Source organism: Pituophis catenifer, unplaced genomic scaffold (genome assembly GCF_029215685.1).
Source record: "Pituophis catenifer annectens isolate HBS135680 unplaced genomic scaffold, rPitCat1.0.hap2 SCAF_8, whole genome shotgun sequence".
Taxonomy (NCBI): Eukaryota; Metazoa; Chordata; class Lepidosauria; order Squamata; family Colubridae; genus Pituophis; species Pituophis catenifer.
In genome coordinates, this window is record NW_027256888.1 from 74,026,621 (window position 1) to 74,098,709 (window position 72,089).

Sequence of the window (72,089 nt, forward strand, 5' to 3'; positions counted from 1 at the left end):
AAAGGAGAAATTTCCTAACAGTGAGAACAATTAACCAGTGGAACAACTTGCCTCCAGAAGTTGTGAATGCTTCAACACTGGAAGTTTTTAAGAAGAAATTGGATATCCATTTGTCTGAAATGGTATAGGCCAGTGATGGCTCACCATTTCCGGACCGAGTACCCAATGCACGCATGCCCGAACCCCCAAAATGCAATGTCTGTGTGGCCCCACCTGCCTCACCTCACACATGCACATGGGCCCCCCACATGCACCCTGTCCCCCATGCATGCACATAGACCCCGCACACACTCCGCTCCCCACACATACACGCACCCCCCCCTGCACGTGCCCTGCCCCCCACCTGAAGACCAGCTGGCCAGTTGGAGGCACACGCGCATGCGCGGCAGAGCCGAACTGGGGTGACGGCTCGCATGCCATCAGAGAGGGCGCTGCGTGCCATAGGCTTTCCTGCTTGAGCAGGGAGCTGGACTAGAAGTCCTCCAAGGTCCCTTCCAACTTGGTTATTCTGATTCAATTTAGATTCCTGCTTGAGGTCGCCCCCCATGCGTGAAATGGCCCGTTCCAATTCTGTGATTCCGATAAGAAGCTTTCATCCCAACTGAATCCATAAGAAAGAACTAAAATCTCTTTGGGGTCTTCACGGTTCTCTGCCTCGACTGAATCTTAACACAGCAGAAAATTTACTTACTTATTTATATATTTACCACCAGCGTTTTTCTGTTCCCTAGTTGGGCGGCTTTAGGCAGCTTAACATACACAGTCGAAAAGCAACTATAAAACACTTTGTTATTAAATGACATAACTGTTGCTGGTGCCGGCAATCGTCCGCGGCTTACAACCATTCTTTCGAAGTTACCACAGCACTGAAAAAAGTGACTTACAACCAGAGGAGGGTGTCACATAATTTTACCACCGGTTCGCTGTGCACCGAAAATGTGAGTGCACGTGCACCTTCCATGCACGTGCGCAGAGTTCCATGGATGTGCTTTGCCCACACGAACAGCTTGCACACGTGCGTGCGGCTTAGAAAATGTGGCTAAATAGGATGGCATAGTGCCAGGGCTGGTGGGCTGGTGGGCGGGCTCGGGCCCACCCACAGGTCGCCACTACCAGTTCGCACGAACCAGCTGAATACCACCACTCTTTACAACCAGTACTCACACAACCACTGCAGCATCCCCATGCTCACGTGATCAAAATTCAGTTGCTTGGCAATTGGCATGTAATTAAGATGGTTGCAGTGTCCTGGGATCACCAGCTTCCGACAAGCAAACCAAATGGGGAGAAGCTGGATTTGCTTAACAACCCTGTAATTCACTTAACTGTGTGATTCGCTTAACAACCATGGCAAAAGCAAAAGGCAGTAAAATCAGGGAGGGAGGGAGGGAGGGAGAGAGATTATAATGAAAGTGAGGGAGGGTCTCAGGGAAGTCCTGCCTTAGCACTTGGCCACCACAGGTGCCTATGACACAAGTGATATCGAGCTGGCCATGCCCACCATGGCCACGCCACGCCCCCCGGCCACACTCTCCCCCCCCCGACCATCTGAGGTCAAACACAACTATGATACGGCCCTCAATGAAATCGGGTTTGACACCCCTGATTTAAAGTATAGTGATGTTATATTAGCCAGGAGACTCCAATGCTAATACAGAGTAGTTGTTTGGCTCCTAAGACTGCTAGTCCATTGGGTTCATGTTCATGCATGTTCCAAGCTGCCCCAAAGGGGGCATGCTAGCTCCACATAAGAAAGAAAGATGAATGGCATCCTGCAGCATCATCTGGGGCCCGCTCCTTCCACTGAAGTCACCTCACAAAGAGACGTAGCATCTAGGAAGGTCCAGCAACGGCAGGATTCTGACCGTCTGCACGAAGCACCAGTTCGTCTTCCCACTGAAGTGGTACCTATTTATCTACTCGCATATAACATGCTTTTGAATTGCTAGGTGAGCAGAAGCTGAGGTGAGTGATGGGAGCTCACCCCATGATAGGGTGCAAGGACTCAAACCACCAGAGGAGTGGTCGGTAACTTTAAACACTCAAAGAACCACAAAGGTCCTAACCGGAAGCCCCTCGTTCAATTCTGGGGTCGACCGGAAGTCCGGTTCCCCCACCATAGAGTCTCCTCCTAGCACTGCGTCCTTTTTCCTCTACCTGTCCTAACTGAAAGCCCTATCAATTGTGGAGCTGACCGGAAAACCTGCCCCTTGCCATAGTCTCCTCCTGGTGCACCGTGCTTCCCCCCCCCAACCGGAAGCTCCTTTCAAAATTGTGGCGCTGACCAGCAACAGGGAGCCACAGCAGAGAGATGAAAGAGCCACATGCGGCTCCAGAGCCGTGGGTTGCCGACCCCTGCACCAGAGCAAAAACCGTATCCAGCATCCTTAAACCACTGAGCCACCGTGCCTCCTATAGAGAAAAAGAGCTTTTATGAAAAGGTTCATACTACAAGTCCCAGGTCCTTGACTTCACATATAGGGGTACCTGAAAGATCTTTGGCCTGAGTAGTGACTTGTGTCATGGACATTCTACCTGGAAGAGATCTTCTTGAGGTAACAAGAACCCCAAATATATAAGGCTTTGTAGGTTATCACCAGAAATTTGGCTCATTTCCTTTACTAATAGCAAAACAAAAATCCAACTAAATCTAAGGAAGGATGGCTCACCTACAGGTATTTATTTATATATTTATTCATTTATTTATGACATTTTGAAACCACCCATCTCCCTCACAGAGGGACTCTCGGCTATGTACAATAAAATATTTGTGTGTTAGTTTGTACCATAGCTTTATTATATTTACAAATAACTCAAGGCTTCAAATATATCCAGCACATTTTCCTCCTCTTATTTTCCTCAACAACAACAATTCTGTGAGGTGGGTTGGGCTGAGAGAGGAGCGAATGGTCCAAGGTTACCCAGCTGACTTCCATGCCGAAGGTGAGATTAGAACTCACGGTCTGCCACTTTCTAGCCTGGTGCCTTAGCTACTAGACCAAGCTGGTTCTATTAAAACGCAAAAAACGGTGTGTAAAAGTTAAAACTTAAAAAGAGGCAAGGATGATTATGAACACTGTTAAAAATTAATTGAAACGCAAAGGGAGGGCTGCGTCATGCTGAGATACTTAAGTATGGTTTTTAAGGGGAAAGTAATTGAAATAAAGATGATTTTTTGAAAGAATTTTAATGTTTATGAATCGCTGTTGGGTAAAATGCGAGAGAATTTAAAATTATGTACAGTAGTTTCCAAATACGGGCTTATTGTTGTTGCTGCTGCTGCTGCTGCTGCTGCTGCTGTTGTTGTTATTATTATTATTATTATTATTATTATTATTATTATTATTATTAAAACATGAATCAGTCAACTGAACACTTAAAATGTATCAAAAATATCATTGAATGGCGCTGATACGAGTTGCTGCCAGCATCAACCAAGTACCTTCTTAAAATGTACGATATTCCAAGTAGCATCGTATTATTATTATTATTATTATTATTATTATTATTATTATTATTATCTTTATTCATTAAATATGAAACTCAGTCAACTGAACATTCAAAAATGCATCACAAATACCATTGACTGGTGCTAATGGTTGATACGGGTTGCTGCCAGAGTCCTAGGTATCAACTAAGTACCTTCTTAAGATGTACGATCTTCCAAGTAGCACAGTATTTTGCAGTTCCGCTGGTGTTATTGCAGGAAGCTGCAATTTGTTGATGTATCTTATAAAATTCTTGGACATGGTACCAAGTGCCCCGATGACAATGGGTATCACGGTTACATGTTTCATCCATAGCCGTGTAGTTTCGATGGCCAGGTCGCGATATTTCATGATTTTTTTCCAGTTCTTTTTCTTCAACTCTGGCATCTCCTGGTACCGCGATGTCAATAAAATGTATGTTTTGGGTGTTTTAAAAAATTATTATTATTATTATTATTATTATTATTATTATTATTATTATTATTATTAATTTCTACAGGGTTTTTTTCATTTTTCCCCTTTTCCTCTCCTCTCTTTTTTAGTTATTTAGTTATAGTTAAAACTTTCTTGTTATTTTTTAAGATGGCATCATGAACATAGTTCTATACAATTATTAATTAAACAGTTTATAATAATTTTTATAATTATAAAAAAAGTTTATCATAATTGTAAATTATTTGTTTAATGACTGATGCTTTATCCATTACTGTATGTATATATTTATCTAACTCCTGCGTCTTTTTTTCCTTTTGTGGAATTATTTATCCTGTTGCTTTAATTTTTTTAATAAACAAATTATTACAAAAGGAGAGAAAAAACAACTTCCAACCATACAGTGCTCTTACCGAGTTGGCACAGAATGCCTTTTTTTTTATTACATTATGTCATTTCCAATAATTCTTAAGGGTTGATGAGCTTGGGAAAATCTCTTTTCATTCCTTTCTGAACTGAGAAACACTGAATAGCATTTTTAACCCTGGCTTGCGTTCCCAAGAAACTTTGCGTTTTAGTAGGTCAGTTAGAGACCTACCAGATGCCTTCACACAATGCGTTAGGTTTCCTCTTTAGGGGTTACGCACACAAATCCAGTCTGTCTGATTAATGATTCAATATTTTGTATAAACCCAGAAAAGGAGTTAAGTTAGTCACCACGCTAAATGCTTGATGTGAATAAAACCTCCCGGAAATCAGGCAGTATCAGAAAAATATTGGGGGAGTCATAACTACTTGGAGTAGAAAAAAAAATGAAAGGTGAAAGTACTTCCCTCAAATAATGTTTGGTTGGGGACGGTTGCTTTTTAGACAAGTTAATATTTGAATTAATCAACATACATGTGATAGAAATATATACGGTAGAAATACAAATAAGCAGAGGAAAACAGGTTGTTTCCTGCTATTTATTAAGTCAAGTCTCTTTATTGTGATCAAAAGACCATAGAAAATGAAGCTCAATTGTAAAAGAAGAGAGAGAAAGAGAAAAGGAGGAAGAGGAGGAAGAGGAGAAGGGGAGGAGGAGGAGGAGAAGGAGGAAGAGAAGAAGAAGAAGGAGGAGGAGGAGGAGGAGGAGGAGGAGGAGGAGGAGGAGGAGGAGGAGGAGGAGGAGGAGGAGAAGAGGCAGCAGCAGCAGCGAGAGGGAGAGATTACATATAAAAATATTGTAATATTAATTGGGCTTATCAATTGGTTGGCTGTACATTCTGCATATGACAGAGCAGAATTTAGCTGCACTTAGGGTAACTGAGTTATGTTACTTGCAACTTGCCAATTATTAAGTGGGGAAAAAAGGAGGAACCAAAAAAAAAAAATCAGTTTCAATACACAAAACCCGGCAGGTGGATCTTATTTTTATGGCACGAGGCTTAATATTATTGTCTGAAACTTGTCTGAAGCATCCTTTCAAAAACCTATTCAGGACCAGCTGATGATGGGTTCCATTTTTCTGATCTTAGCCTTTCATAAACATCAATGGAAGCGGGTGATATTTCTACTTAAAGTTAAAAACTACAAAGAGTGACTGTGGATTGGAAGAAAGGGCTTCAAAGATGTGCTCCCTCATTGGCTGCGACTTTTAAACTCAAGTAAGCCCTATTTTTGGCCGTGCGATAGATAAGAAAGCAATGATAGAAATCAGCACTCTAATATCCAGCCAAAACCACAGGTCTTGTCAAGCATTTGATTTTACCTATAATAGAAAGGGCTGCGATGGCTCAGTGGCTAAGACGCTGAGCTTGTCGATCAATAAGTCGGCAGTTCAGCGGTTCAAATCCCTAGTGCCGCGTAATGGGGTGAGCTCCCGTTACTTGTCGTAGCTTCTGCCAACCTAGCAGTTCGAAAGCACCTAAAAAATGCAAGTAGAAAAATAGGGACCACCTTTGGTGGGAAGGTAACAGTATTCCGTGCGCCTTTGGTGTTTAGTTAATGACGGTTGCAGTGTCCCGGGGTCACATGATCCCCTTTTGGGGGCTTCTGACAAGCAAAGTCAAAGGGGAAACCAGATTCACTTCACAACCCTGTATGATTAATTTAGTGGTTCACTTAACGTTGTGCCTTTTGCGCATGTACCCGGCCTCAAAAACGTGGCTAAATAGGACGGCATTACGCCGGGGCGGGTAGCTGGGCCCACCCACAGTCGCTGCTACTGGTTCGCTCAAATCGATCCAAACCGGATGAATACCACCTCTGGGCGGCTCACTCCAAATTGAGGTAAAATAGCACCAGATCAACTTTCTAGAGTTGAGACTCTAGAAAGAGTGCAGAGAAGAGCAACAAAGATGATTAGGAGGCTAAAAGATATGAAGAACAGTTGCAGGAACTGGGCATGGCTAGTTTAATGAAGAGAAGGACTAGGGGAGACATGATAGCAATCTTCCAATATCTCAGGGGCTGCCACAAAGAAGAGGGAGTCAAGCTATTCTCCAAAGCACCTGAGGGCAGGACAAGAAGCAATGGGTGGAAACTAATCGAGGAAAGAAGCAACTTAGAACTAAGGAAAAATTTCCTGGCAGTTAGAACAATGAATCAGTGGAACAACTTGCCTCCAGAAGTTATGAATTCTCCAACACTGGAAGTTTATAAGAAGAGATTGGATAACAATTTGTCTGAAGTGGTGTAGGGTTTCCTGCCTGGGCAGGGGGTTGGACTCAGAGGTGGGTTCTAAATTTTTTTACTACCGGTTCTGTGGGTGTGGCTTATTTTGTGGGTGTGGCTTGGAGGTCATGTGACTAGGTGAGCATGGCTAGCTGGTCAGAGTCACTTCTGGAAGGTCCTCGCACTTACGACCAGTCCTCGCACTTACGACCCAACATTTGTTTGCTTTTAACACTGATCAGCTGTAGGGCGGCCCTTTGAAGCCCCGCGGCAAGAGTTTCAACAGTTTTTTTCCCTCTAGTCATCAGCTGGGACTCAGGGGGCAGCAATAGATTGGGGGTGGGACCAAATAAAAGGTAAGAATAATGTGGGGTGGGGGGTGGGAGGGCGGGGGGGAGAACCAGTTCGGTGATGTCATATCATCACCGCTACCGGCTCGGCCGAACCGGACCGGACCGGGAGGAACCCACCACTGGTTGGACTAGAAAACCTCCAAGGTCCCTTCCAACTCTGTTATTCTATTCTATTCTAACTCCTTTTCATCACACCTTTCCACTCGACTGGTCAATTTGCTTGGACGCCCACATGAGTTACCGGATGGAGTTCGGCATGACTGGCCTTGAATCAAGACATTGGTATATTAAAAAAACCCCACCCTCGTTTTTTCTTTTTTAACAGGAAGGGGTCTCAGATGGCTAGTAAGAACAACAAGGGATGTGTTTCTCCTGTGGAAAAGAACATTTTTGGTTTGCTGATTCCTACGGGACTTACTCATGGGCCGCGTGGTGACATTTGATCCCATTTACAGAATGGAAGTTGCGTCTCTGATTAAGCTGCTTTTTCTCTAGGGACCTAGACGAGTAGGAATTCCACAGGGTCACGGAAGAGGTATTTTAGACACTGTCATGGCAGCATCAGAATAAAATCTGTCCTTCCAGCTGTCCAAGGAACAGCAGGGGATCGTTTGAAAATCAGGGCATTTGGAAGGGAAGAAAGAGCGTTGTTTCCTCTGACTTGAACTTTAGAATCGCTTTAGAATAACGGAGTTGGAAGGGACCTTGGAGGTCTTCTAGTCCAACCCCCTGCTTAGGCAGGAAACCTTATACCATTTCAGACAAATGGCTGTCCAGTCTCTTCTTAAAAACTTCCAGTGTTGGAGCATTCACAACTTCTGGAGGCAAGTTGTTCCACGGATTAATTGTTCAAACTGTCAGGAAATTCCTTCTTAGTTTTAGGTTGCTTCTCTCCTTGATTAGTTTCCACCTGTTGCTTCTTCTCCTGCCTTCAGGTGCTTTGGAGAATAGCTTGACTCCCTCTTCTTTGTGGCAATATCTCAGGTGTTGCCACTGCTATCCTGCTTTTCAGTAAACTAGACATAGTAAACTAGACCATCTTATTTGTCTCTTGAGAAACCTATATGCGGGTCAAGAAGCAACAGTGAGAACTGGACACAGAACCACTGATTGGTTCAAACTTGGGAAAGGAGTCCGGCAAGGCTGTATCCTGTCACCCTGCCTATTTAACTTATATGCAGAGCACATCATGAGAAAGGCGGGGCTAGATGAATCACAAATTGGAATTAAGAGTTCCGGGAGAAATATCAACAACCTCAAATATGCTGATGATACAACTCTAATGGCAGAAAGCGAAGAGGAACTAAAGAGCCTCTTGATGCGGGTGAAGAAGGAGAGTGCAAAAGTTGGCTTGATACTCAACATTAAGAAAACTAAGATCATGGCATCCGGCCCTCTCAATTCCTGGCAAATAGATGGGGAAGAAATGGAGGTAGTGGCAGATTTTATTTTCCTGGGCTGCAAGATCAGCGCAGATGGGGATTGCAGCCAAGAAATTAAAAGACGCTTGCTCCTGGGGAGGAGAGCTATGGCAAAGCTAGACAGCATTCTAAAAAGCAGAGACATCACACTGCCAGCAAAAGTGTGTATAGTCAAGGCTATGGTTTTCCCAGTTGCAACGTATGGCTGTGAAAGTTGGACCATAAGGAAGGCTGAGCGCCAAAGAATGGAGGCCTTTGAACTCTGGTGCTGGAGAAGACTCCTGCGAGTCCCTTGGACTGCAAGGCGATCCAACCGGTCAGTCCTAGAGGAGATCAACCCTGACTGCTCTTTAGAAGGCCAGATCCTGAAGATGAAACTCAAATACTTTGGCCACCTAATGAGAAGGAAGGACTCACTGGAGAAGAGCCTAATGCTGGGAATGATTGAGGGCAAAAGAAGAAGGGGGCGGCAGAGAACGAGGTGGCTGGATGGAAGTAGTCGGCATGAGCTTAAATGGACTCCAGAGGATGGTAGAGGACAGGAAGGCCTGGAGGAACGTTGTCCATGAGGTTGCGATGGGTTGGACATGACTTCGCAACTAACAACAGACATACCCAATTCCAGCAACCGTTCTTTACAGGGGTGGGTTCTACTTACCTTTACTACCTGTTCGCAACGGGAAAAGGGTGGAAGCTTCGAACTGCCAAATTGCAGGCACCCAGCAATCAGCAGAAGGAGCCTGCAGTACTGCACTCTAACCACTGCGCCACCGTGACTCATATAGCCTTTCAGTAGCCTTTCAGTTAAGTGAATCATGCGGTCATTAATTGAATCTGTCTTCCCCCTCTGGCTTTGTTTGGAAGTTGGCTCGGAAGGCCACCAATGGTTTTCACATAACCCTGGGACACTGTCACTGCCGTAAACAAATAAGCAACTGAATCTTATTTATTAGTCATATTTCTATGCCGCCCACTCTCCGAGGACTCTGGGCAGCTTACACCAAAGACAGTATACTAAATAGCATATTGCCCCCAACAAACTTGATGACGTAATTGTGAGGAGGCTGCAACGGTTGTAAGTGCGAGGAGCGATTCTACGTTTTTCAGTGCCATTGTAACTTCCGTCGCTAAACAAATGGTGGTTAAGTTGAGGACTACCTGTAATAATTCTCACCAGTCCCCCTCCCACCCCCGGTTAACATAGCTTAATGGAAGTGATGGTTCTAACACTGCAGAGGGTTAGTTAACTTTCAGTAAATGTCTATGGAGATTCTCAGTCATCCAGGTCATGGTTGTCCCAAAGGTACTTTTTTTCAAGAGGCAACTGGGCTTTCTGGTTTTTCTTTGAAGAGGTTTTGCTTCTCATCTAAGAAGCTTCTTCAGCTCTAGAGAAGTGAAAAGTCTTCAAAGAAGAACCAGAAAGTCCAGTTGCCTCTTGAAAAAGCACCTTTGGGCTAACGTTCAGTAAAATTATCTATTGAAAAAAAAAACCACTGTGGATGGTATCAAACTGAAGAAATTATGGATGCGTAATTTCATAAAGTTACTAGTCCATGTAAAAAATAATCTCTCCTTTTGAATCACGCTCAACTCCTGACTGTCTATGGAGATTCTCAGTCCTCCAGGTCATGGTTGTCCCAAAGGTGCTTTTTTTCAAGAGGCAACTGGACTTTCTGGTTTTTCTTTGAAGAGGTTTTGCTTCTCATCCAAGAAGCTTCTTCAGCTCTAGAGAAGCGAAAAGTCTTCAAAGAAAAACCAGGAAGTCCAGTTGCCTTTTGAAAAAGCACCTTTGGGCTAACGTTCAGTAAAATTATCAATTGGAAAAAAAAAAACACTGCGGAAGGTATCAAACTGAAGAAATTATGGATGCGTAATTTCATAAAGTTACTAGTCCATGTAAAAAATAATCTCTCCTTTTGAATCACGCTCAACTCCTGACTGTCTATGGAGATTCTCAGTCCTCCAGGTCATGGTTGTCCCAAAGGTGCTTTTTCAAACCCACCCAAGAAGCTTTTTTCCCCCATGGATGACTGCAAGAAATATTAAATCCTTCCGTTCTCCACCATTTAGTCAGAACCGAAGAAGCTTCTTGGATGAGGAGCGAAACGTCTTCAAGGAAGAACGAAGTCCAGTTGCCTTTTGAAAAAGCACCTTTGGCTCAACTCCTGGCAATTTCATGGAGGTGACTGTGTGGTTGTCTTGACAACATGGGGAAATCTTTGACACAAGATGTGCCTTTTATTTTCTGAGTTTAATTTACAGCCCTGGGATTTCCAGCAATGTCCAGTACAATACTCATCAACCAGTGGTGGGTTCTACTTACCTTTACTACCGGCTCGCATCGTGCCCACTCGCGCGCATGCATGTGCAGATCGCTTCTGAGGACGTCTGGGTCAGTGGGCGGAGCCTCCTGTCGGTTTTACTACCGGTTCTTGCGAACCGGTCCGAACCGGGGGCAACCCACTACTGTCATCAACTCCGTCCCTCTTTAGCTACTTGAGTGTCAGCCATGGGTGACAAATGTTGCAACGTAGGTGGATACTACCAGTAAGAACACCCCTAAAGTTTCTCAGATGTTTAGACTGAGGAGAAACACACAAATGCCCGCCAAACAGGCCTCAAATGTTGCTTTCTGCTAAAATTGGATGAAATCCGAAATAAAACCACCCCTAACATACTAAATAGATCGTGGCAGCTTTTCGAGACACGAGGTAAGACTTTAAGCAGTGGTGTCCTCAAAGAAGACGACATCAACGTATAAGTTGCAGGTAAGGGTAGTCCTCGACTTACGACCACAACTGAGACCCAAATTTAAAGCGAGACATTTGTTAAGTGACTTTTGCCCCCATTTTACGACCTCTCTTGCCACTGTTGTTAAGTCAATCACTGCAGTTGCTAAGGTAGTAACACGGTTGTTAAGTGAATCCGGCTTCCCCATTGACGTTGCTCGCCAGAAGGTCGCAAAACATGATCACGTGACCCCCGCATATGACACTGCAACTGTCATAAGTATGAGTCAGTTGCCAAGCGTCTGAATTTTGATCACATGACCATGGGGATGCTGGAATGGTCATAAGCGTGAAAAACGGTCACAAGTCACTTTTTTCAGTGCCAGTGTAACTTTTGGACGGTCACTAAACGAATGGTTATAAGTCAAGGACTACCTCTTTCGTCCTTATCATTTCACATCAGACCATTCCATCCTGATCAATTTATTACATTTTTCTTTCTTTCTTTCTCACCCGATTCCCACAGTTCTGAATTCTTAAAACATTTAGATCAGCCGATGAATGCGTTGAGCAAATCCACCGATAATCGTATTTGAGGTATTTTCAAACATGTTCTTAAAAGTGCAGGAAAAAAAAAATAAGAGAGAGTGATGGGACAGACAAACACACACATGCAGAGAACGTGACGTGAGCCATCGTCTTCACCTCTTCCCTCCTGAATTTACAACACACACACACACACACACACAAAGAACAGAAATAAAGCAATTAAAAACCCAGGTAGAAGTAATAAAAATAGAGAGAGAATAGACTCAACGTATGAGGTAATCTTTCACATCTCGGAAAAGTTATTTGTTTTTTTTTACACGCAGCAGTTCAGCCATTTCAAGCCGGCAGAAGACAATCCGTGGTCAACGACGGAAAAGCGGAGAGAGAGAGAGAGAGAGATGGGATGGAAAATTAAGGCTTCCTTCTGAATTTATCTGAATTCCTTTGGTGCTTTTCCTCCTCAGCGTAGCTGAAGGACCCCATGTCGTTTTTTTTAAACCCTCTTCCCCAAAGCGGCTCGACTTGTAGGTTAGGCCTCAAAATGAGATCCATGAATGGAGTTGAAGGTTATCTCAGATCACACGGTCTGCCTTTTCTGCACCATGGCGCTGCTAGGAGGCAGTTCCTGAGGAAAAAAGGCGATTGTTTCCTTCGTTTGAGAATTAACAAGGAATTGCTATCCAAAGCGAAACTTGAGTCTGTACTTAACCGGCTTCTTCGGAGGAACTTTGGGCTTTGGTGGAAGGACCACTGGTGGCCTTTTCTTCTCAGGTACAGCCACGGTGAAAGAAAGTTCGGGCGGCTCGGTTTGTTTGAACCGTGGAAGGAAATGAGTGGAGACATGCTGGGGTTTTACTCGTGGGCTGCACCCACGTTTGGCTTTGCCCCTCTTGTTCAAAGCCACGTACCACTCCCTCCCGGTTTGCACGGTCCTGTGGACTGCTGAGGAATAGGTGTTGTAGCTGTTTTCTTGAAACCGCTCCCTGAACTTGCAGTCGTCGGTAAATTTGGCCTGAAAAAAAGATTTTTTAAAAAAGCAGGAATCAATAAAAAAGGAAATTGATTTGCAATTAGCATTAAATCTCATGACAGGTCCTCCTCCTACTTCCTTTTTTTTTTTTTTTTAAATTTGATTTATATGCCGCCCTTCTCCGGAGACTCAGGGCGGCTTATAATGCGTTAAGCAATTTCATCTAATATTTAGTGCAGTGGGGGAATTCAAATTTTTTTACTACCGGTTCTGTGGGCGTGGCTTGGTGGGTGTGGCAGGGGAAGGATACTGCCAAATCTCCATTCCCGCCCCACTCCAGGGGAAGGATATTGCAAAATCCCCATTCCCACCCCACTCCAGGGGAAGGATACTGCAAAATCCCCATTCCCACCCCATTCCAGGGGAAGGATATTGCAAAATCCCCATTCCCACCCCATTCCAGGGGAAGGATACTGCAAAATCCCCATTCCCACCCCATTCCAGGGGAAGGATACTGCAAAATCTCCATTCCCACCCCACTCCAGGGCAAGGATACTGCAAAATCCCCATTCCCACCCCACTCCAGGAGAAGGATACTGCAAAATCCCCATTCCCACCCCATTCCAGGGGAAGGATACTGCAAAATCCCCATTCCCACCCCACTCCAGGGGAAGGATACTGCAAAATCCCCATTCCCACCCCACTCCAGGGGAAGGATATTGCAAAATCCCCATTCCCACCCCATTCCAGGGGAAGGATACTGCAAAATCCCCATTCCCACCCTATTCCAGGGGAAGGATACTGCAAAATCTCCATTCCCACCCCACTCCAGGGGAAGGATACTGCAAAATCTCCATTCCCACCCCACTCCAGGGGAAGGATACTGCAAAATCCCCATTCCCACCCCATTCCAGGGGAAGGATACTGCCAAATCTCCATTCCCACCCCATTCCAGGGGAAGGATACTGCCAAATCTCCATTCCCACCCCACTCCAGGGGAAGGATACTGCAAAATCCCCATCCCCACCCCATTCCAGGAGAAGGATACTGCAAAACCTCCATTCCCACCCCACTCCAGGGGAACAATACTGCAAAACCCCCATTCCCACCCCACTCCAGGGGAAGGATGCTGCAAAATCCCCATTCCCACCCCACTCTGGGGCCAGCCAGAGGTGATATTTGCCGGTTCTCTGAACTACTCAAAATTTCCGCTACCAGGTTCTCCAGAACCTGTCAGAACCTGCTGAATAGCATCCCTGATTTAGTGATAGATCCAGAGCATTACCTTAGCCGCTGAACTGAAACAACCAAACCTGATATCTTCTTTTTTTCCTCTCTTTTGCTTTATGAAACTAAATAATAATAAAAAGGTACAGGTAGTCCTTGCCTTACAACTATTTGTTTCCTGGCTGTTTGAAGTTGCGACAGCACTGAAAAAAGTGACTTAAACGACCGTTTTTTTACACTCATGACCGTTGCAACATCCCATCATGGTCACGCGATCAAAACACGGGTTGCTTGGCAACTGACTCATATTTATAATTTTAAAGAATTTTAATATGTATGTAAGTACAGTGGTAGGGATGTGGTGGTTCAGTGGCTAAGATGCTGAGCTTGTCAATCGAAAGGTCGGCAGTTCAGCGGTTCGAATCCCTAGTGCCGCGTAACGGGGTGAGCTCCCGTTACCTGTCCCAGCTTCTATCAACCTAGCAGTTCGAAAGCACGTAAAAAAAATGCAAGTAGAAAAATAGGGACCACCTTTGGTGGGAAGGTAACAGCGTTCCGTGCACCTTTGGCATTTAGTCATGCCGGCCACATGACCACGGAGACCACCAAGTGGCCACCAAGTGACCTTGGATCACACCAGAGATGAAAAACCTGTGAACTTCCAGATGTTGCTTAAGTAAACTCTCATCTGATTGGGAATTATAGTTTGGGAATTATAGTTCTACATCGGAATGCTCAGTCACAGATACCCATTTATTTCCTTGACCTCGTAAGGAGAAAGGAGATGTTAAGATTTTAAACCAGGGGTGCCAAACTCAAGGCCCGCGGGCCACATCCGGACCGCAATGTGGTCAGATCTCGCCCACAGGGCCGTCCTGGAAAATGCAAGGGTAGCTTCGGCCTGGTCTACCCAATGCGAAGAGGAAACATGCCAGCAGTTTGGGGAGTGGTGTCAAGGTGGCCACGCCCACCCAGTTGGTCACGCCCTGTGAGTGGCATCAAGCTGGCCACACCTGCCCGGTTGGCCACACTCATCCAGTCAGCCACGCCCATCCGGCTCCTCAAGATCAACCACAGCCCTGATGCGGCCTGCAATGAAATTGAATTTGACACCCCTGTTCTAAACAATAATGCAACCTGTTTATTTTGGTAATTAACGCCCTTGACTGATAAATTTTCCACATCAATCTTGCTTTCATCTCTACCTCCATTATTTCACTGGAGAGAAAAGGAAACGGTTTTGAGGAAGCGCTTCCGAATGTTTCATTTTGTATCTTTCCCCACGATGGCCGGCTTGCTGGTCGAAGAAGACCAACTCTGCTATTTTCCCCTCCCTTCCAAGAAGATGGGAGCTACGGATCTACGAACAACAACAGAGAGAAGCTGAAAGACGATCTGTTTGCCTGGTCATGAATTCCTCTCGCCGACTTGATCCCGTCTAAATCTGAGGAGAGAATTTCACGTGATTGCCTCCCAAAGGTCTTAAGTTTGTTTTTGGAAAGGAAACCGTGTCTCCCGTCTATCAACAGGCCTTCCTCAATTTGGGCGAATGGGAAGGGAGACTCAAGTCAAAGGTCTACTCACTCCAATACGGAAGAGGGGGAAATCATGGTGAGAGAAACTGTCAACAAAATGGGTTCTTTCTCCTCTCGGTTTCTCGTGGAGGAAGGTCTTCTGGCGAACTTCTCCTTCCCTTTTTTCTCAGGGACTCTGATTTTTTTTTTTTTTTGAATAGAGTAAGGATTGTCTAAGCCAAGGGTGTCACATGGATTTCATTGAGGGCTGTATCAGGGTTGTGTTTGATCTTGAGGGGAGGATGGCCAAGGTAGGCGTGGCCAGGGTGGTGAGGACGTCCCTCGTGTCAGGGTACCTGTGGTGGCCAAGTGCTAAGGCAGGATTTCCCTCAAACCCTCCCTCACTCTCATTATTTCCTTCCTTCTCATACACTTTTCTTTTCCTTCCTTCCTTCCTTCCTTCCTTCCTTCCTTCCTTCCTTCCTTTCCTTCCGTCCTTTCCTTCCTTGCTTCCTTTCTTTTTCTTTTTCCTCCCCTCTTCATTCTCCTTTCTTTTTCCTTCCCCTTTCCTTCTTTTTCTTTTCCTTCCCTGCTCTCTCTTCCCATCTTTCCTTCTTTTTGTCTTTCCTTTTTCCCTTCCTCCTTTCCTGTCCCTCCTTGCATGCAAAAGGGGAAACATTTCTCCTTTTGTTTTGCTTTTAGTTTGTTTTGCTAGACCTCTGCCAGCGAAAACTGAGCTTGGGGGGCAGGGGCGGTATTCACCTACCTTCGCTACCGGTTCGCAAATGTGAACCTTCCGCGCATGCTCAGAACGTCAAAATCAGGACGTGATGACATCGGGGTGGGTGGGTGGAGCCTCCCGCAGCCCCCGCTACCGGTTCACCTGAACCAGATAGAACTGGCTGAATATCACCACTGCTTGAGGGACCATGCACAGTCCCCCTCAAATTCTATTTTTGCTGGCAGAGGCACCACGGGCTGGTCCTTTCCTGTTTTCAGGGCGGCCCTGCGGGCCAGATCTAAGCACCCCATGGGCCAGAGGTGGCCCATGGGCCTTGAGTTTGACACCCCTGGTCTAAGCCTTAGAGATCTCCACCTGTTGTGGCCCACCAGCAGCCTGCGCGGATTGTGGCTGATCCCGATGACGAGGAAGCTGGTGTGGTGTTGCGCCAGCAGCCTGTGCAGCCGGCGCTCAAGTCTGAAGAGGATGTGGTGCCAGAGGCAGAAACTCAGCCTTCAGAACCTCCAGAGGCTCCTTCAAGTGAAGAGAGTGAAGTGGAGGAGCCTCTTCTCAATGCTCGAGCACGCAGGGCTGCCAAAAGACAGGAGTGGCTACTCAGGAGGAGGTCTCCTCGAGAGTAAGGCTTGGGTTAATTGGCCACTCCCTTAGCCTATTTAAGTTCGCACACAGATAGCAAAAGTTGCTGGAAACAACATTTGGTCCCATGCAGAGCATTTTGAGAGTGAGTTTTTTGTTACAACTTGGTTTCTGGGTTAATTGCCAACCCTTGTCGGACTTTGTTTAATCTCTGTAATTCATAGCAGACTGAAAAGGACATTGGTGGTTAAAGTCTACATTTTGAAAGGGGTCTGTTTGTATTAAACGGAGTTTTTGGAGCTGTGTGTGTGCTACACTTCTTGGGACCCGTAGCTGGGACAGAACACCACCAAAGCCTGCATTAACTCACAGCTTCAGCCCTCCGGGATTATGTTAGTTTTTCCCTGACTACTTCCTAAGGCTGCCAGCCCTTGAAAATAAAGAGTACAGCCGTTGCTTCCTCCATCGGCAAATGAATGGACTGAGATGACCTTTCTCTCGGTGGGAACTGGAAAAAAAAAAAGATTGAGTTGCAGAGTTGCGAACTCAGCTTGGCAGTGGAAGTGCATTGTCAGAAGATAAAATGAAGGATTCTTTTGGAAGCAGAAAAAGGAGATGGAATGCTGATCCTGCCATCTTGCAGACTTGCAAGAAACACGCATACCTGAAGATAAGGGACCTCCAGCAATAAATCAGAAATGGTTTCTAAGCCTCCTTTTATTTATTTATTTATTTATTTATTTATTTATTTATTTATTTATTTATTTATTTATTTATTTATTTATTAAATTTTTATACCGCCCCCTCTCCCGAAGGACTCGGGGCGGTGAACAGCCAAAATTAAAAACACACAATACAAATATTAAAATGCATTAAAACAGAATTAAATTATCTTAGGCTTCTCCAATTTAAAACCCCGTTACCCATAAAATTCACCAATTAAAAATTTTTAACCCAGCCCGGCTTGCTGAAATAAAAACGTCTTCAGGGCCCGGCGGAAGGTCCGGAGATCCGGGATTAGTCGTATCCCTGGGGGCAGCTCATTCCAGAGGGCGGGTGCCCCCACAGAGAAGGCTCTTCCCCGGGGGGTCGCCAGCCGACATTGCCTGACAGACGGCACCCTGAGGAGACCCTCTCTGTGGGAGCGTGTTGGCCGGTGGGAGGTTATCGGAGGCAGAAGGTGGTCTCGTAAATAACTGGGTCCTAAGCCATGGAGCGCTTTGAAGATGAGAACCAACACCTTGAAGCGCACTCGGAAGACCACTGGAAGCCAATGCAGCTCGCGCAGGAGAGGTGTCACGTGGGAGCGCCATGCCGCCCCCATAAGTACCCGCGCGGCCGCATTCTGCACCAGTTGGAGCCTCCGAGTGCTCCTCAAGGGGAGCCCCATGTAGAGAGCATTGCAGTAGTCAAGGCGGGAAGTAACGAGGGCATGAGTGACCGTGCATAGGGAGTCCCGATCCAGAAAGGGGCGCAACTGGCGTATCAGGCGGACCTGATAGAAAGCCCCCCTGGCCACGGCCGTCAAATGCTCTTCTAAGGACAGCCGTGCGTCCAGGAGGACACCCAAGTTACGCACCCTCTCCGTGGGGGCCAATGTCTCGCCCCCAATAGTCAGCGATGGCACCAGCTGACTATATCGGGACGCCGGCAGCCACAGCCACTCAGTCTTGGAGGGATTGAGTCGGAGCCTGTTCCGCCCCATCCAGACCCGCACCGCCTCCAGGCACCGGGACATCACTTCAAGGGCATCGTTGGGGTGGTCTGGGGTGGAGATGTACAGCTGGGTGTCATCAGCGTACAGATGGCACTGCACCCCAAAACCACGGATGATCTCGCCCAGCGGCTTCACATAAATGTTGAACAGGAGAGGCGAGAGGACCGACCCTTGTGGCACCCCACAAACCAAGTGCCTTGAGGTCGACCTCTGCCCTCCAGCCAACACAGACTGCGACCTGTCGGAGAGATAGGAGGAGAACCACCGTAAAACAGTGCCTCCCACTCCCAACCCCTCCAACCGGCGCAGCATGATACCATGGTCGATGGTATCAAAAGCCGCTGAGAGGTCTAATAGGACCAGAACAGAGGAGCAACCTCTGTCCCGAGCCCTCCAGAGATCATCAACCAACGCGACCAATGCCGTTTCCGTGCTGTACCCGGGCCTGAAGCCGGACTGGAACGGATCTAGATAGACGGTTTCCTCCAGGTACTGGGGGAGCTGTCGCGCAACCACACTCTCAACAACCTTCGCCAGAAAGCGAAGGTTGGAAACTGGACGATAGTTTGCTAAAACAGCTGGGTCCAGAGAGGGCTTCTTGAGGAGGGGCCTCACCACCGCCTCTTTCAAGGCGGGAGGCAAGAACCCCTCACTCAAGGAAGCGTTTATAATCCTCTGGAGCCAGCCTCGTGTAACCTCCCGGGTAGCCAGCACCAACCAGGAGGGACACGGGTCCAATAAACATGTGGTTGCGTTCAACCTCCCCAGCATCCTGTCCACACATCCTGTGTGTTGCACCTTTATTAGATGTTCCTTTTCTTTCATGTTGTGTCATTTTGGTAAATCATAGCCAGGAGGAGAACCTGACCATCCTTGGCTGATCTTCAGAAAGCTAGCTAGCTAGCTAGCTAGCTAGCTATTTATTAATTATTTAATTTATTTATTTATTTATTTATTTATTTATTATTTATTTATTTATTTATTATTTAATTAATTAATTAATTAATTATATTTCTATACTGCCTTTCTCCCGTAGGGCTCAAGGCGGTGTACAGCCAAGAAAAATATAGACACACAAACGTTATAAAATTGCTAATTAAAATTATTACTTAGTTTGGCCAATTAAATAAAACCCAGAAGTAGATAGCATTTTAAAAAATCATTCACATGTTCATATGTTTAGCCCCGCCTGTTGGAACATCAGGGTCTTGAGGGCACGGCGGAAAGCACGGAGATCAGGGATATTCCGTATCTATGCAGGATTGGATCTGGTTAGCACGGGAGAGAAGATCATGAAGAAATCCTATGATTGTAGAAGAGAAAGATGTAATGCAAGGGTGTCAAACTCTATTTCATTGAGGGCCGCATCAGGGTTGTGTTTGACCTTGGGGGGGCCGGCATTGGCAGGGCCAGCTCGACATCACTCGTGTCAGGGGGCCTGTGGTGGCCTGAGCCCTCTGCCAGTGAAAACAGGCTTCCAATCTTTGGGTGCAGCCCTCCTGAGCTCTGTTTTTGCTGGCAGAGGGTTGCAGGCCAAAAACGGAGATTGGGAGCCTGTTTTCACTGGCAGAGGCACCGTGAGCTAGTCCTTCACTGTTTCCAGGGTGGCCCCACGGGCAGTGCAGTGGTGGGTTCCTCCCGGTTCAGTCCGGTTCGGCCGAGCCGGTAGCGGTGACGATATGACATCACCGAACCGGTTCTCCCCCCCAGCCCTCTCCCCCCCCACCCCCCCACGTTATTCTTACCTTTTATTTGGTCCCACCCCCAATCTATTGCTGCCTCCTGAGTCCCAGCTGATGACTAGAGGGAAAAAAACTGTTTAAACTCTTGCCGCGGGGCTTCAAAGGGCCGTCCTATAGCTGATCAGTGTTAAAAGCAAACAAATGAGTCGGTCGTAAGTGCGAGGACTGGTCGTAAGTGCGAGAATCTTCCAGAAATGACTCTGACCAGCTAGCCACGCCCACCTAGTCACATGACCTCCAAGCCACACCCACAAAATAAGCCACGCCTACAGAACCGGTAGTAAAAAAATTTAACCCACCCCTGGGGCAGTGGTGGGAATTCAAATAATTTAACAACCGGTTCTCTGCCCTAATGATTTCTTCCAACAACCAGTTCACCAAACTGCTCTGAAATTTAACAATCAGTTCTCCCGAAGTGGTGCGAACTGGCTGAATCCCACCACTGCCCGTGGGCCATATCTAAGCACCTCGCAGGCCGGATCCGGCCCCCGGGCCTTGACGTTGACACCCCTGATGTAATGGTATGTGGGAATGACCTTGGCAGACGAGAGGAAGAGAGGCTGCCTAGGGAATGATCAGATAACAGCAGGGGGAACCTGCAGCCACAAAAGGGGTACAGTAAGAAACTCAAAAAAACCCAAAAGAACTTCTCTAACTTATCAGGCTGTTAAAAAAAGATGGCGGGAGATTGGTCCTTTCAGAGTTGCAAGATTTTATCCGTGTAGCTTACAATAAAATAGCATTAGTTCAGATGCTCATGTTTCCTGCCTGGTCTACTTGGGAAGGTTTTTACAATAAGGCAGGTGTGGGCAACTGTGGCCCTTTTACAACCTGTGGGCTTCAACGCCCAGAATTCCTGAGACAGCCAAGCCTTGGTGGCGCAGCAGACTAAAGTGCTGTTAAGTAGCACCAGCTGCCTGCAATTACTGCAAGTTCAAATCTCACCAGGCTCAAGGTTGACTCAGCCTTCCATCCTTTCGAGGTAGGTAAAATGAGGACACGGATTGTGGGGGCAATAAGATGACTTTGTATAAAAAAGAACACCGCTTGGGGGTGGGCAAAAGCTCTACTAAGCAGGTATATACAAAAGTATGAAGGCTATTGCTTAATGCATTGTAAGCCGCCCTGAGTCTCCGGGGAAGGGCGGCATATAAATTGAACCAATAAATAAAATAAATAAATAAATAAATTCTGGGAGTTGAAGTCCACAGGTCATAAAGGGGCCATATTTGCCCACCCCTGCAATAAGGAAGTCAACATTGCATCCTGGAAGAAAGCAGTGAGGAATTATTTTTTTTTTCCTGTAGGATTTTAGGTCACTTCAATCTGCCAGCTCCCAGCAGCATACAACTACCTAATATTGAATTACTGTCTGGTTTGGAAGCATTACTGCTTCAGAAAGGAAGGCGGTGCAGAGAATGGTGAGGATAGCAGAAAAAATTATTCGTAGTTTACGTCCTTCTATCCAGGATGTCGAGGAATTCGCAGATCAACCCTAGACTAGCAAGGGTATGCACATGAAAGCGACTGAGAGCAGTTGCAAATAATCATAGCCAACACAGAGATACACTGAGTTGTGTTTACTTTTAGGAAATAGCAATAAGGCACAGTCCAATAAACAGTCCAGGTCATACACAGATAAAGCAGTAGATACTAAACAATAGTCCAGGGATATTCCAATAACTAAGTCTTCTTACCAGTCGTTGTAGTCATACACAATAAACAGTCGCAAACAGTAGCAAACACAGCAAATAGCAGTAACGATCAATAATGGTCAGCAAAGATCAGCAGAGAGTAGCAGAGAGAGACTAACCATGTTTCAAGCTCCCTCTTAAGGACATTGGCTACAGAGCTAACCAATCAGGACACAGTATGATGCAATACAGCAATACAGTCTTAAAGCTATATTGAGGTTTATATATTGCCAACCCAACAAGTTAGTAAATTATCATTTCCTAACACAGGACATGGGACATAAAAGATGTGCCGGATTGTCTGGGACGCTACCCATCCTCTTCACAACCTGTTCTCCTTGTTACCTTCTGGGACGGGGCTTCGTGGTACCCGAAGTAGAATATCCACATTCAGCCACAGTTTTGTTCCTTATAGTATCAACCTTGTGAACTCTCAAGTTCCCTCCTTTCGCTACACATTCAAAATGGACAGTGAATAATATATTATATTATAGATCTTCAGGGAGCCTTCTCTGTGGGGGCACCCGCCCTCTGGAATGAGCTCCCTCCCGGAATACGACTGATCCCGGACCTCCGTACTTTCCATAAGGCCCTGAAGACTTTTTTATTCCACCAAGCCGGCCTAGCCTAAAAGGTCTTATGGATTAGTTTTTTAAATTGTATAGATGTGGGGTTTTAAATTTGGAGGCCGATCGATTTAATTTATTTTAGTTATTTTTTAACTTTTATATTATATGTATCTTAATTTCGGCTGTTCACCGCCCTGAGTCCTTCGGGAGAAGGGCGGTCTATAAATTTAAATAAATAAATAAATAAATAAATAAATAAATAAATAAATAAATAAATAAATAAATAAATAAATAAATAAAAGAGCCTGGTGGCACAGCAGACTAATAGCCTGTTATTATCATTCAGCTGCCTGCAATTACTGCTAGTTCGAATCTCCCCAGGCTCAAGGTTGACTCAGCCTTCCATCCTTTCTAAGGTAGGTGAAATGAGGACCCAGTTTGTGGGGGCAATAAGCTGACTTTGTATAAAATATACAAAAATATGAAGACTATTGCTTAACGCATTGTAAGCCACCCTGAGTCTCCGGAGAAGGGCGGCATATAAATCAATCAAACAAACAAACAAACAAACAAACAAACAAACAAACAAATTTCTAGACAAAACTTCCAGAAAACCACATTACTGGAATTTCTAATGTGATTCTACTCTGGTGAACCACCCTTCCGAAACGAATAAAGGCCGCCTCCAATCCAGCCGACATCTGCTAGGAAGGTCACGTTTTCCCTCTAATCTTCGTCTCGCCATTTGTACTACAACACAAAGAGGCAAGAGTCTGTGGTGTGAACTTATCTACAGCTACCGAGGCAAGACCTATGTTTTCAGCCAAGATCTGTGTCAAACAGAAGAGCAGTTCCTTTGTCTCCTGGGACATTAATTTTGCTCAGCTGCCTTTTGCCATCAGCGAGGAAAGAATCGCAGAGTAGAAAAAAGCCTCGGTAAAATTTGCTTTTTTTAAAAAAAAAAGAGAGCAAAAAAAGCTCCAGACATCAACATCTAAACCAGATCCTTCCTTACCAACAGTTATACCAGTTAAGTATAAAGTCCCAAAGGTGCTTTTTTTTTCAAGAAACTGGACTTTCTAGTTTTTCTTTGAAGACATTTCGCTTCTCATCCGAGAAGCTTCTTCAACTCTGAGTTTTTAGAGAGTCGTGGAGGCACTTGGAGGCTTTATCTGTGTCATCAGGTGAGGCGGCGCAGATGGGTGTGGAGTGTTTCAACAGTTCCAAGAAGGCTCCACACCAATTTGCACCACTCAGGTGACCCTGAGGACACAGATAAATCTCCAGGTGACCTTAACGACCTGCTAAAAGGATGCAAATGACCAGCTGTCTGCAAGGAGTCAGACCCCACCATCCAGTCAGAGCTGAAGAAGCTTCTTGGATGAGAAGTGAAACGTCTTCAAAGAAAAACCAAAAAGTCCAGTTGCCTCTTGAAAAAAAGCACCTTTGGGACAACCATGACCTGGATGACTGAGAATCTCCATAGACAGTTAAGTTTATTATTTCATGGTTTTATTATTTCATGGTTAAGTCCACCGATTACACATCATACATGAGCCTGGACAGAAGAGATATCTGATCTCACGCAAGTGATTTAAAGAAATATTGTTTGTGGTGATAGTTTCTATCTCCCGTTTGCCCAAGAGGGCCCTCAAAATAAAAATGCTGGGAGAGTTTGTTTCTGAGGACCTGTACACTGCACGAGTCAAAAAGAGGGCTGTGAAAATATTTAGACCCCTCGCATCCTGGACATAAACTGTTTCAACTCCTACCCTCAAAACGACACTATAGAGCACTGCACACCAGAACAACTAGACACAAGGACAGTTATTTCTCAAACGCCATCACTCTGCTAAACAAATAATTTCCTCAACACTGTCAAACTATTTACTAAGTCTGCACTACTATTAATCTTCTCATCGTTCCCATCACCCATCTCCTTCCACTTATGACGTAACTTTGTTGCTTGTATCCTTATGATTTATATTGATATTGATTGTTTCCTGATTGCTTACTTGTTCCCTATGCCTATCATTAAGTGTTGTACCTTATGATTCTTGACGAATATATCTTGTCTTTTTATGTACACTGAGAGCACATGCACCAAAGACAAATTCCTTTTGTGTCCAATTACATTTGGCCAATAAAGAATTCTATTCTATTCTATTCTATTCTATTCTATTCTATTCTATTCTATTCTATTCTATTCTATTCTATTCTATTCCATTCCATTCCATTCCATTCCATTCCATTCCATTCCATTCTAATCCAGTCCCACTCTCACGATCTTTCAATCTTTTTACATCGCAGCTTCCAAAATTCTATAACAACAGAAAAAATGCTGGGAATTTATGGAATTGCAGTCTCATGAACAAGAACAGGTTGAAGAAAATCAACCAGCTGCATTGCATTGGTAAAAGGATGGGAAAGGTCAAAGGTTGCTGAGCTACAAGTCCCACCCACATGGTTAGAGATAAGGCATTCTGGGAAATGAAGTTAAGCAACATCTGGAAGAGTACAGACTCCCTTCTCCATTCAAGAACTTTGCTCTTTATCAGGTGTTTCTACACAAACTCACTTGTAGCATTTTCCACCACCACCTCATGTTTTTGATATAGAAGCAGAGATGAGTTTCAGCAGGTTCTGACCAGTTCTGGAGAACCGGTAGCGGAAATTTTGAGTAGTTCGGAGAACCAATAGTAAAAATTCTGACTGGCCTCGCCCCCATCTATTCTCTGCCTCCCAAGTCCTAGCTGATCAGGAGGGAATGGGGATTTTGCAGTAACCTTCCCCTGGAGTGGGGTGGGAATGGAGATTTTACAGTATCCTTCCCCTGCCACACCCACCAGCCACACCCACAGAACTGATAGTAAAAAAATTTGAAACCCACCACTGTATAGAAGCATATATAATTTTATATGCTGCTTATAATATTTCTTTGTCCTTCCAAGTTCTTTCTTTAATTTTCCATGGGGAAGTTATCCATTGTGACCTTCTTCCTCCACCTACATTTATATCACACCTGTTTCACTTTGTAGTGAACACACACCTGTTTAAAATCCATTCCTAATATAAAACACACTCCTTATTTATTTTCTCCAATCAATGTTTCCTTTTCCTCCATTATCAGTGGTGGTATTCAGCCGGTTCGGATCGGTTCGGACGAATCAGTAGTGGCGACCTGCGGGTCTGCCCACCCGCCCCAGGGCTATGCCGTCCTATTTAGCTACCTTTTCTAAGCCCTGTGCATGCGTGCAAGCCATGCACTCTCACATTTTCAGTGTGCGACGAACCGGTGGTAAAATTACGGGAAACCCACCTCTGTCCATTATCATATCTCAACTCCAGACCCGTCTACTTTTTCTAATTTATTGTATCATACTTAGCAAGGTGTGGTGGCCTAGCGGTTAAGATACTGGGCTTTTTGACCGGAAGGTTGGCACTTCAAGACCCAAATACCGCGTGATGGGGTGAACTCCCATTCTTGCCCAGCTCCTGCCAACCTAGCAATTCGAAGGCATGCAAATGTGAGTAGATAAATAGGTACCACATCGATGGGAAGGTAACGTAGTACCTTGGTATATAGTCATGCCAGCCAGGGTAGGTTCTACTTACCTTTACTACCGGTTCACAACGGGATCATGGGAAATTTCTGCGCATGAGCAGATCCCCGCCCACCACCCCGGATGACAACATCCGGGGTGGTGGGCGGGGCCTCCTGCCGGTTTTACTACCGGGCCACAGAAGTGGTGGACAGAGGTGGCATTCAGCTGGTTCAGTCCAGTTCAGGCAAACTGGTAGCGGCGACTGTACCCGCCCCGCCCCGGTAGCGGCGACTGTACCCGCCCCGCCCCGGTAGCGGCGACTGTACCCCACCCACCCCGGTGTAATGCCGTCCTATTTAGCCATGTTTTTGAGGCCAGGCGCATGCGCGGAAGGCACCCGCGTGAGCAAAGCACATGCGTGGAAGGCTGGGCACATATGCAGAAGGCATGTGTGTGCACGAAGCGTGCACGCGGTGAACCGGTGATAAGAATATGTGAAACCCACCACTGGTGGTGGGTGAGGACATGCACACAGGCGTACATCCCCACTTGCGTGAACTGTGAGCAAATATGACCACCCCTCGTGCAAACGGAGCTGCGTGTGCCTGCATGCTTGCCCGCCGTTCACACGGAACCCCCGTCCCCTCTCCCCCTCCCAGCCGGTCCGCAAAACATTTGGGGAACGCTGATTTAAACTACGCTGCTCTTTGCTCTTTTCTTCCTGAACTGATTTTTTTCTGCAGTTAGGAAAAAGAATCGGAGGGACGTGATAGGGAGAAAAAAAGGGAGGAAAGTCATCAAAGAAATACATCATCCAGAGATTGTACATAAAACCCGTAGACGAGATAAGGTGGATGCACAAGGAACGTGGAATAATACAAAGTCACCTTTCATGGATCATGAATCATGGAAATTGGTTTGTATCAACGATTGCATTCGTAGTTTGATTTCCTTTTTTTTTAAAAAAAAAAAAGGAGAAGAGAGAAGGAGAAATAGAGAGACGGATCTGCAATCGAAGCTTTAATTGATTTTGTAATGACTAGGTATGGTAAGCAGTTTTTCCCCAGCCTCTTAATTTGTATGACAGATGTACATTCTAGCAAGTCACATGTTAAACCGGTGCAGCTGACCTGTCACTCGATACTTTTCCTGCCTCAAGAAAGCTGCTTTCCTGTTTATTCTTTTGCATCTGCATGCATGTTTATCTGTCATGGGGTTAACCTTCTGCTGATTGAAAAACCAAACCAGAAACAACTCCTTATTTCTTGAGTGATCTGGATCTGGGAAAGAACTGGGCGTTAAGGGTACCTGTTGGATCTGGTTTAGCTGCTTTGCCTTAAATGTCTTTCCTTCTTCCTAAGAGTTTCCGTAGCAAAAGGGAAGAAATCACAAAGATTAGACCAGGGGAGTGGAAGAAAAACCTTCTTTTCAATTGATTCGTTCTTAACTATATATATATATATATATATATATATATATATATATATATATATATATATATATATATATGCAAAAAATTAAAATCTCGGGTGTTTTCCCACGTCATGTTAAATAAGTTAGTTGACGCGGGAAAACACCTGAGATTTTAATTTTTTGCATATACACACCCGCGAAAACTTAAGAAGACACACACACACACACACACACACACACACACACACACACACACATATATATATATATATATATATATATATATATATATATATATATATAAATATATATAGTTTATTGTCATTGTACGTATATGTTCTGCCCCAGCTACAGACCCCAAAGAAGGCAGCACACACAAAGTCTGTACAAACCTTAGTTTACTAAATTAAATCAGTCTTTTTCAAACAAAGGCCGTTAATTAACTTTCTTAACAGCCTACAAGAATCCAAAGAATAAATAATCGTAATCTTACTATGGTTGGCAGAAAGCCCAGAAGCAATTTGCAGGAAACTGATAAGAGAACTAAGATCAGGACGCGAAGGAGAGTGAACGAAGTTGTTCCCTGCAAATTGCCTCAGTCGTCGTCGTCGTCCTTCCTTAAATAGGCTAAGGGAGTGGCCAATTAGCCCCAAGCCTTACTCTCAAGGAGACCTCCTCCTGAGGAGCCACTTCTGCCTTTTGGCAGCTCTGCACGCCAGTGCATCAAGAAGAGGCTCCTCCTCTTCTTCCTCTTCACTTATGGGAGCTTCTGGAGGTTCTGAAGGCCCTGGCTGAATTCCCGCCTCTGGCACCACATCTTCTCCAGTCTCCTCACTGTCCGACTCGAGTGTCAGCTGCACAGGCTGCTGGCGCAGCACCACACCAGCCTCCTCGCTGTCGGAATCAGCTACTAGCTGCACAGGCCGTTGACAGGCCACAACGGTATATACATACTATACCCATACAACGAAATTCACATAACACCCAGAGACCAAGCCCAACACACATTGCAATCCCCAGACATACCCCCACCCCAGTGGTGGGTTTCAAATTTTTTTACTACCGGTTCTGTGGGTGTGGCTTGGTGGGCGTGGTGGGCGTGGTGTAGAAGAAAAAAAGCCCAGAAACTAGTGAATTGTGATTTCACTGAACTAGGGCTGCATAATATCTTGGTTTACGTAGGTAGAACCTGGCTAAAGAGAAATACATACATACATACATACATACATACATACATACATACATACCCTTATATAGGAGATACACACACACACACACACACACACACCATATAAGGGGGTGCGATGGCTCAGCGATTAAAGCTAGAAAGCTGAGGTTCAAGACCCAAGCTCTATGCGACGGGGTGAGTTCCTGTCCTCCCTCCAGCTCCTGCCAGTCTAGCAGTTCAAAAGCATGCAGATGCGAGTAGATTAATAGGTACCACTTCGATGGGAAGGTAACAGCGTTCCATGCGCTTTTGGCATATAGCCATGCCGGCCACATGACCACAGAAATTGTCTTCCAACAACGATGGCTCCCTTGGCCAAGAAACAGAGACACTGTGCCCTAGAATCAGACACAACTGACAGGGAAACCTTTATCTTTGACCTATACATCAATGTATAGGTCATTAAGAGCCTTGGTAGTACAGTGGTCTAAAGCATCCTGTTAGTAAGACCAGCTGCCTGCAGTTACTGCAGGTTCGAATCTCGCCAGGCTCAAGGTTGACTCAGCCTTCCATCCTTCCCAAGGTAGGTAAATTGAGGACCCAGTTTGTGGGGGCAATAAGCTGACTTTGTATAAATATACAAAAAGGATGAAGGCTATTGCTTAGTGCATTGTAAGCCGCCCTGAGTCTCCGGAGAAGGGCGGCATATAAATCAAATTTTTTTAAAAAATGTTTCTCAACTTTGGGTGCTTGAAGATGTGTGGCCTGGGAAGATAGCTGGGTGAGGAATTCTGGGAGTTGAAGTCCACACATCCTCAAGCGCCCAAAGTTGAGAATCCTTGCTGCTCATTTTTTTAAATGAAGATTCCCTCAAATCCAGCTCAGCTCCTGGAGATTCACAGACACATCTGTGTGATTAAAAAAAAAAAAATACAAATGGGGTTTCCTTTTTCTTAGAATGGATATTCAACGTTCCAGCCCAGCTTGCAATTCTGCAATTGTATGGTGATCTCCCACCCAACTCGGGTGCAATCCTGCTTAGTTTGCTGAGTTCAGGCAACCCTGGTTAGGTCCTACCATGTGTATGTTTACTAAGAAGTAAAACCAGGGGTGGGTTGCTGGGGGTTCACAGGGGTTCACGAGAACCTCTAGTTAAGATTCTGTACAGTTCGGAGAACCCCAAAATCCCACTCCTGGCTGGCCCCGCCCACCCTGCCCCCCCCAGAGTCCCCACACGGCCTGTTTTGGATGCAGGTAAGTGAAGGGTGCACGCAGAAGCTCGGGGAGAGTGAAAAATGGGCCTATCAGAAGTTCGGGAAGGCCGGCCAATTTCCAGCTTCCAGGGGGCCTCCAGAGCCTGGGGAGGCCATTTTCACCCTCCCGGAGGCTCGAAAAAAGCTTCCAGAGTCCAGGGAGGACAAAAACACTTCTCTCCCATCGTGGGGCAGGAGGCCAACTAGGCCACGCCCACCATGGCCACACCCACCGAGCAACTGGACAGAGAACCCCTTGCTAAATTTTTTGAAGCCCAACCCTGAGTAAAACTCATTGAAAGCAATGGGGCTTTTCTCCTGTCATGTTGCATCAGGTTTATGTGTGTGTGAGGGAGAGGGAGGGAAAGAGAGTGGGGAGAGGGAAGGAGGGAGGGAGGGAGGGAGGGAGAAAGAGAGGGAGGGAGAGAGAGGGGAGGAAAGGAAGGGAGAGAGAGAGGGAGAGGGAGGGAGAGAGAGAGGGAGGGAGGGAGGGAGAGAGAGAGAGAGAACTGAAGCCATCTGTGTCAGGAGCTAAGAATTGGCAGAATCCTTCCTGCTTCCGAATCCAGCTTCCTTCAGACAAACTGCTTTATAATTTAATTAAATCACCCTTTCGGCGGATGCCTGAAAATGTAGCTATGGAAAGGCGCCTATAGAGTTTCCGCCCTTCTTCCAAAAAGAACCGAATGTTATTTTGCGCTTGGCTAGCAATCTCCTAATCCTTGATAACAAAGACTTCCCTATGAGTGACAAGCACAGCTCCGAGGAGGCGCTCTTCAAACTCATTAGCCCATCCGTCTTGCCAAAGCAAGGAAGAAGAGCAGATGCTGTTTTTACATTATCAGCGTTATTTAGCCCAGTAATCTTTAGACTGTTTTGGCTCCGGTTTCAGCTAATTTCTTTGCACTGATTTGAAGGAAGCCTCACAGGTCACAATCCTTTCCGAAATGACCTCCCTTCGCTTGGATCCATCTGTAACGGCGTGTCTGGCTCGAAAACAAGGAGGAGGTTAATTTAATTTTAACTGTCACTAAGTTGCAAGACACGGACTTTAACATGAAATATTAAAGTAATTTCAAGTTATCCGGGAGGAGAAACCTAGCTTTTCCACACTTGGAGGCATTCCGTACACCAGCCGGTGAAAAATTAGCACAAGCTTATAAATAGCAGTAGCACTTACCAATAGCACTTAGACTTATATACCGCTTCGCAGTGCTTTCCAGCCTTCTCTAAGCGGTTTACAGAGTCAGCATATTTGCCCATCTGGATCCTCATTTTACCAACCTCGGAAGGATAGAAGGCTGAGTCAACCTTGAGCCAGTCAGGATTGAACTCCAGGCTGTGGGCAGAGTTAGCCTGCATTCTAACCACTGCACCACTAGAACTCTTGAAAAGCAAAGGTGTTGAGGTCATAGTTTGCTTATCTGGCAATGATGTCTTTCTCATAAATGAATTGGGGAAAGCTCTTCAAGTTAAGGAAAGGTATGGATGCAAGTTGACTCAAGCAGGACTTTTGCAAAGACCAATAAATAACCTCTTGCCTGACAAGCAATCCCTTTAGGAGGTATTTGGGACAAACTGATCCAAAAGAAAAGTTGCAGGAACTGGGCATGTCTAATTTGATAAAAAGAAAGACTAGGGGAGACATGATAGCAGTGTTCCACTATCTCAGGGGCTGCCACAAAGAAGAGGGAGTCAAGCTATTCTCCAAAGCACCTGAGGGCAGGACAAGAAGCAATGGGTGGAAACTAATCAAGGAGAGAAGCAACCTAGAACTAAGGAGAAATTTCCTGACAGTGAGAACAATTAATCAGTGGAACAACTTGCCTGCAGAAGTTGTGAATGCTCTAACACTGGAAGTTTTTAAGAAGATGTTGGATAACCATTTGTCTGAAGTGGTGTAGGTTCTCCTGTTTCAGCAGGGGGTTGGACTAGAAGACCTCCAAGGTCCCTTCCAACTATGTTATTCTGATAATAATTCTGATAAAGGATCTCCATGGTGGCGGAGCACAGTGAAGTCCCCCCCCAATTTGGGATTCTCATCTCCCTAAACTTCAGGACACAATTTAATGGTCCTATTTTTATTTTTGTTTTTCCTTTTATTCAGGCATGTCTGATTCTCAGAGATTGCCTGGAGAAGATCCTGCAATTTTCTTGGCAAGGTTTTTCAGAAGTGGTTTACCTTGCCTCCTTCCTAAGGCTGACAGATGGACCCAAGGTCATTCAGCTGGCTTTTTACGCCCAAGGTCAGATTAGATCTCCCAGTCACCCAGTCACTAGCCTGATGTCTTAACCACTTAACAAACTGGCTCTTCGTCCTATGTAAAATAGAAACCAAATTCTGGCACGGTATCCAAACGAATGTTCTAGCAGGAACATCAATTCCACAGTGGAACCAGTGACCAATTATTAGTGCTTACCGAAGTCTTCAAGGTTTCAATTAATGTCCTCTTCAAAGCTAAGCCACATAGCAAAACAGCACCCTGTGTCTCTTTGTCACAGCACAACAGCTCCTTTGTGTGACTCAGAAGCAGTGGCTTTTGTGCATGTACCAAACCATGCACTGCTCTTAGCAAAGCTGAAAAACCGATGAAGGCACACCGATGTTCCTCTACAAGCAGTGGTGGGATTCGGACGGTTCGGGATGGTTCAGGCGAACCGGTAGTTAAATTTCTGGTTGGCCCTTCCCCTCCTCGCCCTGCCCCTTCTGGGAGTCCCCATGCACCCAATTTTGGCTCCCACGTAAGTGCAGGGAGGCCTACTAGGCCCAAAACGGGATGTGGGGAGCAGAATATCTCCCCCCCATGGCCCGTTTTTGCTCCCGGGGGGTGTAGGAGGCCGAGTGCTGCCTGTCACACACATCTGGCCACACCCACCATGGCCATACCCACCCAGCCGGTCATTAGTGCAGATTATTATTTACATATATATTATATGTTAAATTATTTGAATCCCACCACTGTCTCCAAGGCAGGGTTGTACTGGGGTGGACAACAGACAATTAGCCAATCTGGTTACCAAAGAAGGCAGAATGCTTCCCTCCCCCACGCCTGTTAAAACATGGGATGCCTGAAGACATTTTTCTGTGTCTTTTACAATTGTAATGTTGATTGCAAGAATAGACTGTAATAAATCTAGATTGAAAGTTATAATGTTATATTAATAGAACCTTGCAAGGCTGAAAGTATTTCTCTCCTTCCTTCCTTCCTTCCTTCCTTCCTTTCTCCCTCCCTCCCTCCCTCCCTTCCTCTCCTCTTTCTCTCTCATCTCCTTCCTTCCTTCCTCCCTCCCTGTCCTCCTTCTCTCCTCTCCTCTCCTCTCCCCTCCCCTCCTCTTTTACTCCTGGCAGCTGCCTGGACCTGTCCTTGCAGTTTTTCAGAGGTAGGTTGCCATTGCCTCCTTCATAGGGCTAAAAGAGAATGCCTGGCCCATGTTCAGCCTGTTGGCTTCATGCCTGAGCCAGGACTAGAACTCACAGTCTCCCAGTTTCTAATGTGGCACCGTAATTATCCTCCTCTCCTTTTACTCTCTGCAAAACTAGGGAGAGTCTCTTCTAAAGCACTCGACACACCCTGCTCTCCTTCTGTGAACTGAGAACCTGCCAGTTGGCCAGTGAACAATCCTTCCTCCTGCCTTCCAAGTTCATTCCCACATGTCTTTATAGAAGTACAACCCTCCCTTCAGGAGTGGGATTCATATAATTTACCTACCGGTTCGCCCAGCACCAAAAATGTGAACGAGCGTGCATATGCACTTTGCTCGTGTGTGCCTTCCGCGCATGTGTCCAGACTCAAAATGTGCCTAAATAGGACAGCATAGAGCTGGGTGGACTGGCCCACTCACAATTTCTGCTACCAGTTCGCTTGAACCGGTCCGAACCAGCTGAATACTACCTCTGCCTCCCTTCCTACTTCTGAAATTTCGGGGAAACGATGAGATTGGAATATTTCTTGAATCTCTAGGTCAGTGATGGCTAATCTTTTTTCCATCGCATGCTAAAAGCGGGGGAAGCACGGGAGGGTCGCATGTGCGTGTACCCACACCCATAATTCTATGTGCTCTGCCCCCCCCGCACATGCACGCGTGACCCCCCGTGCTCCCCCGCTTTTGGCACGCGATAGCACAGTTGGCCCGGTAGGCCTGTTTTTTTCGCCCTCCCCAGGCACCAGAGGCTTTCTAGGAGCCTGTGGAGGGCAAAAACAGCCTTCCCCACCCCCCGAGAGGTCCTCCGGAGGCTGGAAACAGGCCATTTGCCCACTTCCGGTGGGACCAGAAGGCCCGAAAATCAGCTGTCCAGTTCACGCATGCGTGCCAGAGCTGAGCTCGCGTGCCCACCAATACGGCTCAGCGTGCCACCTGTGGCATACGTGCCATAGGTTTGCCATCACGGCTCTAGGTAGTTGCTCTATCTAGCCTAAAGATCAAATTATATAGGCCCGGAATGATTATTTTAAGTCGAAAGTAAAATATCTTATTATTCCTATCTGCATTTCCAGAATTAGACTAACCAAACTTCATTATGATTAGCAATGTATATTTCCCACTGAAACATTTCAACGTATACATACATTGGAGATGCATGTTTGAAAGATGTACTTACACTTGCATGCAGTTTTCCTTTTTTCGACATGGCTAAAAATTTGTTGCTGAAAACTCCGCGTATTCCTACTATCCCCTGAGACACGGCGAATATTTCCAAAATACCTACAAAGGACAGAAATCCCCAAAATAAAATTCATTTTTCATAGCACCGTGAAACAGACAAACAAAAAGGAAAGAGAAAACTTAAATGCCTTGTCATTTTGCACTATCTGAGAAGAGGGGGGGTGGGGGAAGCAGAAAAAAGTCCCTGGCATTTTAGGCTTATAACCAGTGATTTCATGGTTGATTGCTTCTTTGCTTGCTGCTTGGTTTATCTGAATATACATTTATTTATAGATGTCCTGAGATTTTAAAGGACAAAACTGATGCAAGAGAAAGGAGTGGGGGGGGGGGGGTGTTTAACCACGACTTCTATTAGTAGTAACTGATTGCCCTCCGTGTGAAAAGCATCAATGGAAATGTCATGGAAGGGGAAGGAAGGACTCTGACATCTAAAACATTCATTTAAGTTTCCCCATCAGCTTAATTGGAATCCTGCACTCATCTCTAAACAAGTTTGACTGGATTTAAGACTGGGATGATTCAAATGGTCCCAGGTAGCCAGTGGTGGGATTCAGCCGGTTTGGGCGAATTGGTTGTTAAATTGCTGGCTGGCTCCGCCCCTTCCAAGAGTCCCCATGCGCCCCATTTTGGCTCCCAGGAAGCCGCAGGGAGGCCTACTAGGCCAAAAATGGGGCACGGGAGGGGACAGCACAACCCCCACATGCAGTGGTGGGATTCAGCCAGTTCGCACCACTTCAGGAGAACCGGTGGTTAACTTTCTGAGCAGTTTGGCAAACTGGTTGTTGGAAGAAATAATTAGGGCAGAGAACCGGTTGTTAAATTACTTGAATCCCACCACTGCCCCCGTGGCCCATTTTTGGTCCCAGGAGGCTGCAGAGAGGCCTACTAGGCCCAAAACGGGGCACGGAGGGGCAGCGCATCATTCCCACCCACCTCCGCGGCCTGTTTTTGCTCCCAGGGAGGTGCAGGAGGCCAAGTGCTGCCTGTCACACCCTCTGTCCATGCCCACCACGGCCATGCCCACCCAGCCGGTCATTACGGCAGAGAACCGGTTCTTAAATTATTGGAATCCCACCACTGCAGGTAGCCCACAACTTACGATCACAGTCGTAAGCCACAGAATTTCCGTGGCTAAGCAAAGCCGTGGTTAAGTGAGTAACACCTGATTTCACGAGCTTTTTTTGTACAGTAAGAGTTGTTAAGCAAACAATTGTAGTTGCGAAGCGAATCTTGCAGTCGTTAAGCAAATCCCTCTTCCCCAGTTGACAGGGCTGTTAAGTGCATCACCGCAGTTGGTAAATTAATAACAGGATTATTAAATGGATCTGGCTTCCCCATTGACTTTCCTTGTCAGGAGGTTGCAAAAGATGATCAAAAGAGGATCAGGATCAGGGGTGGGTTCTAAATTTTTTTACTACTGGTTCTGTGGGTGTGGCTTATTTTGTGGGTGTGGCTTGGCGGTCATGTGACTAGGTGGGCGTGGCTAGCTGGTCAGAGTCATTTCTGGAAGGTCCTCGCACTTGCGACCAAGTCCTCGCACTTGCGACCCGACTCATTTGTTTGCTTTTAACACTGATCAGCTGTAGGACGGCCCTTTGAAGCCCCGCGGCAAGAGTTTAAACAGTTTTTTTCCCTCTAGTCATCAGCTGGGACTCAGGAGGCAGCAATAGATTGGGGGTGGGGCCAAATAAAAGGTAAGAATAATGTGGGGGGGTAGGGGGGTGGAAGGGCGGGGGGGGAGAACCGGTTCGGTGACGTCATATCGTCACCGCTACCGGCTCGGCCGAACCGGACCGAACCGGGAGGAACCCACCACTGATCAGGATGCTGCAGCAGGTATAAATACATGGTGGTTTCCAGGTGCCCAAATTTTGATCACAGGGCCAACATGCATTTGGGTGAGGATTGGCTGCAAGTCACTTTTTCCACTGCAGTTATGACTTTGAACAGTAGCTAAACCAATGTTGTAAGTCGAGGACTACCTACAGAGGTGAAATGAACCTCGTAACATAGTACCAATTTTTACAACGTGTTTAATGGGTCAGCCAATCATCCCTTTTAATTCCATGAGAACGGCTTTCAGAATAAACCGTTTACTGGAGCATTTCATCTGTGCCTTTATAAGGCTGCAAACTTCATGCATACTGCATACATTTGCACCAATGGTGGGTTTCAAAATTTTTTACTACCGGTTCTGTGGATGTGGCTTGGTGGGCGTGGCGTGGCATGGCTTGGTGGGCATGGCTTGGTGGGCGTGGCAGGGGAAGGATACTATAAAATCTCCATTCCCACCCCAATCCGGGGAAAGATTACTGCAAAATCCCCATTTCCTCCCAATCAGCTGGGACTTGGGAGGCAGAGAATAGATGGGGGTGGGGCCAGTCAGAATTTTTACTACCGGTTCTCCGAATTACTCAAAATTTCCGCTACCAGTTCTCCAGAACTGGTCAGAACCTGCTGAAATCCACCTCTGGTTTGTACATGTGCAAACTTCACGCATACTGGTCACACGTACTCATAAGGCCCCCATATAGTAGATAACAGGGTGACATAGGAGAACAGCAGGCGGAGTTAAGCATGTCATCAGCTTAGAATCATTACGTTGCCACAGATGGTCCAAAACCCAACCGCTCTTGAATCCCATTGACCTTGTCTGCTGTCAAATTAGTTTTGAACTTTAATTGACAAAATCCCTGGCTAGCAGCTTGAATAAATCTATGCTGCAATCTTCTCTTACGGAGAGGCATGATTCTCTGCGAGTGACAGGTGAATTCTGAAATTGCACACTGCTGAGGCGCACATTCAGTCTAAAACTATAAAACTCCAACCCTCCATATTTTAAAGCTGCGTATGCCCACACTGGACAGGTACAAAATATTAGACTGCATGACTCTGTGTAATTCAGAAAACACTGCATTGATTGGTGTTATTACATTATTCTGTTACAGCCAGTTCATGTTTCCGCATGCCTTGCCTTGCTCCACTTGCACTTTGAATAGGACATTCAAGCTGTTGAGATGATCAACAATCACCACAACAACAAAAAGCTAGAGAGAAACATATGGCCACCAGCAGTGGTGGGTTCCTCCCGGTTCGGCCCGGTTCGGCCGAGCCGGTAGCAGTGATGATATGACGTCACTGAACCGGTTCTCTTTGTTCAGGAGCTGGGCCCTCCTGCGTTATTCTTACCTTTTATTTCTTCTTTTTTAGCCCAGATGATGGGTACGGCAGAGTGGATTGCCGCACCTCAGCTTGGCAGATTTGTAACGTGCTTGTGCGAAGTGCGTGCACGAAGAGGCGATCGCGTGCTTCGCACGTGCACAAAGAAAACCGGGAGTAAAGCCGGTTAGAACCCACCACTGGCCACCAGGCTATGGAGGAAACCAATCTGGCCAAGGAGGTGAAAGACAAGAAACTGCCCAAAATTAGGTCCTCTGCCTCAGGGGAGAAATGCTACTGGTTCACACCGCTTCGGGCGAACCGGTAGTGATAAAAGCAATCGTTTTGTCCGAACCGGTGTTTCCAACGATCAGCTGTGCCGCGCGATTCAAATTCGCTAGAAAGCAGGAAAGCAGGAAAGCAGGAATCTAAATCATGCGGCACAACTGTTCCCCACCCCTTGCTGTTCTACTTACCTTCCCAAGCCTGCTTTTTCCGTGTGAAGTGCGTGTTTGGTGTGTCCTGCGTATGCGCACGTGCAGCGCATTTGGTGCACATGTTTGGCGCGCAAAACACATGCGAGGGCAGCGAACCAATGGCAAACTGGGGAAGATTTCATCACTGCTCTGCCCCAAACTAGGTCACCCACTGATTCCCAAGTAGAGAAGCAATCAACCTGGATGATGAATTGATTGTCAGCTTTGGAAGCCATATTAGGCCGGACGCTTCCATGCTGCTGCCACCTTCTCATGTATGGGAAAGTAGGAGGGGGGATTTAGTAGAGGGGTTGTCTGTAGACATAATAGCATTTTTTCTGTCGGTCAAGGTCAGGCCGATCCTGCATCTGGAGAAGGAGTGGTCGGAGTGCTGTCTCGAGATGGGACGGATGGTGATTGGAGCATGTAATCGACTGAGGAGTGAGGGGATGGTTTTGAGGTTTTTAATTTACTGAGGGAAAACCTGGACTTCTCAGATTCGGGTTTTCCCAGATGTGCCAGTTTACCTATTCTAGTAAATAAAACTTTGAAAAATGCTTGCTTCAGAGTCTTTACTTGGAGTTGGGCTTTTTTCTGGAACGCTGACACTGATCTTCCCAAGAGACTTGATCTTTGTTTGATGTCTGCTCAACTGCGGTCACCCCTGTCTCCCAACTATATCAATGCTCATACCTGTTCTTAAGGACAGACCTAAAGTAAAAATAATTGTTGCTGGGGATATTCCTTAACATAGTTACGTGACAATAGTGTTCCAATATCTAAGGGGCTGCCATAGAGAAGAAGGGTTCAGCCTCTTCTCCAAAGCACCTGAAGGCCAAGCCAAGAAGGATGGAAAGTAATCAAGGAGAAAACCAACCTAGAACTAAGGAGAAATTTCCTGACAGCAAAAACAATTAATCAGTGGAACAACTTGCCTCCAGAAGTTGTGAATGCTCCAACACTGGAAGTTTTTAAGAAGAGATTGGACAGCCATTTGTCTGAAATGGTATAGAGTTTCCCGCTTGGACTAGAAGCCCTGCAAGGTCCCTTCCAACGCTGTTATTCTATTAATCCGTGGAATACTCGTATTATTTGGGCTGACAGTAATGGGATCCTTCTGCCACTTGATTCTGTAGCCAATCATCTGTTAGTTTGAGGCAGCTGTGACTTTGGAGCCTCATTTAGTGTTAGAAGTTCTGTTTAAATATAGCACCACAGACCAAACAAAGAGTACAGTCACCATGTGCTTTACCACTCAACTGTTTTAACTGTAACAGGAAACAGGAAACCTAAGTAGAGCATAGAGTATATACCATAGATCCAAACTTGTAAACACTGCCATCTACTGGCTGAATGCTACTGTAATTGTTGCATAAAACACATTCCAACAATGAATTCCAACATTTACCTTGCATTCATCACTTGTTACTCAGCTCCACAGCCAATGAAGAGAAGAGTTGGGAAGCCTAACTGGATCCCAGTGAAGCCAATATAAGTGTCTATAATAGAGGGAGGAGCCTATGTCCAGTCTAGTAACATGGCTGGTAACACAATAGGCCTACGATTGAGACAATTGAATACCTCTCCATTCTTGCAATTCTTGATTTTTCTCATTCAGACCTTCCTCAATAAAACTAGTCCTTGACTTAAGACCATGCAGAATTTCCATTTGTTAAGCAAGGCAGTTAAGTGAGTCATGCCCAACTTTATGAACTTTTTTGCACAGTTGTTAAATGAACCATGTAGTTCGTGCGATCCGGACAGAATCGGCTGAATCCCACCACTGGTTACATCATATTTCCTGGAAAGGTTTGGCCAGAGTTTCTCAACACTGACATTGTTAAGATAACAGAATAACAAAGTTGGAAGGGACCTTGCAGGTCATCTAGTCCAACCCCCCGCCCAAGCAGGAGACCTTACGCCATTTCTGACAGATTCCAGCGGTGAAACTCCCACAACTTCTGAAGGCAACTTCTGTTCCATTGGTTGATTGTTCTCACTGTCAAAATTTCTCCTTATTTCTAAGTTGAATCTCTCCTTTGATCAGATGTCTGGACTTCAGCTCCCAGAATTCTCCAGGCAGCATGACTCTCCAAGGAGTCAAAGCCCACACATCTTAAAGCTGTCAAGGCTGAGAAATACTGGGTTAGGCTGTCACAGTTCCTTCCTTAACGCAACATGTCTCGGTGGACTGAAGTGTATCCTCTCTCTCTCTCTCTCTCTTTCTCTGCTTTCCGAATCAAATACTTCACGACTAGACAGCTCTTCCTCCCCTTCTGTTTTCCTTCTACCTCCCAGTCCTTTTGAGGGATTTTGCATCTCAAAAGGATGTGTTTTTTTACTCCGCTTCAGAGGGCCATCGAAAAGCAGAAAAAAACCACAGAAGCAGATTTTTTTGACTTGAAGGTCAACAAAAGGGATTCTGGAACTGCAGAAGGATCTAACTTTTGAACGAATGAAACACAACATTGCGGTTTTCCCAGGCTGGAGTGCCTTCCTCTGCAGGGTTAGGAAATCTAAGAATCTTTTTTTTTTCCTTTTCTTTTCCCCAGAAAACTATTCCGGCACAAAACCAGCCGTCCCCCGCTGCAAATCCTTGGCCTGCCTCTATTGCAGGCGTTTCCAACCTTGGAACTTTAAGCCTTTTAAGACTTCAACTCCCAGAATTGGGAATTCTGGGAGTTGAAGTCCACCAGGCTTAAAGTTGTCAACATTGGAGAGCCCTGCTTTATTGCATCTGTTCCATGTTCCCGCCTAATTAGGCCTGGGTGTAGGAGTAGGCTGCTGGGGGTTCACAAGGGTTCGGGCGAACCTCTAGCTAAGATTTTATGCAGTTCAGAGAACCCGCAAATCCCACTCCTGGCATGATGGGAGTTGCCTTCCAACAGAAGAAAAGCTAATGAAAAACAAAGAGGGAATACAACAAAGATTTGGCTTAAAACTGCGGAGGTCATTCAAATAAGGCAGTAAGAAAAACCAGAAAAATGCAGTGAGAGTGAGAGTGAGAGTGAGAGTGAGAGTGAGTGAGTGAGAGAGAGAGAGAGAGAGAGAGAGAGAGAGAGAGAGAGAGAGAGAGAGAGAGAGAGAGAGAAGTGGGATGAATCGCGGGAAATGCTGATGCAAGGTTTTTTTTTGTTTTTGTTTTTAGCTGGAATTGCTCAGCAGATGTTCCCGTTCTTGCCGGGTAAATAAAAGGCTTGGTTAAACAGCATCAATATTGTTGCGATGTAGAATACTGCAATAGAAGCAAGAAGGATAGCTGTCTAGCCAGCTCTCTAAAAAGCCCATTATTTTGCAAAAATAGCCTAGCAAACCACAGGAAATCCAGAGGCTCCCAAAAGTTCATCTTGGCCATTTCTGTCCTCTCTATTCAGGCCATCAAGCCTGAATGCACGTAGTCCTCGACTTACGACCACAGTTGAGCCCAAAATTTCTGTGGCTAGGTGAGACAGTTGTCAAGTGTGAATTTTGCTCCATTTTACGACCTTCCTTGCCTTAGCTGATCAGTGAATCGCTGTAGTTGTTAAATTAGTCACACGGTTGTTAAGTGAATCCAATTTCCCTAATTGGCTTTGCTTGTCAGAAGGTCGCAAAAGGGGATGACATGACCCCCGGGCACATCGAAACTGTCATAAATGCGAACCAGTTGCCAAGCGCCTGAGTTTTGATGATGTGACCAGGGGGATGCTGCATTGGTCGTAAGTGTGAAAAAATGGTCATAAGTCGCTTTTTTCAGGGCCGTTGTAACTTCGAACAGTCCCTAAATGAATGGTTGTAAATCAAGGGCTACCTGTGTATGTTTAGGCTGTCCCGTCTATTAATAGCACTTGTCATAATCATCCCCCATAATTTTAAAAGGAAGGGGAGTTAAATCGGTATCATTGCTTCCTGGAACCCTAGGTGACCAATACAATTTTGATTTTTTTTTTTTTAATGTTTTTACTTAAGACTGAGAAATCGCGTTCTGGACAGAAAGTTTGCCTTCTGCCATACGTTGATTAGATGGAGGAGCAGAGAATAGAATAGAATAGAATAGAATAGAATAGAATAGAATAGAATAGAATAGAATAGAATAGAATAGAATAGAATAGAATAGAATAATAGAGTTGGAAGGGGCCTTGGAGGTCTTCTAGTCCAACCCTCTGCTTAGGCAGGAAACCCTACACTACTTCAGACAAATGGTTATCCAACATCTTCTTAAAAACTTCCAGTGTTGGAGCATTCACAACTTCTGGAGGCCAGTTGTTCCACTGATTAATTGTTCTAACTGTCAGGAAATTTCTCCTTAGTTCTAAGTTGCTTCTCTCCCTGATTAGTTTCCACCCATTGCTTCTTGTCCTGCCCTCAGGTGCTTTGGAGAATAGCTTGACTCCCTCTTTTGGAGGGAGCCCCTCCCAAGCTCATCTCTAGCTTGGAATCAAGCTAGAGACATGACTTCTATCATGTCTCTAGACAAGGCTCTATCAAGAGCCTTGGTAGTACAGTGGTCTAAGGCACCCTGTTATTAAGCTGGTTATCAAGACCAGCTGTCTGCAATTACTGCAGGTTCGAATCTCGCCAAGGCTCAAGGTTGACTCAGCCTTCCATCCTTTCTAAGGTAGGTAAATTGAGGACCCAGTTTGTGGGGGCAATAAGCTGACTTTGTATAAATATACAAAAGGACGAAGGCTATTGCTTAACGCACTGTAAGCCGCCCTGAGTCTCCGGAGAAGGGCGGCATATAAAATCAAATTTTTTTAAAAAAAATGTCACCCCTACTCTCCTAGTTTTTATTAAACTCGACATACCCAGTTCCTGCAATCATACTTCATATGTTTTAGCCTCCAGTCCCCTAATGATCTTTGTTGCTCTTCTCTGCACTCTTTCTGGACTCTCAACATCTTTTTTTATATCGTGGCGACCAAAACTGGATGCAGTATTCCAAGGGTAGCCTTACCAAGGCATTATAAAGTGGTATTAACACTTCACGTGATCTTGATTCTAGATGTTTGAATTCAAAACTTTATTGCTGGCAATGACACTGAATTGGCTTTCTAGCATTAGCTGAGTCGTAGCACACCGTAATTAACAGAACAAGTGTGTTGGAAGGGACCTTGGAGGTCTTCTAGTCCAACCTTTTGCTCAGGCTGGAGACCCTATACCATTTCAGACAAATGGTTGCCCAATCTCTTCTTTAAAGCCTCCAGTGATGGAGCATCCACAACTTTTGAAGGCAAACCGCTTCCCTGATTAATTGTCCTAACTGTCGGGAAGTTTCTCCTTAGTTCTAAGTTGCTTCTCTCCTTTATAAGTTTCCATCGGTTACTTCTTGTCCTGCCCTCAGGTGCTTTGGATAATAGGTTGACCCCCTTTTCTTTGTGGCAGCTCCTCAAATATTGTAAGACTGCGATTATGTTACCTCTAGCCTAGTCCTTCACTACCCAAATCCAGCAATGTTCCCGGCTGCTGCCTGAAGCGGTACAGTCCAGGAAAAACATGTGATGTTGCAAAATATATCAACTGCGCCTTGCGATTCACACTCTAGTGGTGCCTTTCACGTATCCCCCCCCCTTCATCTGCACCATGCATTATTTGCATTAGGACCCTTCCCAAGCATTAGCATTGGCCAATCATTCTGCAGGCAGTCCTTAACTTACAACCATTCATTTAGTGACCGTTCGAAGTGACTGGAAAAAAAGGAACTTAGGAACATTTTTGACATTTAACCACCTTTGCAGCATCCCCATGGTCATGTGATCAAAATTCGGACAACTTAGCAAGCGGCATGTATTTATGCCATGTCCTGGGGTCATGTGATCACCTTTTGCGACCTTCTGGCAAGCAAAGTCAATGGGGAAGTCAGATTCACTTAACTAACTTAATTCATGTTACTAACTGAACAACTGCAGTGATTCACTTAACAACGAGGTAAAAAAAAAATAATGTAAAATGAGGCAAGCTCACTTCAACTGCCTCACTTAGCGACCCAAAATTTGGGCTCAATTGTGGTCGTAAGTGGAGGACTACCTGTGCTGCATTCCTGCCGATTTTGCATCCGGTTCTGGAATTAGTTTTTGTAGTCGCAAGCGACCCATTTCTTCCACAGTTACACCAACTAAATTCCCCCCTGATTTCAATGGGATTTGCTTCCCAGCATGTCAATGAAGCCAACAGCCTCATTCTGTAAGGTTTTCTCTCTCTGGGCAAAATTCTGTCTTTTTAAACCGAACTGAGTCTAAACCTACTTAACGGGACAGTGGTGCCCTTGAAAGACCCAAGGAATATTCCTGATTTCAAGAAAGCAGAAATCTGAGCTTCTCCCCCACCCCCTCCCCAATTATTATTGTAATACTTTCCGGTAATTTTCATGCAGGACTGCTTATCCACATATTTGTTAAGGCTTCGCTCAGCAGCTTGCATTAGCATCAGATATCTTCCACAGCCAATTTGCAGAGACTTTATTTAGCCAGAAGTACCTCTCATCCAGATTTCACCACTCTCGACATTTAGGATTTTCACTGCCTTGCACCGCAGCAAAAATCCCAAAGGCGTTTGAAAGCACCTGAATAGGACCGGGGTATATACGAGACCGACTTCTGCCACCAACAGCCTCCCACCGCCCAATATGCTCCCACAGAGAGGGGCTTCTCAGTGCCCTTGGCTAAACAATGTCGACTGGCGACACCCAGGGGGAGAGCCTTCTCTGCGGGGGCACCAGCCCTCTGGAATGAGCTCCCCCTAGAGCTTTGTCTTAGCCCCGACCTACGTACCTTTCGCCTTTCGCCGTGCCCTGAAGACCTTTCTGTTCCAGCAAGCCGGATTGGCCTAATACGAATTTTATAAGGGGTGTATGTATGTATGTCTTAATTTTTGAGCCATATTTTATATATTTGATTTTAATTGGTTTTTTTTAAAAAAAATTATTTGATTTATATGCTGCCCTTCTCCGGAGACTCAGGGCAGCTTACAGTGCGTTAAGCAATAGCCTTCATACTTTTGTATCTTTTATACAAAGTCAGCTTATTGCCCCCACAAACTGGGTCCTCAATTTACCTACCTTAGAAAGGATGGAAGGCTGAGTCAACCTTGAGCCTGGCAAGATAGGAATTACAAATTTTGTAAATCTATGTGTTTTAATATGGCTGTACACCGCCCTGAGTCCTTCGGGAGAAGGGCGGTATAGAAGTCAAATAATAAATAAATAAATAAATAAATAAATAAATAAATAAATAAATAAATAAATAAATAAATAAATAAATAAATAAATAAATAAATAAATAAATAAATAAATTTAACTCCCGGAGCGCTTCAAGGCTAGAAATTAAGGCAAGAACGGAGAGGAATCGCCCAGGGACTGAGCCGAGCGAGAGACATTCTGAACTATCAATTAAATGTTTTTAAGATGCACTTTAAAAAAAAAACAACAACCAAAACACTCAGGCGTGCAACCAGGCGCGCTGACGGACCCACCTCCCTCCGGCTCCCCGAAATGCAGAACTTAGCCGACGGGTCGCTCAAACGAAAGGGGCGGGGAGGCGCCCAAGGCTTTTGCTCGCTTTACTTACTTAAGAGGCTGTCGTGGTGGGAGCCGTTGACCTGCCCATCCGGGTGGATCTGGAGATGGAAACCGATGCCCACCCTGCAGTAGAGGCTGCCCGTTCGACGTCCGGAGGGACTCCACTTAAAACGGCTCATCTCCGAGCCGCCGCTTTGAACTCCCGCGGAGGAAGGGGAGGAATAAGAGGAAGGTGCGGAAAAGGAGGAGGAGGAGGAAGAAGAGGAGGAGGAGGAGGAGGAAGAGGAGAGAGACGAAGTGGCGGGGCGATTTCCAAGATTGCTGCTGCCGCTGCCAACGTTGTGGTGCTGCTCGGCCTCTCCAAATTGCGCCCGAGGGGGCCGCGGGTGCGCCAAAGCCGGGAGGATCAAGTGGCCACTAAGCAAGAGGAGGAGGAGGAGGAGGCAGCAGCTGGAGAAAGGCAGGCTCATGCTTCCAGCCCGAGAGACGCGCCTGGCATTTTGGAGGAGGAGGAGGAGGAGGAGAAGCAGCGGCGGCGGCGGCTGCTGCGGCTGCGGCTGCTACTCCTCCCGCCGCCGCCGCCGCCGCTGCACCTACGGGGCAACCGGCCGTGCGCTCCGCCGCGCCGGGAAGGCGGCATAGTCGGCCCCGCGGAGAGGGAGAGAGCGAGAGCGAGAGAGCGCGGGGGTCCGAGAGCCGCGGCGCTGTGCACGGAGATATTTATAACCCGGGTGATCTCACGCAGCTTCTCTCGACATGCCTGGAGTCTAAAGGAGGCTCGCTTCGCCAGACCTTCCCGGTGGAAGGGGGGTGGGTGGGGGGTGGAAGGAAGGGGCGGAGGTGGAGGCGCGTCTCGCAGGACCACCGACGGGGTGGGGTGGGGGTGGGAGGAGGAGGAGGAAGGAGGCCGGCCAGGCGCGAGGGTCACCCCTGGTCAGGCCGGGAGAGGCGAAAGAGAGCGCAAAGCCGGCACTTTTACGCACCGATCGCGCTTTTACGCACCAGCTGGTGGGTTTTCTTCCCCGCCGGGCAAGGTTCCCGAATTGGAAGGAAGAGAGAAAGAGAAAGACAGAGAGAAAGAGAGAGAGAGCCAAGGCGGAGGAGCTTGGAAGGGAGCCGGGGATCTCTTTTGGCAAGGGGTGGAGGCGGGTGCCAGGCTGTTACGGCCCAGAATCGCTGCAGGCGATGTAAGGGCTTTGGAAAGGTTCGGCCCCGACCTCTCCATCCTGCGCTTCTTGGCTAAGCTCTCCAAAAGAAGATGACAGGTGATTTGCAAGTAGCGTCCCTGCGGAATTCCCTGCCTCATGATTTGATGGGTGCCCGAAGTTTCTCAACTTGAAGACGCGTGGACTTCAATTCCCAAAAATTCTCGAACTTGAAGTCCACGCGTCTTCAAGCTGTCAAGGTTTGAGGGGAAAAAAAAATACCGACGTGGAGAGGGTTTTTACAAGGTGCGGCGGGGAAAGACAGAATTCAGTGGAAGAGTTAGAAGGGACGCGTATCCCCATATCCCTTTAGCCGTGGTGACAAGGTGGCGGGATTTGCAAAAGGGGTGAGGGGGGGGACCGTGGGTTGCATTTATAACCCCCGGGTTGGAAAGCAACCCTTTTTCCTAGATTCCCAATCCAGATTGCCTAAAAAAGATTCGCACACCGTATTAAAAGCTCACGCACCGAGCTGCACATGGGAGTCGGAAAAAAGTAGATCTAACCAAGCAACCCAAGAGGAACGGGGTGGCTCAGTAGCTAAGACGCTAAGCTTGATCGGAAGGTCGGCAGTCCAGCGGTTCGAATCCCTAGTGCCGCGTAACGGGGCGAGCTCCCATTACTTGTCCCAGCTTCTGCCAACCTAGCAGTTCGAAAGCACGTAAAAAAATGCAAGTAGGAAAAATAGGGACCATCTTTGGTGGGATGGTAACAGCGTTCTGTGCTCCTTTGGCGTTTAGTCATATGCAGGCCACACGACCCCGGAGACTTCTTCGGACAGCGCTGGCTCTTCTGCTTTGAATCGGAGATGAGCACCGCCCCCTAGAGTCGGGAACGACTAGCACATATGTGCGAGGGGAACCTTTACCTAACCAAGCAACCAGGTCACGCGAGCCGTCAAGACGGCCTGTCGCGGGGGTGGGGGAGGAGGGGGGAGGAGAGCGGGTATTCATTATCCCATAAGGCGGCGGGCTGGGGATCATGGGATTGAGAGTACCAAACGGGCGCGTGCAACGTTGCAGCAGCCTGAAATTGCGAGGCCGTTTCGATCTGCCAGCAACCAGTTTGGAAAGTCTCTCTGGAGGTGGAAAGTCCAGGCGAGCCTGGAAGGGCGATCCTTCCGCTGACTCAAACGGATCATTCATAAACTTGGATTACTTCGAGCTGACACCCGCCGGCTAACTGCGATACTCGGTTGCCCGCATCCCGGGTTGTTGTTGTTTTCACAGTTTCCAGCGCCATAAATGACACACACAGACATACACCCCAAAAAGGCAAGATTTGGATTTAAAGTGCGGGAAACTTGATATATAGCAGTTTGAGGTTCGGGACTTCTGCGATTTTTTTTTAAAAGCTTAAAAGTGCTGTGGTTTACGGCTGAGCGCCTTCCGTGGCACCTTCCGTGGCACCTACAAATCCTTGCCTCTCATTTCACACTGTGGGTTGTTGTCCCTGGGTTCAGCGAAAGCGTGGGAGACCCGCTCTTCCCATGAATGTGAATGAGGTAGGAATAGTACAGGGTCAGCTATATGAACACTGAAGGACCCTCTTTATTCACATTATTATAAGGAAGAAATGTGCTTGTTTAGAGATTACACTAAGTCAGCTAAATTCCATTCTTGGTAATATATATCTTCTGAGGGGCCTAGCTGTCAAGGATGCAAGGACATCCATATGAAACAAAAGTTACTTGTTATCCAAAGCAGCCATGAATCTACGCATCAGCAATCACAGAACTGAGGAAGATTGTTTAGCTAAAATAAGGAGCCTTGGTAGTACAGTGGTTTAATGCACCCTGTAATTAACACAGCTGCCTGCAATTTCTGCAGGTTCGAATCTCTCCAAGGCTCAAGGTTGACTCAGCCTTCCATCCTTTCTAAGGTAGGTTAAATGAGGACCCAGTTTGTGGGGGCAATAAGCTGACTTTGTATAAATATACAAAAGTATGAAGGCTATTGCTTAACGCATTGTAAGCCGCCCTGAGTCTCCGGAGAAGGGCGGCATATAAATCAAATAAATAATAATAATAATCTTATGAACTAGAAAATAATGAAGGAATTTAGTAATTAGAAAGTGTCAATTATAATGTAACAAATGTATGTTAACCATATATGGAAAACTGCTGTGCTCACAAAATCCTTTGTCTTGGATATGTATAAAAGCAGCTGTATCAGAGCTCTTCTGGGTTCAGAATTGCAGATACAAATCTGATTCTGAAACTGCGCAATAAACTGTCTCTGGCTGACCAGGAATGTTGTTTGGTCTCATCATTCCATAACATCATCACCTGTGTTTAGCTTGGATAGAGGTCTATGGAGATTCTCAGCCATCCCAGGTCATGGTTGTCCCAAAGGTGCTTGTTTTTTTGTTTTTTTTTCCAAGAGGTAACTGGACTTTCTTGGTGTTTTTGCTTTGAAAGACGTTTCGCTGCTCATCCAAGAAGCTTCTTCAGCTCTGACTGGATGGTGGGCATCAAGACGGGCAAATGCTTCCAATCCCCCCCCCCACACACACACACACCATCCAGTCAGAGCTGAAGAAGCTTCTTGGATGAGAAGCGAAAGGTCTTCAAAGGAAAAAAAACCCAGCAAGTCCAGTTGCCTCTTGAAAAAAAAGCACATTTGAGATAGCTTGGTTAGAGTTAACCTGGGTTAGAGGTAACCGGGGCATCGGGCTTTGCTAGTCTGATGAGCTGCAGGATTAGAGACTAGACTAGACTAGAATAGAATAGAATAGAAAATATGGAATGGAATGGAATGGAATGGAATAGCATAGCATAGCATAGCATAGCATAGCATAGCATAGCATAGCATAGCATAGCATAGCATAGCATAGCATAGAATAGAATAGAATAGAATAGAATAGAATAGAAAATATGGAATGGAATGGAATAGCATAGCATAGCATAGCATAGAAAGAATGGAATGGAATGGAATGGAATGGAATGGAATGGAATAGAATAGAATAGAATAGAATAGAATAGAATAGAAAATATGGAATGGAATGGAATGGAATGGAATGGAATGGAATAGAATAGAATAGAATAGAATAGAATAGAATAGAATAGAATAGAATAGAATAGAATAGAATAGAATAGAATAGAAAATATGGAATGGAATAGAATAGAATAGAATAGAATAGAATAGAATAGAATAGAATAGAATAGAAAATATGGAATGGAATGGAATGGAATAGAATAGAATAGAATAGAATAGAATAGAATAGAATAGAATAGAATAGAATAGAATAGAATAGAATAGAATAACAGCGTTGGAAGGGACCTTGGAGATCTTCTAGTCCAACCCCCTGCTTAGGCAGGAAACCCTACATCACTTCAGGCAAAGGGTTATCTAATTTCTGCTTAAAAACTTCCCATGTTGGAGCATTCACAACTTCTGGAGGCAAGTTGTTCCATTGATTCATTGGTCTCACTTTTGGGGAAGTTGGTCACCTAATCGGGAGAAAGGCGTCGTGGGGAAGGCAGCCAGAGCATGGGAAGGGCTGAGTCCTCGTCGGCGGGCATTGCTTCCGTGGGCGAGGCTGGCAGGGCCGCATTGGGGGGTGTCGCCCGCCTCGTCCTTCAATCCCTTTTTTTTTTTTTTAATTTGATTTATATGCGGAGACTCAGGGCGGCTTGCAATGCGTTAAGCAATAGCCTTCATACTTTTGTATATTTATACAAAGTCAGCTTATTGCCCCCACAATCTGGGTCCTCATTTCACCTACCTTAGAAAGGATGGAAGGCTGAGTCAACCTTGAGCCTTGGAGAGATTCGAACCAGCACTAAATTGCAGGCAGCTGTGTTAATAACAGGGTGCGTAGACCACGGTACTATCAAGGCTCTTGATAGTACAGTGGTCTTTGACCTCGCTGGGCTCCTTGGCCATGTGATTCGACGACAAGTCCCATCATGCCAGCCTTCAGCCCCAAAGCTGAAGGGTGATGGGAGCTGTGGTCCATCCCAGACACGCCTGGGATAGCAGAGACGGGCGCAGTCAGCGCGTCCCAAGGTCGCAAAGGCTCGGGGAGCCGCTTTGTTCTGCGCCCTGGGCGCTTCTAGCGGACCGAATGAATTATTCACCCGACGTGGCGATGATGCCAGAGCCAAAGGCGCGCCCGCTCACCCGCCTCCCCCGTCTCCCTTTCCCCGGCCCGGTGCGTGAGACCTTGGCTGTCTCCTCTCTCGAGCGCCCACCTGGATGCAGAATTCATCGAAGGTGTCCCAGCTCTGGTTTAAAAAAAAATATATAAAAAAAAGACAAACCCAAAACTGTAGGGAGGGGGTTGTGCCCCAGGGATGAGGAGGGGATCCAATGGTTTTTGCCGTTCACAATATTTTCTGGTCCCGGTTTTTTCCCCTCCAATTTTTCAATACACGCTGCACATATAGCCAACCACAAGGTAAGTTTCCGTTTTGGCGTGGCACGGTTGGCTTTAACCGTGGTCTGTTGGCCACAGGACAGTTCACGGGTAATACTAAAGGGGGGGAAAACCCGGTTTATGAAATACAATTTGAAAAGTTCGTTGTCTCTCTCTCTCTCTCTCTCTCTCTCTCTCTCCCCCTCCCTCTCCCTTCCTCTCCCTCCCTCTCCCTCCTTCTCTGTCTGTCTCTCTTCCTCCCTCCCTCTCTCTCCCTCCTTCCCTTCCTCCCTCTCTCTCTGTGACTTCCTCTCTCCCTTTCTGTCTCTCCCTCCCTCACTCCCTCCTTCCCTCCCTCTCTCTGTCTCTGTCTCTCTCCCTCTCCCTTCCTCTGTCTCTTCCTCCCTCTCCCTCTTCCTCTCTGTCTCTCTCCCTCTCTCCCTCCTCCTTCCCTTCCTCTCTCTGTCTCTCTCTTTGTGTGACTGTATCTGACTGTCTGTCTCTCTCTCTCCCTCTCCCTCCGCCTCCCTCTGTCTCTCTCTCCCCCTCTCTGTCTCTGTCCCTCCCTTCCTCTCCCACTCCCTCCTCTCTCTCTCTCTTCCTCTCCCTCCCTCCATCTCTCTCTGTCTCTGTCTCTCTCCCTCTCCCTTCCTCTGTCTCTTCCTCCCTCTCCCTCTTCCTCTCTCTCTCCCTCTCTCCCTCTCTCCCTCCTCCTTCCCTTCCTCTCTCTGTCTCTCTCTTTGTGTGACTGTGTCTGTCTGTCTGTCTATCTCTCCCTCTCCCTCCGCCTCCCTCTGTCTCTCTCTCCCCCTCTCTGTCTCTTTCCCTCCCTTCCTCTCCCATTCCCTCCTCTCTCTCTTCCTCTCCCTCCCTCCATCTCTCTCTGTCTCTGTCTCTCTCTCTCTCCTTCCCTCCCACCCTCTCTCTCCCTCTCCCCCTCTGTCTCTGTCTCTGCCTCTGTCTCCCTCCCTTTCTCTCTGTCTCTCTGTGTCTCTGTCTCTGTTTCTTTCTCTCTCTCTCCCCCCCCCCCACACAGACACACACACATACACATGCGTACACACGCACACACACATTGAGGTCACCTTATCACATTTGGAATACTTGGCAACTGGCCTGCATTTATGGTTGTTTGCAGCATCTCATAATCATAGGACCACAATATATGTTTTTGCTTTTTGCTGGAAGCTGGCATTTAATTACAGTTTCCAGCAAAAAAAAAAAAAAAACACACCCCACCCATTGCAGACAATGGATTTGCTTAATGACTCCAGCATCCACTTAACAACCACAGTGTTCACTTAAAGAGCACTGCCAAAAAAAAGTCATAAAACCAGGTCTGATCATGGGGTGACTTGCTTAACGACTAGCGTGACTTAAAGAGTCTGGGCTCAATTGCATTGTCAATTGAAGACTACCTGCATATCTTCCAATGAAACACAATTTATTTTCTCTTGAGGACAAGAGAAGAGCCTGGTGGCGCAGTGGACTAAACTACTGTTGAAGTAGTATTTAGCTGCCAGTTGCCTGCAATTACTGCGAGTTCAAATCTCACCAGGCTCAAGGTTGACTCAGCCTTCCATCCTTCCGAGGTAGGTAAAATGAGGACCCGGATTGTGGGGGCAATAAGCTGACTTTGTATAAAATAGAACACCGCTTAGGGGGGGCTAAAAAGCCCTACTAAGCAGGTATATACAAAAGTATGAAGGCTATTGCTTAAAAGCATTGTAAGCTGCCCTGAGTCTCCGGAGAAGGGTGGCATATAAATCAAACTAATAAATAATAAAATAAATAAATGGACCATCAAATAAACAATAATACAGAATAGAATAGAATTCTTTATTGGCCAAGTGTGATTGGACAGACAAGGAATTTTTCTTGGTGCATACGTTCTCGGTGTACATAAAAGAAAAGATACATTCGTCAAGAATCATAAGGTGCAACACTTAATGATAGTCTTAGTGAAACAGTCAATATAAATCTTAAGGATACCAGCAACAAGGTTACAGTCATGCAGTCATAAGTGGGAGGAGATGTGTGATAGGAACGATGAGAAGATTAATAGTAATGCAGACTTAGTAACTAGTTTGACAGTGTTGAGGGGATTATTTGTTTAGCAGAGTGATGGCGTTCAGGAAAAAACTGTCCTTGTGTCTAGTTGTTCTGGTGTGCAGTGCTCTATAGCGTCGTTTTGAGGGTAGGAGTTGACACAGTTTATGTCCAGGATGTGAGGGGTCTGTAAATATTTTCACATCCCTCTGTTTGACTTGTGCAGTATACAGGTCCTCCATGGAAGGCAGGTTGGTAGCCATGGTTTTTTCTGCAGTTCTAATGATCCTCTGAAGTCTGTGTCTGTCTTGTTGGGTTGCAGAGCCAAACCAGACAGTTATAGAGGTTCAGATGACAGACTCAATAATTCCTCAATAAATAATAAAGAAACTCAGCAAATAAACAATAAAGGAGAATGTTTGTAGCTCAGGGTTTCATTACCCAAACTAGGTAACATCATCGGTGCTAACTATAAGGAAGTAACATTTAAAGTTACATAAAAAGTAATGTTTGCAAACTAGAAATAAATAGAGCACGGCAAGCTTATAAATATAGAGCAAACCCTTCTAGGACTGATGATGTTACTTAGTTGGGTAATGAAATGTCTTAGTTGGGTAATGAAACATCTAACAACCAAGTTCAGAGAGCACCAAGGACCCCTCATTAAATAAACACTTTGATTGATATTTGCCGGAGTCGTTTCGTCTGTCATTCATACCTGCATACACGGAGTGACTCCAGACCACAAACCTTTTGCTGTAGGTAGGGCATCTTCGATCAGCTTCTTTGTTGAAGAATTTTCATCCAGAGTTGAATGGGAGACGCCCCCCAAATTTAGCAAATCTATATTCCGAAGACGCAGAAATTTGTTCAAAAAATTCTACCCTGCGTTTTGAAAACGGGTTTGTAGCAGGGGTGAAATGCTCCCAGTTCGGACTGGATCGCCCAATCCGGTAGTGATGGAGGCGGGTGGTTCAGAGAATTGGTAGCAAAAATCCCTGCCTCCCCTACCCCCATACCCAGCTGAGCTGCACAATCATCAGAGGCTTTTTTTTTTACTTTTAAAAGCATTTTTTCTACAACCTCTTCAGAGGTTGTAGAAAAAATGCTTTTAAAAGCCTCTGAGGATCCCAGCTGAGTTGCCTGATTGGCAGAGGCTTTTTCTCTTTTAAATGCCTCTGACGATCCAAACTGAGTTGCCTGATCAGCAGAGGCACTTTTTCTTTTAAAAGCCTCTGACCATCCAAGCTGAGTTGCCTGATCAGCAGAGGCATTTAAAAGAAAAAAAAGCCTCTGCCGATCAGGCAACTCAGCTGGGATCGTCAGAGCCTTTTGAAAGCATTTTTTTCTTTCGCCGAAGAGGTTGTAGAAAAAATGGTTTTAAAAGTAAAAAAAAAAAGAAATGGCCACGCCCACCCAGTCACATTACCCCCACCCCCACCAAGCCACGCCCACAGAACCGGTAGTAACAAATTGTAGATTTCACCACTGGTTTGTAGGTCTGAAGTACAAGAACAAGCATTTTTATATTCTTGCAATAAAGAATATCCGCAATCTCCCCATTTCTTGACATTTTTCTTGCACTGAGCCATCTGTGTCTTCTCGTGCTATTCTAACCCCTTTTGTGCCAAACCATCTGTGTTATCAAATGCCCTCGTCATAAACCCAATTTTTGTTTTCCTGAGCAAGAAAAGCTTCATCCACTGAAATGACTGAAATTACAGCGCGTGCTTCAAACTGCAAAACTCACAAAGAATGGAATGAGGTGAGCCTGTAAAACAACAACAACAATAATCACTTTTGATCTGGGCTGCGCAGAAAAACTAATAAAAGAAAGAACAGCAAACAGATGGTTATACTAGACTTAGACTAACTTTATTGTCACTTTGTACACTAATCGGCATACATTAAAATGAAATTTCGTTGCGTACAACTCCCAAAGGGTCTCCATCTCTAATATACCCTGCATAAACATGACTAAATAAATAAACAAATACAAAATTATGCATATACCCCACATATATATGACACCGAACAACAATGCTAGTCTAGTTTGGATGTATACATGCACGTGGCGAAAAAAACGAGTTTACCAGACGGATGGCAGAGGGAACAAAGCTGTTACAGACTCTGGTAGTTCTGCTAGAAATACTTCGAAACCTCCCCCTAAGAGGGGAGCAAAAGAAACAAACTATGAAGTGAGTGTGTGGGGTCTCTAACAATGCTTTGAGCTCTAAGCACATAGCGCTTATAAGCAATAACCTGAATAACGGGAAGCGAGCTTCCTATAATCTTCTCGGCTGTCCTCACCACTCTCTGTATGGACTTTCTATCTGAGGAATCGCGGCCACCGAACCAAACAATGATACAGTTTGTTAAATATCCTTTTTGTTGGTTTAGTGAAAATGTCCAAGTTCTTTGCTGCTTGAAGTGGAACTTAACGGAACCAAGGGACTTCCTCTTGAATATAGCAATACAGCTTTGATTCTCTATTACAGGTAGTCCTTGACTTACAACTATAGTTGAGCCCAAAATTTATGTTGCTATTTGTTAAAGCGGGGTTTGCCCCAATTTATGATCATTCTTGCCACAGTTGCTAAGGGAATCGTTGCAGTTGTTGAGTTAGTAACATGGTTGTTAAGTGAATCTTGCTTTCCCCATTGACTTTGCTTGTCCGAAGCTTGCAAAAGGGGTGGGGTGGGGTGTCATGTGACCCTGGGACACTGCAACCGTCATAAATGTGAACCGGTTGCCAAGCATCTGAATTTTGATCACGTGATCATGGAGTTGACATAACAGTTGTAAGTGTGAAAAGCAGTCATAAGTCACTTTTTTTTCAGTGCCGTCGTAACTTTGAACATTCCCTGTTGTAAGCTGTTGAGCTAGATGAGCTGTTGTAAGTCGAGGACTACCTATATCAGTGATGGCTAACCTTTACCAGAGGGAGTGCCCGAAGCACATGCCCAACCCCCCAAAATGCAATGCACGCACACCCCCGCGCATGCGCCCCACCAGTGGTGGGTTTCAAAATTTTTTACTACTGGTTCTGTGGGCGTGGCTTGTTGGGCGTGGCATGGTTTGTTGGGCGTGGCTTGGCTTGTTGGGCGTGGCTTGTTGGGCATGGCTTGTTGGGCGTGGCATAGTTTGGTGGGCATGGCTTGGTGGGTGTGGCAGGGGAAGGATACTATAAAATCTCCATTCCCACCCCACTCCAGGGGAAGGATACTGTAAAATATCCATTCCCTCCCTAATCCAGGGGAAGGTTACTGCAAAATCCCCATTTCCTCCCAATCAGCTGGGACTTGGGAGGCAGAGAATAGATGGGGGCGGAACCGGTAGCAGAAATTTTGAGTAGTTCGGAGAACCAGTAGCAAACATTCTGACTGGCCCCGCCCGCATCTATTCTCTGCCTCCCAAGTCCCAGCTGATCAGGAGGAAATGGGGATTTTGCAGTAACCTTCCCCTGGAATGGGGTGGGAATGGAGATTTTACAGTATCCTTCCCCTGCCACGCCCACCAAGCCATGCCACGCCCACCAAGCCACACCCACAGAACCGGTAGTAAAAAAAATTGAAACCCACCACTGATTCACACCCCACTCTGGGGCCAGCCAGAGGTGGTATTTGCCGGTTCTCCGAACTACTCAAAATTTCCGCTACCAGTTCTCCAGAACCTGTCAGAACCTGCTGAATTTCACCTCTGCCCCCACTCTAACACTCTTCCAGAAGGCGCTGAAGATCTGGTTCTGCCAGCGGGCCTGGGGAACCCAGAGAGGAATGGAGCCCATCAAATGGCTCATATATTATTATATTAATTTATTATATGACTTTTATTTTAGTCATATAATTTTTATTTTATTTTATTTATTTTATTATTTTTATATGAGGTTTTATATTCTGTAAACTGCCTTGAGTCGCCATGTGCGAATATAAATTCCATAAATAAATAAAAATTCACTTAACAAATGTCTCACTGAACAACATAAATTTTGGACTCAATTGTGGTCGTAAGTTAAGGACTACCTTGCATACCCACCTTTTGATTTCATGAGTACTGAATGCTAATATAATTGGAATCAATGTCTAATTTGTTTTTTTGTTTTTTCTTGGACAGCAAAGACCACAAAATACGTTCTTTGGCCCTTACGCCTTTTCTCACCGAGGTTTGCTCCTTTGCACAATAGGGATTTTCTGCACAGTTTTAATGACGGCAGATGGTTTTAGCACATGGATTTTGTATTCCCTGTCACCCTCCTTGCCTTTGGTCGGGCGAAGAAACACCTGTTGTCTGGATATAGAGAGAAACATCTGCTGGTAGAAATTGGAAATGGTAAGAGGAGAGTGTATCAATAGGAAAACAAAATCTTTAGAGTTTTCACAAGAAATAGAGAGAAGAGAAAGAGAGAGAGAAACAGCTGTTTGGAGCAAGTTGAAGACTCAAATGACAGTTTATGGATTTCAGGCAGAAGATGTCAAGGAAGGACAGGCGGACTTTCACAGATAGTTGTGGCTACCACATCTCTTAACAAGGGATGCAAAATGGCTAGATTTGAGATCTGATCTTTTCAAAAATAAATAGAACAGAGGCCATTGGGAGATTGCCAGTCCACTCAACCATGCTTAAATTTCATGGATTATGACCAGATTCTTTTAAGAGACTGTTGGAAAAAATGTCCATCTGGGTTCAGTTCCAAGTGGGGAGAAAGACACTGGAAACAAGGAGACTGCTTGGAAAGATGGTTTAATGGTGGACAGGACCACGTGGTTTGAGGTCCTGGGCAAAAGGAGCACATGGGTGAGAGAGAGATTTATACCCTCTCTTGGGCCCCGCCTTGGAGCTTCCTGTTCCTGTGTAAGGAATGTACTCTGATTGGTTGTCAGACTCCCAGGCCTGGTTGAATCTTGCTGGGTGATGATATAATGAAGGGGCTTTGGGCAGGGATGAAATGCTACCGGTTCGGCTGAATCGGTAATGATGGCGGCAGGTGCTTCGGAGACCTGGTAGCGATGGCAGCGTGAGGCTCCGCCCACCCACCCAGTTGTTGTTACTTCCTGGTTTTAACCAGGAAGTAACCTGTTTTTTACCCTCTGTGCATGCACAGAAGGGTTTGAGCATGCGCAGAGGGTCGGTGCGTGCATGTGACATGTGCACGCGTGCAAGCGGAGCAAACCGGTAGGAAAGGTAAGTAAATTTCACCCCTGACATTGGGCAATTCCTATTATGGCTTAATGGCTTTGTCCTGGTTTGGATCTTGAATGAGGGCTAATCCTATCATGTCCTGAGGGCCATGTCTTTTGTTTTGTAGATAAGCTGGCCCAGCCTTTGTCTTGTAGATAGGTTGGCACCAAAATATCTGCTGAGAGGTGGGGCAGGGAGCTGAGGTTCTGAGTTTGTCTTTAGAAACATGTTTCTCCTTTAGGGAAAATATAATATTCTGCCTTTTTAATACTTCCTAGAATATTTCATTTTTCTAGGAGAGGGGTGGGTGTTAACTGCCTCCAATAGTTTTGTAGAAATGCAACAAAGATTGTGAAACCTGAACACCCAGGAACAAGGGCTGAGGAAGTAAAAACCAAGATATGGGTACTCCTCAACGTATGACCACAATTGAGCCCAAAACCTCTGTTGCTAAGTGAGCCAGTTGTTAAGTGAGCTTTTTCCTGTTTTACGACCTTTCTTGCCACCGTTGTTAAGTGAATTACTGCAATTGATGACGGTTACAGTGTCCTCAGGGTCGTGCGACCCCGTTTTGCGACCTTCTGACAAGCAAAGTCAATGGGGAAGCCAGATTCACTTAACAACCGTGTTACTAACTTAACTGCAGTGATTCACTTAACAACTGTAGCAAAAAAAAGATCACAAAGTGTTGTAGTTCCGGAACAGGCAGGCAAGGATTGAGGCGACACCAGGATAACAATAACTAACTCTTTATTGTGGTAACCATAACCGCTAACTCTGACTCACTCGGGCGGCTATCAACAGCGATGCGAGCGTTCCCTCACAATCTGACAGCTCTTATATATTCCCGGCTGTCAGCGTCTAAACCAATGGGAGTGCGCCCTTTTCCCGCCAGAACAGCGCCCTCATCTGGTGGGCTGCATTTGCCATGCGCTAAATCAGTCAGATCGTAACACAAAGCATACTTAACAACTGTCTCACTTAGCAACAGACATTTTGGGCTCAATCGTGGTCATAAATTGAGGACTACTTGTACTTAAATGTGGGCTAGCTGTTATTTATGAGATTGTTAATTTTTATTTTTATTTTGCATTAAGGGAAAAGTTTCTTTCAAAACATTAAAGGAAGGGCTTGGGAGAGTTCTGTGTAATAACTTTAATTTGATTTTTTATTTATTTATTTATTTATTTATTTTTATATGCCGCCCTTCTCTGGAGACTCAGGGCGGCTTACAATGTGTTAAGCAATAGCCTTCATACTTTTGTATATTTTATACAAAGTCAGCTTATTGCCCCCACAAACGGGGTCCTCATTTTTTTTTTTTTTTAATTTGATTTATATGCCGCCCTTCTCCGGAGACTCAGGGCGGCTTACAATGCGTTAAGCAATAGCTTTCATACTTTTGTATATTTTATACAAAGTCAGCTTATTGCCCTCACAAACCGGGTCCTCATTTTACCCACCTTAGAAAGGATGGAAGGCTGAGTCAACATTGAGCCTGGTGAGAATTGAACTCGCAGTAATTGCAGGCAGCTGGATGTTAAATGCTGCCTTAGTAGGAGGCATTAGCCTCCTACGCCACTCAGGCAGTTTGAATCAAACTGTCTATTAGTTTGATGAGCAGAGATATAATGGATGCAAAAGCCTTAACTGGTGGGTACCAATACTTGTCTCTACTGTACAGGTAAGAAACGAAGTAATAGAGTATCACTGCAGAGAAAGTGTTGGGTACATCAATCCTATCAACCAAATTTTTTTGGGTCATGGTGCAGAATGGAGTAAGGATCACCTGGTGTCCTACTTTCCATCTTTATTCAAATGCCATTATGGGTTTACAGAAGTTAAAATTGGAATGCGCAAAAGCCACTTTCTTTGGCACTCCCTGTGCTAATTGCCTAGCGTGTTATAATTATTTTTTGCAAAATTATAACAAATGGCGTGCATTTTTCTTCTTTTGTCTAATACCTCCTCTTTTCTCTTTCCAACTCTTGTCTGTTCATAGCAAGAACCGAAATTAGTTTAAGAATAATCTTAAACTGCCATTTGTCAGAAATGGTGTAGGGTTTCCTGCTTGGGCAGACCCCTGCTAGATCAGGGGTCTCCAACCTTGGCAACTTTAGACTTGTGGGTTTCAACTCCCAGAATTCCTCAGCCAGCTTTTCCCTCTCCCTTCCTTTCTCCCTCCCTCTTTCCTTTCCTTTCTCTTCTACCTTCCTTCCTTCCTTTTTTCCCTCTTCCTTCCTTTCTCCCTCCCTCTTTCCTTTCCTTTCTCTTCTACCTTCCTTCCTTCCTTTTTTCCCTCTTCCTTCCTTTCTCCCTCCCTCCCTCTTTCCTTTCCTTTCTCTTCTGTCCTACTTTCCATCCTTCCATCCTTCCATCCTTTTTCCATTTGCCTTTCTTCCTCCCTCCCTCCCTCTTTCCTTTCCTTTCTCTTCCTTCCATCCTTCCTTTTTTCCTTCCTTCCTTCTTTTTCCTTCCTTCCTTCCTCCCTTCCTTCCTCCCTCCCTTCTTTTCTTTTTCTGCTTTGAATAATTAAAGATCACACTCTTAAAAAGAAAGATGCTAAATGTTTAAAAATGATTTTAAAACTCTTTTTTTCCCCCGAAGGACCATCTACAAATCCACATATCTAGGCAGATATGGGCTTCTTACACAGACCTATGTCTTCCTTTCCTCTCTCTCTCTCTCTCTCTCTCTCTCTCTCTCTCTCTCTCTCTCTCTCTCTCTCTCTCTCTCTCTCTTTTTTGCTATGGGTCAGGGGTCTCTCTCTTGAGCTGCTCTTCATTGCCTTTCCAGTGCTTTCTACAAGGACAGCAAAATTCTTTCAGAAAGAGGTTCGGTATGGAAATGACTCTGAAATTGTTCTCTCTCTCTCTCTCTCCTGAACAACTGCCAGCCAGAGCTGAGCTGAAGGAAAGCCTGCTTCCTTTCTTAGATTTTGAGACACGGAGGCCAGGACTTTGGGATCTGAGGGCAGGGATCAAATTGCACAGGCTCCCAAATGGACCTTGGCCTTCTGCAGCAGCTGATGTTTCGAGGAAGCTGAGCTGCAAATCCTACATAAATCCCATCTCCGGACAGACAGACCCCTCATCCACAGCCTCAGAGTTTCTGTGCTTTCATGGCATTAGGGCAGATGAATGGGGTAGGGGTAGTCCTCGACTTACGACCGCAATTGAGCCAAACATTTCCATTGCTAAGCGGCACAGTTGTTAAGTGAGCCTTGCCTCCATTTTATGACCTTTCTTGCCATGGTTGTTAAGTGAATCACTGCAGTGGATGATTATTGCAATGTCCAGGGGTTGTGTGATCACCTTTTGTCACCTTCTGTCAATTTATTTTATTGACAGAATATCAATTATTAAATTGTTCTTAAATTCTTAAATTCACTTTAACAACCGTGTTAGTAACTTAACGGCAGTCCTTCGCTTAACAACAGTGGCAAGAAAGGGAATAAAGTGAAGCAAAACTCATTTACCGACTGTCTCACTTAGCAGCAGACATTTTGGGCTCCATCATGGTCACACGTTGAGGGCTACCTGGACTTTTAAATAAAAGCAGTTGTTAAATGAGCAACATGGTTGTTAAGCGAATCGGGCTTCCCCAGTGACTTCGCTTGTCAGAAGGTCGCCAAAAGGCATCACGTGAACCCGGAACATTGCAACTAACTCATAAATATGAGTCAGTTGCCAAACCTCTGAATTTTGGTCACGTAAATGTAAGCACGGGGATGCTACAATAGCCATAAATACCATATTTTTCGGACTATAAGACACACTTTTTTATTTCCCAAAAGGGGGTGAAAATGTCTGTGTGTCTTATAGACCGAATATTGCCGAAGCCCCGCCCACTCGCCGGCCATTTTTTGCCTCCACATCACGCCCTGTTTTCGGGCCTTTTTTCGGTCTTTTTCAGGCCTTTCTTCGGTCCGTTTTCGGGTCTTTTTTCAGCCTGTTTTTGAGGCTTTTTTCAGCCCATTTTTGGGGCTTTATTTGACCCATTTTTAAGGCTTTTTTTGGCCCGTATTTGAAGGCTTTTTTTTTTGGCCCATTTTCGGGGCTTTTTTCAGTCCGTTTTCGAGGCTTTTTTCGACCCATTTTCGAGGCTTTTTTTTGAGGTTTTGTTCAGCCCATTTTTATGGAAAAAACAGGCCGAAAAAAAACCTTGAAAACAGGCCAAAAGAAAAAAAAAAGCTGGAAAAGGGCCAAAGAAAGGGCCCAAAATGGTGCGCGCAAAGGCCAAAAACTTTTTTTTGGTTCTTTTCCTCTTCTAAATTTAGGTGCATCTTATAGTCAGGTGCATCTTATACAGGGGCCGGTTTCAAAACCCATCACTACCGGTTTGCTCGTGGGCGTGTGCACACTTACGCGCACGATGCTTATGCGCATGCTCAGAAGCGTCCGGGTGGGTGGGCGGAGTCTCCCGCCGCCACTGCTACTGGTTCGCCCAATCCAGGGCGAACCGGTAGCAACCCATCACTGGTTTTATAGTCCGAAAAATGCGGTAATTAAAAATGGTCCTAGGTGACTTTTGTCCACACCACTGTAACTTTGAATGGGCACTAAACAAGCTGTTGTAAATTGAGGAGTATCTGTACATTCAGCCTTCCTTCCTAAGCACTGATCAGGCTAAGATGAGTTTCTCACCAGCATGCATGATATCACTGGATTCTCCGCAATGGTGCCAAGGGAGAGATGAGCAAGTGGAGATATTGGGACATAAGAGAAGGCTAAACTCGGATCCTGAATCCAAGAAGGATCTAACTGTCTGAAAACTATGGAGATTCTCAGTCATCCAAGTCATGGTTGCCCCAAAGGTGCTTTTTTTCAGGAGGCAACTGGACGTCCTTGGTTTTTCTTGGTAGACGTTTCGCTTCTCATCCAAGAAGCTTCTTTTGCTCTTACCACCAGCTTATTCCTGACTCTGTCTTCTCTCAAAAACAGGTTCTTCTGTCTGCTTTTAGGATGCAGCTTTCATGCACCGCCTGGCACATTTTATTCGTGTTAAGTACCTTCCTTTTATGATTCCATGGAATCACAGGGCTGGAAGGAACCTTGGAGGTCTTCTAGTCCAACCCCCTGCCCAAGACAGGAGACTTTATATCATTGGACAAACAGTTGTCCGATCCTTTCTTGAAAAGCTCTGGTGATGGTTGGCATCTCTGGGAGGCAACCTTGGTTATTTATTTTTTTAATTTTCATTTATATGCTGCCCTTCTCCAGAGACTCAGGAGGGCTTACAATGCGTTAAGCAATAGCCTTCATACTTTTGTATATTTTATACAAAGTCAGCTTATTGCCCCCACAAACCGGGTCCTCATTTTACCTACCTTAGAAAGGATGGAAGGCTGAGTCGACCTTGAGCCTGGTGAGAATTGAACTCGCAGTAATTGCAGGCAGCTGGAAGCTAAATACTACCTTTAACAGTAGCATTAGTCTGCTGCGCCATTCAGGCTCATTAATTGTTAATTGTTTTCACCTTCAGGAAGTTTCTCCTTAGTTCCAGATTGGCTTTCCCTTTAGTGAGCTTCCACTCTTCGCTTCTTGTCCTATCCTCAGATACTTTGGAGAATGAGTCGATCACCTCTTCTCTGTGACAGCTAGAATAGAATAGAATAGAATAGAATAGAATAGAATAGAATAGAATAGAATAGAATAGAATAGAATAGAATAGAATAGAATAGAATAATAGAGTTGGAAGGGACCTTGGAGGTCTTCTAGTCCAACCCCCTGCTTAGGCAGGAAACCCTTCACACCACTTCAGACAAATGGTTATCCAACATCTTCTTAAAAGCTTCCAGTGTTGGAGCATTCACAACTTCTGGAGGCAAGTTGTTCCACTGATTCATTGTTCTCACTGTCAGGAAATTTCTCCTTAGTTCTAAATTGCTTCTCTCCTTGATTAGTTTCCGTCCATTGCTTCTTATCCTGCCCTCAGGTGCTTTGGAGAATAGCTTGACTCCCTCTTCCTTATGGCAGCCCCTGAGATATTGGAAGACTGCTATCATGTCTCCCCTAGTCCTTCTTTTCATCAAAGTAGACATACCCAGTTCCAGCAACCGTTCTTCATATGTTTTAGCCTCCAGTCCCCTCATCATCCTTGTTGCTCTTCTCTGCACTTTCTACAATCTCAACATCTTTTTTACATCGTGGAGATCAAAACTGAATGCAGTTAATTGCATTCAGCTCTTCAAGTACTGGAAGACAGTTATCATGTCACCCCTAATTCTTCTCTTGGATAGGCTAGACATACTTGGTTCCCTCATTCAATTTATGCTGCAGATCAGTGGTGGGTTTCTACCAGTTCGCCCCAGTTCGGGCGAATCGGTAGCGGCAGTGGGAGGCTCCGCCCACCTGGCCGGACATCATCATGGACACTCTGTGCATGTGCACCACCACGAGCGAAGCGAGCGCGCGAGTGCACTCACATTTTTGAACTGGTAGAGAAGGTAAGTGTAACCCACTACTGCTGCAGATGCCTTATTACTACTCCTAGTTTCTAGCCTGGTGCCTTGACCCAGGCCAGTAGATCAAACTGGCTTCATATAATTTATATTATACAAAATAATCTTCCAGCTTTATCAGAAATTTCTCCTATAATTTTCCTTTATTTACTATATCAAAGGGAGATGGTAAGTCAATAAATGCTGTTGTAAAATGAAACACTGTTCTATAGTACTATCTCCCTTTGTGAAGCTTGCCTCTTCCGCTGCTATAATCTGCCTAGTCATCCATCCATCCATCCATCCATCCATATCTTAAAAAATACCTTGTGACTAGAACTCACAGTCTCCTGGTGATTGGCCCATAGTCACCCAGCTGGCTTTCATGCCTAAGGCGGAACTAGAAGTCACAGTCTCCTGGTGATTGGCCCAAAGTCACCCAGCTGGCTTTCATGCCTAAGGCGGAACTAGAACTCACAGTCTCCTGGTGTTTGGCCCATAGTCACCCAGCTGGCTTTCATGCCTAAGGCGGAACTAGAACTCACAGTCTCCTGGTGATTGGCCCATAGTCACCCAGCTGGCTTTCATGCCTAAGGCGGAACTAGAAGTCACAGTCTCCTGGTGATTGGCCCATAGTCACCCAGCTGGCTTTCATGCCTAAGGCGGAACTAGAACTCACAGTCTCCTGGTGATTGGCCCATAGTCACCCAGCTGGCTTTCATGCCTAAGGCGGAACTAGAAGTCACAGTCTCCTGGTGATTGGCCCATAGTCACCCAGCTGGCTTTCATGCCTAAGGCGGAACTAGAAGTCACAGTCTCCTGGTGTTTGGCCCATAGTCACCCAGCTGGCTTTCATGCCTAAGGCGGAACTAGAACTCACAGTCTCCTGGTGATTGGCCCATAGTCACCCAGCTGGCTTTCATGCCTAAGGCGGAACTAGAACTCACAGTCTCCTGGTGATTGGCCCATAGTCACCCAGCTGGCTTTCATGCCTAAGGCGGAACTAGAACTCACAGTCTCCTGGTGATTGGCCCATAGTCACCCAGCTGGCTTTCATGCCTAAGGCGGAACTAGAAGTCACAGTCTCCTGGTGATTGGCCCATAGTCACCCAGCTGGCTTTCATGCCTAAGGCGGAACTAGAACTCACAGTCTCCTGGTGATTGGCCCATAGTCACCCAGCTGGCTTTCATGCCTAAGGCGGAACTAGAAGTCACAGTCTCCTGGTGATTGGCCCATAGTCACCCAGCTGGCTTTCATGCCTAAGGCGGAACTAGAACTCACAGTCTCCTGGTGATTGGCCCATAGTCACCCAGCTGGCTTTCATGCCTAAGGCGGAACTAGAACTCACAGTCTCCTGGTGATTGGCCCATAGTCACCCAGCTGGCTTTCATGCCTAAGGCGGAACTAGAACTCACAGTCTCCTGGTGATTGGCCCATAGTCACCCAGCTGGCTTTCATGCCTAAGGCGGAACTAGAAGTCACAGTCTCCTGGTGATTGGCCCATAGTCACCCAGCTGGCTTTCATGCCTAAGGCGGAACTAGAACTCACAGTCTCCTGGTGATTGGCCCAAAGTCACCCAGCTGGCTTTCACGCCTAAGGCGGAACTAGAACTCACAGTCTCCTGGTGATTGGCCCACAGTCACCTAGCTGGCTCTCATGCCTAAGGCGGGACTAGAACTCACAGTCTCCTGGTGATTGGCCCAAGGCCACCCAGCTGGTTTTCAAAGTTAAGATGGGACTAGAACTCACAGTCTCCTGGTGATTGGCCCAAAGCCACCCAGCTGGCTTTCATGCCTAAGGCAGGACTAGAACTCACAGTCTCCTGATTTTTAGCCTGCTCCTTATCCACTAGTCCAAACTGCCCCCTCTTTATAATTCTTCTCTCAATTCTAATTTTGTGTGCGTGTGAAACCCACAACATGGGGGGGGAGGGGATATGCCCACTTTATCCTGGCTCGCACTCATCTGATTTTGTCCATTTCAACACCAGCTTTTCCCGCTGGCAGGTGGCACCCGTGGCCTCTACTCTACTTTCAACATGCCTTCTCCAAGGACCAACACTGCCGTCTCTTCCCTGCCCGGTTAAATTTGTTTGCTGCTGTCTGAACAAATAAGAGATCTTTGTTCTGGCTGAAATGTTTTCTGTAGCTGTTCAGCCAGAGGGCAGCAGGTTCGACCCCTTTCACAAGGGCTGCCTTTGAAATGTTAGCTGCAGGTTTTATGTTTTCGTCTCTTTTCTCTGGTCCGACTCCCAATTCCTGGCATTGCTGAGAGTATTTCAAGGGAACAGGAGTCCCGGAGGGGGCTGTTTCATCTTCTCGGACTCCCAACAGGTGCCGAGGGGGGCGTTTGGGGTGTATAAATCTGGAGCATTAAGTTGTCGACTCTTCTGAAGTGAATTCAGTGAACCTTGGATTCTGGTTACCATCACAAAGCTCCTCATTTCTCCTGGGCATCAGCTCGGCCGCATTGGCTCTTCCAGGGATCAATGCAGCAGGAGCTTCGAAACTTTTTCAACACGAAAAGAAACGAGAGAAGAGAAGATTGCGTTGCGCAGTTCTAGGTTCTAGGAAGGCAAGACGATTGCCAGCAGCTGTGAAGGAGTGGCGAGGTACTCAGGACCTGCAACAACAGGAATGTCAAACTCAAAGCCCAGGAGCCGGAGCCGGAGCCGGCCTGCAGGGTGCTTCGATCTGGCTCGCTGGGCCCTCCTTGGAAACAGCGAAGGACCGGCCCGCGGTGACTCTGCCAGCAATAACGGAGATCCGTTTTCAGCTGCGATGGCCTCCTGCAGCCCTCTGCCAGTGAAAACGGAGCCTGGGAGAGCCACATGTGGCCCTCACAAGCTCCATTTTCGCTGTCAGAGTGTTAGCAAAACAAACTACTAGCATTTGATCACACAAGTGATGTCAAGCTGACCACGCCCTTCCTGCCTCCCCCCCCCCCGAGGTCAAACACAACCCTGACGCAGCCCTCAATGAAATCACCCCTGCATGGATGGCCCTCCCAAACTCCCTTTTTGCTGGCAGAGGGTTGCAGGAGGCCATTGCGGCTGAAAATGGAACTTGCGAGGGCTCCGGACGGCCCTCATTTTCACTGACAGAGGGTTGTAGGAGGAGCCAAAAATGGAGCTTGGGAGCCCGTTTTCGGTAGCAGAGCGCTTGGGCCACCACAGGTTCCCCCGACACAAGTGACGGCGAGCTGGTCACACCCACCCTGGCCACACGCACCATGGTCCCCCAAGGTCAAGCACAACCCTGATGTGCTTCCTCATTGAAATCGAGTTTGACACTGGTGCCCAGAACAACACCCCACACAGATCTTTGTCTTGTAAGATTAGTCCGACCTAAATCCAGATGGCTGATGGCATTGCCCCTTTATCAATGTAAGATTGATCTACAATAATCAATCCATTTTGTGTCAACAAGGGGCTGTTCTGTCCCCAACCACACGCACACACACCAACAGACGTTCAAGAGTTAAAGACCAAACCAGCCGGCAAAATCCTTTTCCTTATGATAACGGAACTTGGCAACAGCCTAGTGGCTGCTTGCCAAGAGTTTATTATTTACGAAGAGGAGAGATAACTTCTCCCCACTCCTGGTACATCAAAAGAAACAGCTCAATAATTACGGAGTCAATCAAGTCCAGAGATAATCCAGCAAAGTCTATAGCAAAAGTCCAGCAATGCAGAATGGCATGGAAGCTTTCAGCTTTGTTCGTCACAAGGTTTGACTGGCCACCACGCTCCCTTTTAAATCCTGTGGGGTGTGGTCCAGTGACTCAGCCTAATCTCGGGCACGCCTTTTCTTCTGTTGCGCGCGCTTATCTCTGCGACGCTGGCGTGGATCCAGCCAAGACTCATTACCCTCATCACTGTCCATCTGTGGCTGCGTGGGCGTGCTTGGCCCCGGCCCTATCTCTTGCCCTTTGGCGGACACCGAAGGCATTGCCAGAGAGGAGGGCCCTGGAGAGGGAAGCCTTGCCAACTCCTCTCCTTCACTCTCGGAGTCCTCTCCTGCTGATGACACAGGCTCAGGTAATGGAGCCACAACAGGGGCTATGTTTGCAACTTCCCTTTACCCAGACTTGACTTAGCCACTTTCTTATGGGATTTGATCAGGCTTTAATAAATCCAGGTTTTGGGTTCGCATGACACACTGAACCTTACATTAATCCAGAGATGGGCAATTAATTTTCGCAAGGAGCCACATGAGAAACAGGGACTGTTGTGGAGGGCCAAACCAATAGGGTTGTGAAGCAGGGGTGAAATCCTACCACTTTGGACTGGTTCGGGTGAACCGCTAGGGATTATGGGCATCAGTTCGCCGAACTGGTAGTAATAACCCCCCCCTTGGCCCCAACCACGCCAGACGGTTGCCACTCACCTCTTCCGGCCGCCCGATATTCCACAGAATTCAATGTTAAATGCAGCAGAGAGAATGCTAACTTTTCTCCCTCCATTCAGAATGGAGCTGCTGCATCCTGTCCCTTTAAGGTACCTTTAAAAAAATTCCCCTACTGGTTCTGTGGGCGTGGCTTGTTGGGGGGAGGTCATGTGACTGTGTGGTCTGCTGCTCCCTTTATGGTTCCCACCTGCCCCCCCCCAGGAGGAAGGGGGCCAGGAGGGAACCATAAAGGGAGCAGCAGCTCCGTTCTGAATGGAGGGAGAAAAGTTAGCATTTTCTCTGCCACAGAATTCAATGTTAAATGCAGCAGAGAGAATGCTAACTTTTCTCCCTCCATTCAGAATGGAGCTGCTGCAGCCTGTCCCTTTAAGGTACCTTTAAAAAAATTCCCTTACCTGTTCTGTGGGTGTGGCTTGTTGGGAGGTCATGTGACTGTGTGGGCTGCTGCTCCCTTTATGGTTCCCACCTGCCCCCCCCCAGGAGGGAGGGGGCCAGGAGGGAACCATAAAGGGAGCAGCAGCTCCATTCTGAATGGAGGGAGAAAAGTTAGCATTTTCTCTGCCACAGAATTCAATGTTAAATGCAGCAGAAAATGCTAACTTTTCTCCCTCCATTCAGAACAGAACTGCTGCAGCCTGTCCCTTTTAAGGTAGTTCCCAGGAGGGAGGGGGCCAGGTGGGAACCATAAAGGGAGCAGCAGCCCACCCAGTCACATGACCTCCCCCAACAAGCCACGCCCACAGAACCAGTAGGGGAATTTTTTTTAATTTCACCCCTGTTGTGAAGGTACATAGGTATGTATGCACACACATACAGTAAGTAAATTGGGCAAAAAAAGTTGCCTTCAAAATAAAAACAGTCCATGCGGACTGGACATGGATAGCCAAAGGGCCAGGTGTGGCCCCAGGGTCATAAAATGCCCAGACCTGCCTTAACCTAATGGCATGAATTCACACAATACACTATTAAAATGATTAGGAGGCTGGAGGCTAAAACATATGAAGAACGATTGCAGGAATTGGGCAGGTCTCAGGGGTGAAATGCTACCGGTTCGCTCCAGTTCGGGTAAACCAGTAGTGATAAAAAAACTACAGATTCCAGCGAACTGGTAGTAAAAAAAAGCTACTGGTTCCTCCAAACCGGTATTTCCTACGATCAGCTGTGCCACGTGGTTTAGCTTTGCCGTAAAGCAGGAAATCCTGCTTTCTAGCGAAGTTAAATCATGCGGCACAGCTGATCCCCCCCTCGCTGTTCTACTTACCTTCCCAAGCCTCCTTTTGGCATGTACTGTGCATGCGCAAGCATGCACGAAACACATGTTTGGCACGCAGCATGCCTGCGCAGCCAGCAAACCGGTTCAGATTTCACCATTGGTATGTCTAGTCTAATGAAAAAAAGGGCTAAGGGAGATTTGATAGTGGTCCAATATTTGAGAGGCTGCCCCAAAGAAGAGAGGGTCAACCTGTTCTCCAAAGCATCTGAAGACAGGACAAGAAGCAACCAGTGAAAGCTCGTTAGAGAGAGATCCAATTCAGAACTAAGGAGAAATTTCCTGACAGTCAGAAAAATCAATCAGTGGAACGACCTGCCTCCAGAAGTTGTGGGTGATCCATCACTGGAGATTTTTAAGAAGAGACTAGACCAGTGAGGGCTAACTTTTTTGCCATCACGTGCCAAAAGTGGAGAGAACACGGGGGGGTCGTGCACATGCGGGCCCACACCCATAATTCAATGAGCCCCGCCCCCGTGTATGCACGTGGAACCCCCTGCGCTCCCCCCACTTTTGGCACGGTGGACCTGGTAGGCCTGTTTTTCACCCTCCACAAGCTCCAGAGGCATTCTAGGAACCTGGGGAGGGCAAAAACGGCCTTCCCCATACCTCGTTTCCCGACTTCCAGTGGGACCGGAAAGCCTGAAAATCAGCTGACTGGCACACACATGCACACTGGAGCTGAGCTAGGACAACGCTCGTGTGCCCACAGATATGGCTCCGCGTGCCACCTGTGGCACCCGTGTCATAGGTTCGCCATCACGGGACTAGACAATCATTTGTCCGGAATGGTGTAGAGTCTCCAAGTTCCCTTCCAACACTGTTATTCTATATTCATCCTGGTTGCTCTTCTCTGCACTCTTTCTAGAGTCTCGACATCTTTTTTTTTATAGTGTGGTGACCAAAACTGGATGTAGTATTCTACCGGTAGGTGTGGTCTTACTAAGGCTTTGTCTGATCTTGGAATCTATAAACATCAGGTCTGCTTAAGACTTGGGCTAGAGCAGGAGTCAGCAACCTGCGGCTCTGGAGCTGCATGTGGCTCTTTCACCCCTCTGCTGTGGCCCCCTGTCACTCAAAATATGCCTCACAACCGCCAATGTGCGACACCCGCCTGCATGCAATTTATTGAGCTTTTCAACCCCCGGTAGGCCAACCATGGATAAATCCAAGAAAAGAAAAGTTTCAGAAGAAAACAGAACATTTAATTCAACTACAGATGCTAGTTTTGTAGCCACTCAAGAAATAGTCAGGCACGGGAAGGGTTTTGTGGCTCCCGGTGTTTTCTTTTCTGTGGGAAACGGATCCAAATGCTCTTTGAGTGTTTAAGGTTGCAGACCCCTGGCCTAGAGGATCACCAGGGACAGCCATTCCCATACCCATGTGGGTGTGTGCATGATGGTTATCTTTTGGGAGCTGAATGCAAGAAAATTTCACTTTAACGCATGCTGATTAATGTACATTTAAAGCGTCAATAACGTTTTTGTTCTTTTATTTTATTTATAAGCTAGACTGTGAAATCAAGGCAAAAAAAATCCTGAAGAAGGGAATGGCAAAATACTTCCAGGTCACGATGAATATAATTTTTAGGAGTCAAGTTTAAGTCCAAGGTCATCTTTAATG

General features: G+C 46.1%; 1 protein-coding gene across 1 annotated transcript; it reads right to left on the reverse strand.

Moving 5' to 3' along the window:
• Positions 1-12,303: 12,303 nt before the first annotated feature.
• On the reverse strand, positions 12,304-46,022 carry FGF5 (fibroblast growth factor 5). Its single transcript, XM_070948801.1, has 3 exons — positions 45,602-46,022; positions 34,358-34,461; positions 12,304-12,639 (listed from the first exon to the last, which is right to left on the reverse strand). Exons 1-3 carry the CDS (start codon positions 46,020-46,022, stop codon positions 12,304-12,306), a joined length of 861 nt encoding a protein of 286 aa, XP_070804902.1.
• Positions 46,023-72,089: the final 26,067 nt, after the last annotated feature.

Excerpts from the sequence above, each read along its gene's own strand:
- FGF5 (XM_070948801.1), bottom strand. The coding sequence starts at position 46,022 with ATGAGCCTGCCTTTCTCCAGCTGCTGCCTCCTCCTCCTCCTCCTCTTG. Across the intron at positions 34,462-45,601 it reads CCACCACGACAGCCTCTTAA|GTATTTTGGAAATATTCGCC; the intron begins GTAAGTAAAGCG and ends TGTCCTTTGTAG. Across the intron at positions 12,640-34,357 it reads AAGGAAAACTGCATGCAAGT|GCCAAATTTACCGACGACTG; the intron begins GTAAGTACATCT and ends TCTTTTTTTCAG.